Here is a 72,089-nt window from a genome sequence, read left to right on the forward strand (position 1 = left end):
GTTGCACAATTGTTGTGCTGACCTGTGTATACATTCCCTTTGTTGGTGACGGATCCCTTCAACTATGGCCATGCCTGCTCAGCAATGTCTCCGGCTGCATCGTCTGTGCCATCCTTGCTAGTCGCTGTACTTGTGTATTGAGTATGTTGCCATGCCTTCAGGGAGTAATTCTCCCTTTTCCGCACTATGCATGTGTGTAATCCCAGCCTAGCACACATATGATACTTGTTCTGCAGGGTATTTGAGCACCTGACTGACAATTGTGGGCATTGTATCTGTGGGAACTCCACCCTATTCCTTCCATGAGAGACAACAACTTGGTGGCTGGCCCAGCACCTGTACATTCCTATCAGTCCTGGGATGTGCATGACAGTTTGTGTGTTCTCTTTGGCTCTCTTAGTTTAGTGGGCATTGACATGACTATACAGTCTTGTGGCATGATCTCTGTGTGTGTATTGTGCCTCATCCACCAGGGGTGGGTATGCATGTGTCATTTGTCCTCACACCCACATGTGGTGTGTCATGCAGTGGGGGAAAGACATCCATCCTCATGGGAGTGGGACACTGCTGTCAGTGATGTGTTGTTATGGCACTTTCAACATAGTCGAAAATTAGGGATGCGTACATTCACCCATGGAGTTGTGGTCATCTGATAATGATGTACACACCCCATGTCTCTGTCCACTGCTGGTATTCCTCTGCACCCACACCTCACATGTCTCTGTCCACGCTGGGAGTGATAGGCACCCACCCCTCACATGACTTTGTCCACTACTGGTATTCCTCTGCATCCACCCCCATGTCTCTGTCCACTGCTAGGAGTGATAGGCACCCACCCCTCACATGTCTCTGACCACTGCTGGGAGTCCTCTGCACCCACCCCTCACATGTCTCTGTCCACTGCTGGGAGTGATATGCACCCACCACTCACATGTCTCTGTCCACTGCTGGTATTCCTCTGCACCCACACCTCACATGTCTTTGTCCACTGCTGGGAATCCTAGGCAGCCACCCACCCACCCGCACCCTTGGTGCAGTACACTGCTGTCCTGGCCATACACCCCCCCAATGTACTGGTTATATGCTGCACCAGGCCCTAAACCAACATTCGTGGCGTGTGTACGCCTTGTCTCACAAATGTACTGGTGCCCTAGGGGTACGGGTGATGCGGTCCGTACCCCCGCATTCATCGGTTGGGTACGGTCCGTACCACGCGTAACCCTACATCACCACTGCAATGGTGGTACGGACCGTACCCACGCTCTGAGGGCGTGGGTACGGTCCGTACCACCATTGTAGTGGTGATGTAGGGGTACGTGTGGTACGGACTGTACCCACGCCCTCAGAGCGTGGGTACGGTCCGTACCACCATTGCAGTGGTGATGTAGGGGTACGCATGGTACGGACCGTACCCACGCCCTTAGAGCGTGGGTACGGTCCGTACCACCATTGTAGTGGTGATGTAGGGGTATGCATGGTATGGACCGTACCCACGCTCTGAGGCCGTGGGTATGGTCCGTACCGCGCGCACCCCTACATCACCACTGCAATGGTGGTACGGACCGTACCCACGCTATGAGGGTGAGGGTACAGTCCGTACCACGCGTACCCCTACATCACCACTATAATGGTGGTACGGACCGTACCCACGCCCTCAGAGTGTGGGTACGGTCCGTACCACGCGTACCCCTACATCACCACTACAATGGTGATACGGACCGTACCCACGCTATGAGGGCGTGGGTATGGTCCGTACCACGCGTACCCCTACATCACCACTACAATGGAGGTACGGACCGTACCCATGCCCTCAGAGCGTGGGTACGGTCGGTACCACCATTGTAGTGGTGATGTAGGGCTACGCATGGTACGGACCGTACCCACACTCTGAGGCCGTGGGTACGGTCCGTACCACCATTGTAGTGGTGATGTAGGGGTATGCGTGGTACGGACCGTACCCACGCTATGAGGGCGTGGGTACGGTCCATACCACTTGTACCCCTACATCACCACTGCAATGGTGGTACGGACCGTACCCACGCTCTGAGGGCGTGGGTACGGTAGATCCACGCGTACGCCTAAATCCCCACTACAATGGTGGTACAGACCGTACCCACGCCCTCAGAGCGTGGGTACGGTCCGTCCCACCATTGTAGTGGTGACAGGTACACGTAGACGTCCACTTCTGTTGTGGCGGTACGCAGGGATTGGTGGACACGCCCCCCGAAGTGACCAGACCCTGGAGGTAATGTATGTACAGGATATACTTTTTGTAACTTGGGTAGGGGTTATGTTTCCTGCCCCTCACCCCCCCCCCCTTTGCCCCTGGGTGTTGTTCTGACCTTCTCCAGCATGCGCGGGCGGTTTCGGTGCACCAGGTCGTAGGCTAGGAGGGCTGGGATGACACGTAGGATGGAGTCCATGGCTGTCCGTCGCGTACTGGTGCTCCTTCTTCGCGTCGTCCTCGATTTCTCGGGAGTTTTTGGCTGCCGTAAAATATTAGCCGTGCGGAGTGACGTAGGCACGAATCGTACTTGCTGGTCCGTAAAACGCTGCCTGACTCCGTCCGGACGTCACGTACGCGCTGTCCCCGATCGGAATTGTGGGTATTTTTTCGCCGCACGTAAGTTTTTTACGATTCGTACGGAAATGGTATTTCTGTACGAATCGTACTTGCTGCTTTGTAAGGAGGATTTCCCGGGTACGAGTCGTATGGAGAATACGCTCCGTACGACCATTCGTACCCGGGTTTTACAGGATCGGAATCGGCACCTAAATATATTTTTAACATATTTATATATTTTTTTATTTACTTGAATTTTTTTTAATATGTTTGTTTTTAATTTTTACTGACTAGAGTGGAAATAGTACATTGTACCCCTCTGCAATCCCACACTTTCCCCATTGATGCATTGACTGGAGTGGGAATAGTGAATTTTATCCCTCTGCTATCCAACACTTTAACTACTGTTGCACTCACTGGAGTGTGAATAGTAATTTTTACCTCTCCGCTATCCAACACTTTCCCTCCGTTGCAGTTATTGGAGTGGGAATAGTAATTTTTACCCCTCCTCTATACAACACTTTCACTACTGTTGCACTCATTGGAGTGGGAAATTTCAGTTTAAAGATGTTTGAATAGTTGAATTTATAATAGAATGTTTTTTAAATAGATTTTATGTTATTGGTATATATATATATATATATAAATTATTATGTGTGTGTGTTTAATTTTTTTAAATACGTTTATTTGTTAAATGTATATTAAGTCTAATTTATTTTTAAATTATTTTTATTCTTTAATATATTTAATATGTATCAAATATATATTATTTATTACATTATTTTATATATATTAAAAAACAATATTTTGTTCAACTATATTTATGACATCGATATTTTTTCTGATATTTTTGTACTTACCATTATAAGTATAGGATGTAGATATGTTGACATCGATATTTTGGACACAATATTTTTGTATGGGGATATTTTTGTGTCGAAATGTTGTCAGTGTGCCTGTGCTCTCTCCTTAAAACATGGTAAATTGTCTTACATCTTACATCTGATTGCCATATTTAATTTACTTATAAGTCTCTATTTGTTTTTCTTATACTCTTTTTATTGAAGTTTTTCATTTTTTAATACAGTCTTGTACAGAAAGGTCTGTGTGTGTCTCTGAAAACAATCCTGCACAGGGAAGTTTGGATGTGTCTGTGAATTCTATGCTGCACAAAGAGGTTTGGAAGCGTCTGTAAATACAATCTGAACAGGGAGATTTGGGGGGGTTTGTGGATACAATCCTGCACAGGGAGGTTTGTGTGCCTGTGAATACAATGGTGCACAGAGAGGTTTGGTTGTTGGTGAACATAATGGTGGTTGTGAGTGCAATGGTGCACAGTAAGGTTTGGGTGTGTCTCCTAATACAATGATGCACATGGAGGGTTGGGAGTTTGTGAGTACAATACTGCACAGGGAGGTTTGGGTGTGTGTTTGAATACAATACAATTCTGTACATCGAGAGAGAGGATAGGGTCTGTCTCTGTATACAGTGCTGCACAGAGGGGGTTAGGATTGTCTGGAAACACAGCGCCGCGCAGGGAGCTTTGCTGAGTGTCTGGAAACATGATGTTGCACAGCGAGGTGTGGGCGTGTCTGGAAGGTTCTGATTGGCCGCCTTGTGAGAAGGAATCTATGTACCGAGAGCTTCAGTGAGGCGGGTACCAGCGGAATCATGTGTGCTTCAAATGCCCAGAACCTTGAACTGAGAAATGCTTCTAGTAGACGCCACCCGCCCTGGAGGTGATGGGAAGGGGTATTTACATTTGTGCTACAGTGTGAGTCATTTCAGTGTGCGCATGTCTGTGAGTGTCAGTATGTGTGAGTGTGTGCATGTCTGTGAGTGTCAGTATGTGTGAGTGTGTGCATGTCTGTGAGTGTCAGTATGTGTGAGTGTGTGCATGTCTGTGAGTGTCAGTATGTGTGAGTGTGTGCACAAGTTATGCAACAGCATGTTTCATTGAGTGTCACTAAGTGCGTACCAAGATGGGCTTGAGAAACAATTAAATATCACAATTTATGATTTATCACCTCATGAGGCAATATTAATGATGACGATATTAATCATAATATCACTAATGACGATAATGATAATAATAATAATAATAAGAAGAAGAAGAAGACAGAGAAAAAGAAGAAGTAGAAGAAGGATAAGAAGAAGAGGGAGTAGAAGATGAGTAAGAAGAAGAAGAATGAGAAGAGGAAGGAGAAGAAGAAGAAGACGAAGGAGAAGAAGAAGAAAAAGTAGAGGGGGAAGAAGAAAGAGAAGGAGAAAAAGAAAAAGAAAAAGAAGAAAAAGAAAATAAAGAAGAAGAAATGCTTCTGCTTAGAATAGTGTCACTCCGATCAGCCCTCTCTCCCCAGAGGTGGAGTGTGCCAAGGAGTGCGGCCCATCGACTTGGAGTACGCCCCCACCCCCCCCCGCCTGAAGGCCTTTCTCACCAAGAGTTGCCCCTGCGTCTATGGTAAGAACCACGTCAGGGAAAACAACCGTGCCAACAGATCCAACTTTCAAAGAAGATGTGAGTTCAGGAGTGAGGTGGGCCAGCTGCTGGGAGGGACAGATGTGTGCTTACGCAGCTCTGCAGTGCTTTACGGTCTGTGGTTTGCTGCATCTCCAACTGGGCACCAGCGAGCAGCAAGCACCAACCTCACTGCTCCCATCGCATTCTAGATCCCACTTATTCGGCAAAAGACCTCTGCAAACTCTCAGAATCGAGAGGTCCAGACTGAACATCAGACGCGTCCACCACTCCCCAGAGTTCTGTCATTTGTTGGCAGCACCTCTCCATAAAATACACAAGGACCTTGAGACCCGAAGACAAGCAGTAAGCACCCACGTAGCACTGCAAATCAAGCGCGTTACCTGCTCGTTCAACTCACTTTCCATAAAAGAAGCTTATTAAAACTATCATCATTGCCACATCATCTGTTGACCTCTGCTCACCAAACATATTCCACAGTAATCTTTGAACTTCTTATGTGCCCAGCAAGGATTGGTGAACCACTTGTAGCATCCCCCAGTGAATTCAAACCTCCTATAACAACCGCTCCTGCAGAAGGGCTTACGGATGCGGTCATTATTCATTAATGAATTATAGCAAAAGAAGCTTTTATGAGCAAACTGGTAGAAAACATAGGGGCATATTCTCATGGAAATAACATTCTCTCTGACATACCGACATGTCTTGACCTGGACGAGGCACAGAATCAGAGTTAATGACAGGCACGGATGGACTCACGATTACTGTTGACTGCACTCTTCCTGCTTGACCTTTCAGCGGCATTGACATAGTGAAGCCCCAACTATGTTATGTTATATTGATTTGTATAATGTGCTAACCCCCGAGAGGGTATCCAGGCGCTTGGGCTGGTGTGTAGGTTTGTGGTCTCCAAGGTGCTTATACGAAGAGCCAGGTCTTCAGCTTCTTGCAGAACAGAATATGTGAGGAGGAGACTCTGAGCTGTTGAGTGAGGTCGTGCCATGTCTTGGGAGCGACCTCCAGTTTTGCTTTTGCAGATACAGGGAGTGTGTTCAAGTGAGAGGGAGGCAGAGGGTAGGTGTCTGGTGGGTCGGTGAAAGTGTATGCGGCTGTTCAGGTATTGTGGTCCGGTGTTCATAAGAAGTACTGCAATAACACAGAAATTTAGGGAACAACCCAAAAATAGATTATGCCTGCCTCGAACCCTCAACACCTGGAATCAGTTCCTCTCAGCTACTAGCAGCAACAATGTTCCATAAGGTATATAAATACCATAGTTTGACACTTTTAAATGGTGTACTCAATAGACCTAAAATTACAAATGATGTGGAAACAAACACCAGTAGGCAATATGAACTGTAGACAAAAGAATTAACTGAGAATTTGTTCAAGCATGAATAAATACAATCATTGAAAAAATGGAAAGTGCTTGACAATTTAGAATATTCTTCCTTTAAAAAAACAAAAAATGGCAACAGATTTAAGAATAGAATTGCGGAGTGCCACAAGGTTCAATGTCCATTAGTGTATCTATACATATCCTCTGCAACTATTTCATATGGGTATTATTTTGTTGCCACATTTTGATTGTGCCTGCGCGGAGTTTGCGGAGTTCCCCATAGCGGAACTCTGTGAAGTGAAAACGGAGCACCGCAGGCGGCGGAGTGCATTAGATAAATGCCATTTGCGTGATTTTCAGCCCCAAGTGCTTGTCCGCACTGTGCAATCCTCACCAACGGCACTATGCACAGCACAAGTGGGCGCTGCTTCAGTTCTGCCACTCAAGTAGATTTTTTACTTAAGCGGCAACTGTCTCAATGCGAACAGATGGTTTCTCAGCGCGAGCGGTCGCGAGCATACGCAACCACTCACAATGAGAAATCTGACAGCCCACGTTGGGAAATCTTGGCGGGAGGTTGATTTTTCTGCGCTCGCCAACTTGACGTTGACAATTACGAACAAGGAAAAACTCACTGGGAGGTGGATTTTCCTTGCTCGCGCTCACCAATTTGACATTTCATAGGAAGTGGATCATCATCAGGATGGAGAGCTACATACGCTACATACACAGCTCTCAAAAAAATAAAAATATACATAAAACTTAATTACCACAAGAGAATAAAGAGGAATTGGACCAGTTTACATGGCAGGCGAAATTACTCACTAGGTTTACCTTCAACAAGTTTCTTTGAAATGGCAAAAAATCAAGTTACCTGTAATCTGGAAATGTAAAAATATGGGATTATTTTCTAGACAGCTCTAAGTCATAGACCTTTGTACCCACACGGGGGAAGTGAAACACGTTTGTAAGCACTAACAGTTTGGCATAATCGTGAGACTAATACATCAGCTGCAATGACAGAGGGGCAATCGTCTCTTGAACTATGAGAAGACAGTTCGAAAAATTTAATTTGATGCTCAAAACAAATAATTTAACTGTACAAGAAGTTTGATGCCTCACACTAATGCAAAGTAGATCAGGGCAAAGGGCTCAGGAGTGATGAATCAACCATCTGATTGTGTTCCTAGGATGGGAAGTTCACAAGAGGTGTCATAGTAGGTCTGTGGTCTTGGTGGTCAAATCAAGTCAATCATATGATGCAACTGCGTGTCAGCTCTGGTCCGAGTCTCGCTGGCCCACCACAGTGGATGTTCATGGGGTCAGCAGCAGAAGCAACTAAAAAGATAAAAATCCCGGGAGATCTCAGTTGCTTGCTTAAAGCAATGTGATCAAAAAACTCAATACAGTTCACTGTTGGATTGACCATTTTAACCCCTTCGCTGCGGCGGGAATTCCGCCGCAGCGCTGTGGGGTGCGGGGGGGCAGCGCGGTGGCGCTGTGCTCATGACGGAGCCACTCCGTCATGAGCCACGGTTGAGCTGTGCTCATGACGGAGCGGTTCCGTCATGACTCCGCCCAGTTGCGTTGTCCCCCCGCACAGGCGGGGAAACAGCGCCGCGCCGGTTGTGGCACAACGGAACCGCTCCGTCATGAGCACACGGCAACCGTGGCTCATGACGGAGCGGTTCCGTCATGAGCGGGGAAGGGGTTAAACTAGCATTATGTTTGAGAGAGGGAGACCGGAATACAAGGATGAATAAACAAATTCAGAACTCTGTGGTACCGAAGACCTATACGAAGAAAGGCTAAGCAATAGTAAGCCCTTTATGAAAGAAACTGTAAAAAGACTATGCATGCAAGAGTTAGCCGTAAAACAACACAGTTCAAAAGACATACGTGCAGTAGCTAAATTAAACTACCCAATTGCAGCATACATTCCAAGATAAATAATTAAATAGAAATAGTGTCCTTGTTTATTCAGTGTTTGAAATCACATATTTACGGAGACGTAGAATCTTAGAAATTACAGTACAGCTGTACTTTTCTATTCATTCATGCTGTTCAGTCCTTTAGTGATGGAATCATGAAGTGAGATCCACTTACATTCATGTGTTCAATACCTGTGTGATGTCACCAACAGGTGGCGATACTGTGACTATTTCAAGCACTTGCCACCTGATGTCACTCTCAATGTGATTTAATGACATATATTCTGACTCTAATGGTGCAATAGGTATTTTATGTTGATCCTGCTCTTATGCTGCATGTGCTGTTCTATGACCAGAGTAGATCATATTACATGGACACCAGATGTCATTGATCATGCTTGTTGAGTTGCAGTTTGTGTGATATTTTAACTGATGTGCATGAATGAATAGAAAATGGAAACTGTGAACTCACACTGGAGGAAACCAAATCACAGAAAACCAATTTTGAAGAAAGACAATTTTATGGAAATACAAACAAAATTGAAAATTAAAGGGAAGATCTTAAAGAAAAGATCATTTTAAGGAAAAATCCCAAATTAAATTAAACTTGGGTGGAGTTTAGGCCTACCTTGGGATTTTTGGGTTCCGGGATTGGTAATCGGTAGGGTGATGAGGGGCTTTTAGGGGTCAGGAATAATTAGAGTTCGGGCATTAAAAGGGGTTTTCAGGGTTCAGAGATGGATGAAGTGTAGGGGTGGTAAGAGGCTTTTAGGGTTCACGGATGAGCGTTGTTTAGGTGTGTGAGGTGTTTTTAGGTTTCAGGGATGGGTGGAGTTTATGGTTATTGAGGGTTTTTAGGGTTCAGGGATGGGCGGAGTTTAGGGCTGGAGAGGGTTTTAAGGTTCAATTATGGGTAGCGGCTGGGGTGGAGTTTTCAGGGTTCAGGATGCAGCAGAGTTTAGAGTGCAGAGGGGTTTCTAGGGTTCAGGGATGAGCAGTTTGGGGTGAGGAGTTCATATGGGTCATGGATGGCTGGTGTTTAAGGGTGTTGAGGGTTTTTTAGAGTTCAAGGAAGGCTGGAGTTTGGGTGTGCTGGGGTGTTTTAAGAGGTATGGATGGGTTAGGTTTAGGCATAGAAAGGAATTTTTAGGATTCAGGATTGGGTGGAGTTAGAGGTAGTGAGTGTTTTTATGGTTCGGATAATGGCTTTCTGGGATAGAAAGCAGCAGCGGCCCGTGAAGGTAAAAGCGGTGGGGTGGTCGGGCCGGGTGGGGGGGTTGGTTTGACAGACGACGACAATGGAAATTATTTCTTTATTTTATTTACCCTAGTGGTCGTTGTAGGAGAGTAGGATCTGCTTCTTATAGTTACCCCCACTTTTTGCTGATGTTTCACTGTTTTCGACTTTAGTCTGGCTGGGGCCCTGCTAACCAGGACCCCAGCCTAGCTGCTTCCTCTCTAAATTGATTACCAGTACTTTAGGTACACTCCAGATTGGATTCTGGGGTAGCCTTATAAGTCCCTAGTATATGGTATACTATGTATCCAGGGCATAGGTACCCCAGAGGCCTACCAAAATGACACCACAGGACTGCTACTGCAGCCTGGGTAAGGTGGTGTATGCACCCCTTACTGAGATATAGGTTCACTGTATCTCCCCATATCACTGCACATGTAAACCTATCAGTCACCCCTATGGCAGGCCTTAACAATCCTGAAGGCAGGGTGCTGGGTTTCATGTGAAAGGGTGCCCATGCATGAGCAGAACCCCTTTGCAGCCTTCGGAATCTATCCTCTGGGGTTGTCAGTGGTGCAGCCTGACCATACACTCTTAAGTGCATTACAACCAAACGGTAAATGCTAACTTTGGAATGACTGCACGGAAACATGTCGTTTTTAGTGTCAAACACCTTGGAATCATACAACCACACCAGTAACTGTGTGGGAGTATGATCCTACCCTTCAAGAGGGAGCGACATGACCACACCAGTATACCTGGTACCAGCTAACAGAGCCCTGGCATCACAAAATGGATGCTGCCAGCCACAGACACGAGTCTGCCCTCCTGCTGCTGACCAAAACTCTGGGAGGGGAGGCCTGGACAATAGGTGTCCTGTCATGGGGAGGTGTCACCACCTCCCAGACAGGCTTTAGTGTGTTGTGGCTTGGTGGGTGCACTCCAAGAGTGCTTTGAAGTCTGCACTGGGGGCACATTTGGTGTCCCTGTGCATAGTCCAGCTCAAACCGGTTGCAGGGGCTACCAGCCCCTACTCTGGCATGAAACTGGACAAAGGAAATGGGTGTAGCCACCCCGCTTTCCTGACCCTCCCATAGGTGGGTCCCTAGAGTTTGTCCCCCCCCTTCCTTGGGTATAAGATAGGAACCCCTGGCTACAGGATTTTAGATTACACCTGGACGAAACTCTGATACAGAATCCTGGAACTTCGACGATCTACATTGAACTAGATGACTGAAGAATCTCCCTTGGAGGAAAGGAGTTACTCCCCTGCAAGGCAGCCACCAAACACGCATCTAACCGGTTTGCATCTCCGAAGCTCCCGCCGGACTCCGAAGAACTTTGCAACACAGGAGGTGGGTGTCCATGGTCTTAGAGGTTGATCAATGCCCACAGCAAGTCTGAGGCCCGTATCCCTCGTGGCAACCATGCAACCTCAACCCCTAGACACCATGTCACTTTGCAGAAGCATCAGCTTTCCAGCAACTCCTGCAGATGAGCTTTGGGTTACTTGTGGCCCTGACCCCGAGCAGCCTTTCCACCAAAGATTGCCCGCCTACACTCCACGAGTGTTCCATGAGCTGGTCCTTTGTGTTTTCACTCGAGGTCCCTTCGTGATCCCTAGTCCGTCGACTGGTGGGTCCATGTGAAAGCAACTCTAACTCTAATTGGGCTTACCTGGTTGCTTCAGATATGCCCTGACTCTCCATTGCTTGTAGAGTCCCCAGGACCTTGCTGGTCTGCACCAAAGCATCTTTTCTCTTCCTGCATGGGTTGCTGTTGCCAAGGCTTGTTGTGTTCAATCCGAGCACCGACACCGCAGCACTCGACATCCTTCGTGGAACAGCTCAAATATAGCTCCTGGTCATTGTTGACGCCTCCTGGTCCTCGTGGCTGCAGAGTCAAGCTTCACCTCTTCGCACCTGAAACACCCGACATCGGTGGGCATTTATCTATTGTACCCCTGGTCACTGGCAAGTGACCCAGACTCTGTCCCCTCTGCTTTCAGGTTCTTCTGATCTTCGATCCAGGCTTGGATCACACAGGACACTTTTCTTCTTCCCGGCAGCAGCACTTTGCAGCAGATCGCCAGTGAAATCAACGACGATTCCCGACACCATTTGACACCTATGCACCAGGCTTCCCTGGGTGAGGTAACTCGAGTACTCCGGTGCTCCCGTGAGTGCTGGCCCTAGAACCCCATACGTCTAAAGGGGTTTGCTCAAAGTCCTCTCCTAAGTGTCCTTAACTTCTAAAATTCTAACCGCGACTTTCCCATAGAATAATACGGGGCTCGCGCCTGTGTTCTCACACTGCACGCGTACCCCGTGGGTCTCCTGTGTCACTGCCTTGGGTGGTTCCTTGGGGTCCCAGCGATTCTATGTGCTCTAGGCACTGTGTCTAGTCAAGTTGTGGTTCTTATACCACTTTCTTAATATATGGTTTGGTCCGCCCCTAGGGCCCATTGTATATTGTGCTATTTACTGTCGTTTTAGAACTGTATTATTGTGTATCTTGGACTCTAATCTCATAAAGAGATTAGTAGTGAGTGTTTAGAAATAAATACATATATTTTATATATACCTGTGTGGGTATCCTTTCATTTAGTGATTCAAGAGGTTATGATCTGGTAAACCAAGCTGCTTTACACTCCTTCGAGACTTAGCCTGAAGGCTGCTCTCCATAGCGACCACTAGGATAGCTTTCAATAAAGGCTGTCTTTAAACCTAGAACCCCATACGTCTAAAGGGGTTTGCTCAAAGTCCTCTCCTAAGTGTCCTTAACTTCTAAAATTCCAACCGCGACTTTCCCATAGAATAATACAGGGCTCGCGCCTGTGTTCTCACACTGCACGCGTACCCCGTGGGTCTCCTGTGTCACTGCCTTGGGTGGTTCCTTGGGGTCCCAGTGATTCTATGTGCTCTAGGCACTGTGTCTAGTCAAGTTGTGGTTCTTATACCACTTTCTTAATATATGGTTTGGTCCGCCCCTAGGGCCCATTGTATATTGTGCTATTTACTGTCGTTTTAGAACTGTATTATTGTGTATCTTGGACTCTAATCTCATAAAGAGATTAGTAGTGAGTGTTTAGAAATAAATACATATATTTTATATATACCTGTGTGGGTATCCTTTCATTTAGTGATTCAAGAGGTTATGATCTGGTAAACCAAGCTGCGTTACACTCCTTCAAGACTTAGCTTGAAGTCTGCTCTCCATAGCTACCACTTGGATAGCTTTCAATAAAGGCTGTCTTTAAACCTATCACCAATAAGGGTTGTTTGGACTGGTACAAGGTGCCCACTAAATGTAAATGTATGTGTCTTGTAAAGCGCACTGCTGCCCTGAGGCATCCTGGCGCTGTAGACCGCTGGGGAACCCGTCCTGGCTATCCCTGTGAGATGGTCCCTCCAGGGTATCTCCAAGGTGAAACCAGGCATCCCCGGCGAATGTGGGGGGCCGTTGTGGAGATGAGGCAAGCTAATGCCCAGAGTTGCCGAGTGTGTTCCTGGTTAGAGTAGGTACCGAGGCGAGAATTATCGAGTCCGTTTTGACCCTGGTCCACGACCCTGCCGCGTCAGGAATTGAACCCTGGTCCCTGGCCGATTCTCTGCTTACGGATCTGCCGCCTCTAACCAGTGAGCCACACCTCTCCACTATGACTAGTGAACAGCATGTACCAGGTCAACTTCTCACAGTCGTCTGTCTAATCCCCACAAACCCGGCCCCATCACCCCACCGCTCTTATCTGCACTGGCTGCTTCTGGTAGAAAGAGCTTTTAGGCTTCAGGGATGAGCGTCGTTTAGGTGGGGTGAGGCGTCTTTAGGGGGCAGGGATTGATGGCGTTCAGGGATTGTGAGGGGTCAGCAATGAATGATGTTTATGGGTAGTGATAGGTCAGTGAATTAAAAGCCTCAGAAGTAATTGTTTGACAATGTAAAAGATATAAATATTTAACTGTTTCTAAATGTAAGATCTGCAACCACGGCATTTACACTTTTAAAAAAGCATTCAAAAAAACATTTTTGACCAAAAAGACATTTTATGAATTGGTTTCTGGGAAAAGGTAAATGCCATTTATTCTGAACATTTCCATTAAACAGTTTAAATTGAATGGTTCTCAGTAATGGCATTCAGTCAAACTGTTTTTCCATGAAATCACATACAACCTGTTTTAACACGTGTACAGTCCTTTGTTCTGTTTGAACTCTTGCGTGTGAAAGGTAAGGGCGCAAAGTGAGCAATTTCTGCCCCTAGAGTGACCTATTATGGGCGGGAGGCTCCATAAATCTGTGATCAATGTATGTTAGGGTGCTGGTCAGGTACGTGTCTTTCAGTAGCGGCTCGTGGAGGGAGTTTGGTGGGGCAGTGAGGCGGGACGGGGAAATGTAAACACCGGAATATGGATGAACGGAGGTAAGTACACATTTAAATTAATAAAACAAATTCCTTTGCGCGCGCTGCATCGCATTTTGCGATGCAGCGCGCGCAACGAAATTCGTTTTATTAATTTAAATGTGTACTTACCTCCGTTCATCCATATTCCGGTGTTTACATTTCCCCACTCTGCCCCTCCCCCGTCCCGCCTCACTGCCCCACCGAACTCCCTCCACGAGCCGCTACTGGTGTCTTTACTACATGGTCTCAGGTGTTGTTGCCTTTTTTCGGTAAGAAGACCTTAGGGAAGAGGGGCTGATACTGCGCCCTCTGGTGTTCATAATGTCACGTGGTTTTTGATGATCCTAGTCACCCTATTTGAACTTGGGTTAAATGCAGTGCAGCAGGTTGTCTTGCTGATCCTTTTAGTTTGGGGTGAAAGGAGTTCTTCACAGGACCCAAACTAGGCCCTCTTTATGGCCCGGCTGATGAAATGGCATGTGTTGCCTCTGTCAATCAATTCTTTTCGTAAAGCATGGTGGCACCAGGACAATTTTTTTTTTGTTCATTTACAGTTTCATGTAAGGCAAGGAAACTGTCCAGAGAGTGACCCGTCCATCAGGGCCCTTGGATGGTTACTCTGATATACTCTGTGGCTCACTGGTTAGAGGCGGCAGACCCGTAAGCAGAGAATCGGCCAGGGACCAGGGTTCAATTCCCAACGCGGCAGGGTTGTGGACCAGGGTCAAAACATACTTGATAATTCTCACCTTGGTACCTACTCTAACCAGGAACACACTCGGCAACTCTGGGCATTAAGCTTGCCTCATCTCTACAACGGCCCCCCACAGACGCCGGGGATGCCTGGTTTCACCTTGGAGATACCCAGAAAGGGACCATCTCACAGGGAAAACCAGGACGGGTTTCCCAGCGGTCTTCAGTGCCAGGATACACCATGGAGTCACAGTGTGCTTTACAAGTACACCCACATTTACATTTACGAGTGTGTGGCACTCAGTGGGTTCCTCTCCGAAGCATTCTTCAAAAAGGTAGGTGCGCCTCAGGATGCAAAAACCTGTCCTCTTCTTTGCAAAGTCTATCAGCCCTAATTGCATGACTTTGTCACCTGGTTTATGCTTGCGTGATGCAACTAATGCAGTGACACTGAGATTGTACTACAGTTGTGAGGCCTAAAAACAGCTGGACCGCATCTCTTCAGGCAGTTGACAAATGCATGGCACAAAATCACCTCAAATTAATACCTCAAAAACTGAGAACCTCACTTGTGAAATTGGAAAAGATGCAACCCAAGCAGGGTCTGGCCAAGGAGAATAGATCCCTTCAGCCACTTCAATTGAAGTAAATAATTTGGGTGGTATCATGGGCTCCCAACTTTGGCTGCAAAGTCAGGTGAACAGTGTTATTAAAAGAGTATTCAATGCTATGACATATCTTTCCTCATGTAGGTTATGCCATAAATTCCAAGCCTCGAAACATAACATGTGCATTTGTAAAGTGCGCCTTCACCCACAAGGGTATCTTGGCACTGAATAACAGATGTTTATTGTTTTCCCAACTTAATGGTACTCATTTTATCAACCTGAAAAGGATGACAGGCTGAGTGGGCCCGCCAAGATTTGAACCTGTGACCAGGAGGTCAAAGACAGGTCCCTACAGTGGATGCATTAGTCCTTTGAACCACTAGACCTGACTTTGTGCCGTCACACCTTGGCTTTGCAAAATATTTATGTGCAGATTTGCAAGATAATGACGCAGTGCTGCAAGCCATCCTGCTGCGCCAAACTGCACCACTAAGAATGTACAGGAATGCTTAGTGTTTACACCAACATGGCACTTCCCTGTGCTCTCCTCTGTGCTGGTGCACAATAGGCTGCCTAGTGCCAACGCAAGCAACCTTGCACCATGGTGCACGGGTGCCTGCATTGCAGGGATAATTATTTTTACCTTCCTGCACAAAAACAATCATTGATGGTGTTTTCCTTGTTCTATGTGTAATGCAGAATGCAGCACATATATAGAAAAAGGAAATAATTAGGAGAAATTAAGGTATTTCTCCTCGTTGTGCCACTTTTATGCCGCCCTTGGGGAGTGGAATTGACATATTCAGAGGTTTACAAAACCTTGTAAATCTGGGAATGCGTCACAATTCATGGGTGTTGCCTGGGAACGCCCACAACAACACCCATAGAAAGCCCATTTCACACAGAGTAATGTGTAAAAGGAGGCCATATTCACAAGGTCATAAAAAGTAACGCAGGTGGCTTTACATGGCCGTGTAAATATGGGCCAGCACACTGCGCCATCGGAGCATTAAAAAAAAGTGACGCTGTATTCAGAAATCTGCTGCAAGACAGGTTCTTACCCTGAATTTATACAACCATATTATCTCTGCACTAAGGGCTCTGCAGTGGCAGCCAGTTGCAAGCGGAACCTCTCACAAAGCATTCTGCATCGCCCACCTGGCATTCTGTAATAATGAACCATATATTCTGTAGTCTAAATGTAGGCTGCCCAGCCAAAGGAACAACCTTAGATCAAACATGACACCACTCCTGATCAACCCTCCCCCTCTCACACAAGCCTGCATGGGGGTGGAAGCTGTTTCTTGGTGCACGCTTGGAAAGCATTGGAGCGCTCTAACCATGGATCAGCAGCCACCTAGATTTAAAAAAAAGCATTACAACTTGGCTTGTCCCCAAAGCATGCATAAACCTGTTCCATTGTCTCTACAGTGTGCCAATGGGTTAGGCCATCTGCCAGCACAGGGCAAACCCTTATTTGACAAGGCCTCGGGACCTACCAATGGACATAGAGGATAAGGTATTTTGCCATTTGACCATAGCAATGCCAGAGAGCTGGGACTTCTTTGTGTGGCATGATCCACAATAATGATGGTGAACACCTGCAGCTCAAGGTTGTGTGGAAACATTTGCAGAATTTTGATCTGTGGTTTTTATCACTGCACATTCATATTTTCATACATCTGAACTGTCTCACCAGTAAAATACTGTTCTAAATTCCATGATCATATTCGAATGAAAGAAACTATGAACTCAAAAACATATGATCAGCTCCTATTGGCAATAGGTGTTTCATGAGCACTACACTGCCCTACAATCATGTCAGCCGAGTGTGCGTTTGTGTCTGTGCAGTTGATTGTGCATATGCATGGTGTGTGTGGGGTGTGTGTGTGTGTGTGTGTGGTATGTGTGGTTGGTGTGTTGTGTGTGTGGTGTATGTGGCATGTGTGTGGTATATGTGTGGTGTGTGTGTGTATATGTGGTTTGTCAGTGTGTGGTATGTGCGTGATATGTGTTTTGTTTGTGTGTTGTGGGTGGTGTGGTGTGTGTGCTATGTGTGTGATATGTGTGTGTGTGGTATGTGTGTGCCATGTGTGTGGAGTGTGTAATTTGTGGAGTGTGTGTGTGGTATGTGTGGTGTGTGTGTGTGTGGTGTGGTGTGTTGTGTGTGGTATGTGTGTGGAATGTGTGTGGAATGTGTGTGGTGTGTGTGATGTGGTGTGTCTGTGTGTGTGGTGTGTGTGTGGTATGTGGTGTGTGCAGTGTGTGGTGTGTGTGGGCTGTGTGGATGTGTTTGGTGTGTGTGGTGTGTCTGTGTGTGTGGTATGCATGTGGTATGTGGTGCGTGTGTGTGCTATGTGTGTGATATGTGTTTGGTGCACGTGGTGTGGTGTGAGTGTGCGCTATGTGTTTGGTGTGTGAGTGCATGTGTGTGTGTGCGAATGCGCGCGTGCCCTCGCCACAAAGAGCTGCTCCCTTGCAGGCAGGGTGAGTCACAGGCTATGTGAGCGAGCCTGCTCTTCCGTTCTCTCCTGCTTAAGACAGTATTTCCCGGGTCACAGGTGAATAGCAGGTGCATGCCTGCGCATTCATCAGGCCGCTCTTGTAGCGCCAGGGCCGCCGCTGCTCTTGGGAGTCATGGCTGAGCAGGGAAACAGTAGCAACGAGGGCGCGCCAGGAGCGGCGGCTGCGCACCCAGAGGACGCTGGAGAGCCGCACTCCGTGACCCCGCATCCGCCAGCCTCATTGAGCTGCAGCGGATTCTGTCTATGCGGGACAGAGGGCGGGTCGTAAAACAGCAGAGCCAGGGCCAGAGGCAAGCCCTGCAGGAGGAGGTGGGCATAGGAACCAAGGAATTATAATGTAATGGATGCAACATCTCTCCTGTGCATTAGAAGGATGCCACCAGTCACTGAGGAGCTGGGTCCCAGCTGCACAGATGCCTTGCAATGTCCTTGTAATGTAGGGGCATTTTATTCATTATAATTAGGGCCCCCAGTTTTATGGTATTTCTTTTTTTAACATTTCCATCTGTATTTATCCATATTTATTTTCTTGCCATTTTATCGGGATTAATCCATATTTATTTTGTTTTTCTTAATAAATGAAGTCGTTACTTCTATGTTTTCACATTTATTTAATCAATAAATGTGCAGTCATTCTTCGATGCCTGTTGGATTTGAGCACATTAACCAGCCAAATATAACAAAATAATACACCCGCATGGAAATATTAGTGTTATAATTCAAATATATGTAAAAAAATACAGTGCTTACAGAAAATCTCATGCCGTTTTTCAACTCACCGGGCTGTCAGTCAGCATTGCACAAAACACCTCGACGCCCACTGATACAGGGCGTGTCACGGAGTTCAAGGAAGCTTCCTCCCAGACACTTCCTGCAGAGGAGGGCCAGCCTATGGGCAGCTTGGGAGGTTTCCAGACTGGGAACTCATTGAGCTGGGACAGAATCAGTGACATACTACGGTGCGTCTAAATGTTCAGTAGGGCTGGGGTAGAGTCAGTCATGTCAGGGAGCCTCTTAATGAACGGTTGGGCTGGGGGAGGATCAGACGTATGTTTGGGCGCATCTAAAAGGTAGTTGGGGGAGGGTCAGTCGCATGTTCGGATGGCTCAAGGCTGGAACAGAATCAGTCTCAGGTCACGCTGCTTCTGAAAGGTCACCAGGCTGGAGAAGCCCCCGACAACTCCCATAATGTCGTTATTGGATTAACTATATGTTGCTTGCTATAAACTTGATTGGTGGATGGCTTCCGACCTGTTCACTCTACATGAACGTATAGAGAGGACACACAGTGGATACCAGTGTTATATGGCCCTGTATTGCCATTAAGGGTGCTGATGACATCATAAACCATGAAGCTGAATGTTTTATGAATGTCATCTGAACCCCAGGATGACAATATAAGACCACGTTGCACATGTTGGTTGTTACATGTTTTTATCTGGCCACTTATCTGAACAAAGGTTTTTGTCAATTGGGGGGAACATTATTGAAAACAGTAAGTGAAATAATTTACCATACAGCTTGGTTATCTTTAGTAAAAATAAGAGAAAATACTTTACTTTTTTAGTTAAAAATGTAGCATTTTAGTAGAAATACCATTTAACTCGTTAAAACCACAAAATATCTACAGACGGGAGCGGTTGTTGCGGCTGTTCTCTGCAAGGTGCAGCTAACAATGGCACTGATTGCAATTAGAATGTTTTAAATTCATGAATAGAATATTGATGAAACAATGGACAGTGGTAAAGCTCCGCAGAGGTAGGATGAAACCCATTTTCGGCATGGCATAGTTTCCATATTTCATGGGGCTCTTTGGAAAATGTCTGTTCATAGCACTGCATTTTGTACTAACGGAGCAGCCATCATGTAACAGAAGGGCTGATGTCTGACCGCATGGACCAGTGCCTCATCTCGGGTGTGTTTTTCACACTTCAGGATTATTTGCTTCAATGGTGTTTTTATTGTATTTCGATTTTACGTCACTAAGCACTTTATCGTTGCACGGCGTTTTCCCAATATTTTTATCCGTGTTTGATTTGCCCTTGCTTTTTAATGTATTTTTATATTTGCAATTTGCGGACCCCGGCAACGAGACATTGAACGATGCCCTATTGCTGTCAAGCTGTGCTCAGTTCCTTTTTATGTCTGTACTTTTATGGCCTTCTGGCCGAGATAAACTTTTACTACTGCTACGGTTTGTTTCACTGCAGGGGGAAAATAATAGAAGCATGTTTATTCCCCAAAGCATGAGTCAAGAACAGCCAGTGTCTACATCAGAAGGTTGTAAGAGGGTGCAGGGGGATTGGCCGAATGCCCCACTAGACCTGTCGCACAGCTGCTTATGCAGAACTCTATTGGAGGGCCTATCTCCGTCCTACATGCCGGGACTTACCGACAAGATGCACAGTGGACAATGTGCCTGCTCTAGTGATATCAGATGGAACACCATGTACATACATTTGTAAGTACCTGCTTGTGAGTCGATATCTCGCACCTTTTCGCAACACTCAAGATCATTGTAATTGTATTTGTATAGCGTTTAATATCCCTAACGAGGTGTTGAAGCGCTTTTTGGAGAGTCACGTGCTACTCCGTAACCCAAAAGGATTAGTGGTGGATTTGTGCACGGTACATACGAGTCACAGTATTAGCATTAGTATAGGGAGGTACGAGTAATTTAGGGGCATATCAGCAACAACCGGCGATAATTATTGCTAAGCGCACTTAGCGCTAGGATAATTATCGCCGGCTAGCGTGGATTTTTATCGCTGAGATAGCGTGCTATCAGCAACGCTTATCTCAAAAGCGATAAAAATCCTAGCGCTAACTGCCTAACGTGAGATTATCGCTGGAAACCCAGCGATAATCTCACGTAGTGTGGCGTTAGCTTGCTGATAGGGCCTCACAAACTTAGCCATGATATCCACCTTCCATAGGATATCAGGGCTAAGTCAGTCCTGAAGCAGGCGTAAGGAAAGTAGCGATAACAGGGGTCATCGGTACTTTTCTTGCCGCTATGCTTCATAGCGTGGGGCTTGATGACAGGAGAAATGTCGCTTAGCGGCATTTCTCCTGTCATGTCAGGTCAGGAACGCCCGCTCTTCATCTCATTAGAGATGCAAAGCTGGGCGTTAGGAATCCCCACGTTAAAGCAAGGTTTCACGCGTTAGCGTGGCCTTGCTAATTAGGCGATAAAATTATCGCCACTTTTCGGCCGAAAACGTCCGCTAAAGCGGCGATAATATATTATCGCCTCCTTGTAAATATGCCCCTCTGAGCGGAAGACATGCGAGTCTGCTGGTTGGGTTGAATAGAGTAACGCAGGGATAGAAGGGGGAAGAAAACCAGAGGTGTTCATTGGGAGATCGCAGTAGTAAGCTGAGGTCTGGGATGAGTCCAGGAGAGATGGACCAGGGAAGAGCCTCTAGAAAAGGATTAGGGAAAAAGAGAACCAGAGTAGGAAAGTGAGGTTTGGGATGAGTCAAAGGAGAGGTAGAATTTGGTAGGGTTGCTTGGGAGAGTAACAAACTGATGTTTGGGGTGAGCCTGGAGTGTGGCGGAGGGAGGAGTCTAGGAAGGGTTATTTTGGAGATCGTAGTAGTAGAAACGGTTCGGGATGAGAGAGTGAAGATAGAGAATACATTGATAGAGGTGTAGGCTGATGGTAGGACAGAGTAAAGCTTTGGAGAGAGTAATTTGTTTCTGGTCCAATTTTCTGGTCCTTTTTCTAAGGCCAATAGAAAACCCTAGCAGCCAAAATATTGTCCAAACAGCCAATCAGCACTCAAACCCTAGGCCCTTCGTCCTATAAAAGTACTAGTCCTAGCAACCAATCACAGCAACAGATGCAGCAACCCATAGAACACATGTATAAGATCGAAGTGACCTTAAGCCCAGACGGCTTTGGAAGGGAGGTGCCCCTGACCGTTCTTGAACCTCATGCATTGCACCCACCGTTTGCCGACATAGGGCATTTGCAACCAACTCTCCTTCCAGCTCTGCACCCAAAGAGTGTTCATGAAACCTAAGAGTGCTTCGATTGGCCGTCAGCTTTCCTAGCACAATATAAATAATATCTAAGGAGCAGCCATTTAAAAGTGCCTAAGGTCTCCCGAGGGTTATAAAAAGTGCTATATAAATGTCACCCACGTACACTGCAGTGCTTCGATGCATTTGTTTCACTGCACTTCCGAGATACGTGTTACACTGCAGGGATGAGATGGAGCATGTGTGATACCAATGAGATGAATGTTCAGTCCCATTTCTAAAGACCTCCCTCCCTCTCAGGTTGAGTCCACTCTGGTGGTGTCACCTCATCAGAGTGGGATGAGGCAGCCTATGATGGAGCGTGCCCAAAATGTGGGCTGTCCGTCCTCATCCAATAATAAGATATCTCTGATCATCATTTGAGCATCAGTCGGTGCCGAGGTATTTGGGGCATATCATCAACGAGGCGATAAAAAATTATCGCCACTTTTGCGTCTGTTTTCAGGCGTAAAGAGGCGATAATTTTATCGCCTAATCAGCAAGCTCACCCTATCGCGTGAAACCTTGCATTAACGCCTGAATTCTGAACGCCAAGCTTTGCATCTCTAATGAGATACAAAGTGGGCGTTCCTGCCCTGACATGACTGGAGAAATGTCACTAAGCGACATTTCTCCTATCATCTAGCCCCACGCTAAGAAGCATAGCAGCAAGAAAAGTAGCGATAACCCCTGTTATCACTACTTTCCTTACGCCTGCTTTAAGACTGCCTTAGCCTTGTTATCCTATGGAAGGTGGATATCATGGCTAAGTTTGCCTTGCCCTATCATCAAGCTAACGCCAAACTTTGTGAGATTATCGCTGGATTTCCAGCGATAATCTCACGTTTGGCAGTTAGCGCTAGGATTTTTATCACTTTTGAGATAAGGATTGCTAATAGCACGCTATCTCAGCGATAAAAATCCACGTTAGCCAGCGATAACTATCCTAGCGCTAAGTGCGCTTAGCGATAATTATCGCCGGTCCTTGATGATATGCCCCATTTGTGTTTTGATTATCGCACATGTTGTGGTTTGACGCTGCTGACCGCTGGCTCTTCTCCAGTAAACCTCCTTTGAGGTGTTGTAACATTTCGAAGATTTGCAACCAGAATTCTGGGTAGATACCGTTGATAAATCTGACACCGAAGGAAGTTATTACTAAACACGCCGCTTCCGAGCATTTCTAAACCTATTTTCTGATTCAGGAAGCCTTTACCAAATCGTAAAATGGACTTTGTAAACACCAAAAACTGTTTGGTGCTTGCAAATGGTTTAATCGTGCAAACCGCAGGTCTGCAAATGCAAAACGGGGTAGTACAGCTTGCCCATTGTGTTCTAAATATTGTATGACAAAACAGTGTGTTCTAAATATAAATTATAGCAACAAAGAAGGAACAGTTCCAAATTAAAATTTACTACATCCGAAGAAACTGAAGAATTACAAGAAAATGATATTCTTTTAAAAAAAAACCCTCACCCACAAACCTAGTTGGTGGCATGCTTCATCATTGGGATCCCACCTGGGACGCCGAGTGCCTCGCAGGTGTGCTTCGACGCCTGAATTACAGCGGAGCAGGTTTTTTTTGGACAGTGCAAAAAAGTGAAAAAGTGATTAGAGTTAAAATTGCCTCTAGGATCGCCCTCCTTACTAGGACAACCTAGATATTTATTAATGGGGTCGTAGAGCAAAATAAGAAGGGATGTTGTGTGTGATTAAATTGATCTCAAACATCCGTGAATTGGTCTACATGTTTCTGCCTGCGTACCTCAATGGCTAGGCTTTCTTCAGGACCGGTGAAAACAAGTGAACACGCTTAGGTGCACTTATTAGTGATAAGTGAACTGAAAACTTACAGTTCTGCTATATGTGACAAATGTATTGGTCTTGGCTACACAACACGTCATTGATCCCAGCGGGGGGGCGGTACCTATTGTTAAACTTTTGTCAAGGAAAACCGCCCGTGTCTGTCAACTATTCTAGTCCCAGCACGAGATCCCGGAGTAGTTCAGCCATACCCTTCCTCTTCAAAAATATTGCCCCATTGGAGTTAATATTAGAAAATGTACACCACCTGGACCACCGTTTTAAGGCCATATCAGCAACGGCCAGCGATAATTATCGCTGGTCGTGCTTAGCGATAATTTTCTTATCGCTGGCTATCTCTGCTTTTTATCGCCCTGGTAGCGCGTTATCATCAACGCGCTGCTCCAGGGTGATAAAAATTCCAGAGATAGCGATGTTATCGCCGTTTTGCAGGGAACATCGCTGGTTTTCCAGCGATGTTCCCTGCAAAAGGGCAATAACCTTGCTGATACGACCCTGTGGTTCAATCAGCATAATCCACCCCCAATGTTAGGGGTGGCTTAGTCAGGATTTTAGTAGACGTTAGTTTTTGGAGAAAACAGCAGTTTTCTCCAAAAACGAACGTCTGCTAAAATGCAAGGGCATCCTTGCTGATAGCGCAAAGACGCGTTATTGCTCTCCTGACATGTCGTATATGTCAGGAATGCCCACTTTGCATCTCATTAGAGATACAAAGGTAGGCGTAGTGTAAAAGGGTGCTAACATGCGAATATGCATGTTAGCACCCTCTTGCTGATAGGGCGTTGGTTTTATCTCCGCTTTTCTGGCTTTTAAAGCCAGAAAAGCGGAGATAAAGCCCTTGATGATATGCCCCTTAATATTTTGGCATATAGGTCTGTTTTCACTGTAACATTCTAGATTTCATGGTATTTCGGCATCTCAGCGTTTTTACAGCATCTCAACGTGTACTGAAAGGATCAACGTGCAGCATGTCAGCACTACATAACAAGCATTGGAAAAGCCAATACATCTTGCTTTAATGTTCTAAGGCACACAACTGCAGGCATGCATACATGATTATTTAATCCAATAGCACATTTAAAGCAGACCTATTATCTTTAATAATCGACACCCGCTTTCGACAGACAAGTCATTTGGCTTTCTATGCGTGCACAGTGGCCGATAATGTAAGTTTGGGTTTGCAAAGTGCTCCAGGTCTGCAGAGTTCACAGCGAGAAGGGTAGCTATCCATATCCCTAGCCCGGTACACCCTCGCCCTGTCACTCCAGGTGTGTGCATGCCTATGTATGTACGTTGAGGTTTTAAGAAACAGTCTATGGGTTCCAAGCGGTACATGTGCCCTCGCAGCAGGGAGGGCTGAACCCAGTAGCAAGGAGAGAAGGGCAGAGTGAAGTGATGCCTGGCCCCAAGGTTTCTTCCTGTCCTGTCATGGCGACCATATTGGCAGCCAAAATAAGGCCAGGTGTTATCTCCAGTCCTGGCAAATCCATTTTAAAACAGGCTGGGGCAATTAAAAAAAGTTTATGAACTAAGTAAATAATTGTATGTGTAATAACAGTGGCTTTGTTTGAGATGAAACATAGTCCTGCATGCGCTGCATTGCAAGCAGAGGATTGGATGTGAGAATGATACACCGAACAGTCAATACCATGAGGTGAGAGAGCAATAAATTGTCCCCTCTGTGTATATATTTAAGAATTAGCAACAAAACAGCCTGCCAGATATCTAAAACCTAAAAGCACCTACACAAACAAACGTGCACTTCACAAATAAATGGTTATTAGGTTGCGTGTCGCAGAGTCCACTCCAAGGACTGAGGTTTCCATGGCAACAGCTCTATGGACTTGTCACCGACATACTATCGGAAGCCTCCCTGAGCCCTGAGTCAACAGCCACGAGCGGCTCTTCATCCCCGCAATCACTGCTTGCAAGGATCAATTCTTGCTCCTTTCCCTTTACAAATACAAACCAACAACTGGAAACAGCTGCAATGGACGGATCTGCTCTGGAGGTACACAGGCCAGAGAGGCGTGGATCTGATCTGGAGGTACACAGGCCAGAGAGGCGTGGATCTGCTCTGGAGGTACACAGGCCAGAGAGGCGTGGATCTGATCTGGAGGTACACAGGCCAGAGAGGCGTGGATCTGCTCTGGAGGTACATAGGCCAGAGAGGCGTGGATCTGCTCTGGAGGTACACAGGCCAGAGAGGCGTGGATCTGATCTGGAGGTACACAAGCCAGAGAGGCGTGGATCTGATCCGTAGGTACACAGGCCAGAGAGGCGTGGATCTGCTCTGGAGGTACACAGGCCAGAGAGGCGTGGATCTGATCTGGAGGTACACAGGCCAGAGAGGCGTGGATCTGATCTGGAGGTACACAGGCCAGAGAGGCAAGGATCTGATCTGGAGGTACACAGGCCAGAGAGGCGTGGATCTGATCTGGAGGTACACAGGCCAGAGAGGCATGGATCTGATCTGGAGGTACACAGGCCAGAGAGGCGTGGATCTGCTCTGGAGGTACACAGGCCAGAGAGGTGTGGATCTGCTCTGGAGGTACACAGGCCAGAGAGGTGTGGATCTGCTCTGGAGGTACACAGGCCAGAGAGGCGTGGATCTGCTCTGGAGGCTGGAGGTACACATGCCAGAGAGGGGTGGGTCCGATCTGAAGGTACACAGACCAGAGAAGCATGGGTCCCATCTGGAGGTACACAGGCCACAGAGGCATGGGTCTGAGGAGGTACACAGGTCAGAGAGGCATAGGTATGATGTGGAGGTACACAGGCCAGAGAGGCAAGGATCTGATCAGGAGGTACACAGGCCAGAGAGGCAAGGATCTGATCTGGAGGTACACAGGCCAGAGAGGCATGGGTCTGATCTGGATGTACACAGGCCAGAGAGGCATGGGTCTGATCTGGATGTACACAGGCCAGAGAGGCATGGATCTGCTCTGGAGGTACACAGGCCAGAGAGGCAAGGATCTGATCTGGAGGTACACAGGCCAGAGAGGCATGGGTCTGATCTGGATGTACACAGGCCAGAGAGGCATGGGTCTGATCTGGATGTACACAGGCCAGAGAGGCATGGATCTGCTCTGGAGGTACACAGGCCAGAGAGGCATTGCTCTGATCTGGAGGTACACAGGCCAGAGAGGCATGGGTCTGATCTGGAGGTACACAGGCCGGAAGGCATGGGTCTGATCTGGAGGTACACAGACCAGAGAGGCATAAGTCTGATGTGGAGGGACACAGATCAGAGAAGCAGGGGTCCCATCCATAGGTACACAGGCCAGAGAGGCATGGGTCTAGTCTGGAGGTACACAGGCCAGAGAGGCATGGGTCTGATCTGGAGGTGCACAGGCCAGAGAGGCATGGGTCTGATCTGGAGGTACATGGGCCAGAGAGGCATAGGTCTGAGGAGGTACACAGGACAGAGAGGTATGGGCCTGATCGGAGGTACACAGGCCGGATAGGCATGGATCTGATCTGGAGGTACACAGGCCAGAGAGGCGTGGGTCTGAGGAGGTACACAGGTCAGAGAGGCATGGGTCTGATCTGGAGGTACACAGACCAGAGAGGCATGGATCTGATCTGGAGGTACACAGGCCAGAGAGACATGGATGTGATCAGGAGGTACACAGACCAGCGAGGCATGTTTTTGACCTGGAGGTACACAGGCCAGCAAGGCAAGGGTCTGAACTGGAGGTACACAAGCCGGAGATGCAGGGTCTGATCTGGAGGTACACAGGCCAGGGAGGTGTGGATCTGCTCTGGAGGTACACAGGCCAGAGAGGTGTGGGTCTGCTCTGGAGGTACACAGGCCAGAGAGGCGTGGATCTTCTCTAGAGGCTGGAGGTACACATGCCAGAGAGGGGTGGGTCCGATCTGAAGGTACACAGACCAGAGAAGCATGGGTCCCATCTGGAGGTACACAGGCCACAGAGGCATGGGTCTGAGGAGGTACACAGGTCAGAGAGGCATAGGTATGATGTGGAGGTACACAGGCCAGAGAGGCAAGGATCTGATCAGGAGGTACACAGGCCAGAGAGGCAAGGATCTGATCTGGATGTACACAGGCCAGAGAGGCATGGGTCTGATCTGGAGGTACAGAGGCCAGAGATGCATGGATCTGCTCTGGAGGTACACAGGCCAGGGAGGCATTGCTCTGATCTGGAGGTACACAGGCCAGAGAGGCATGGGTCTGATCTGGAGGTACACAGGCCGGAAGGCATGGGTCTGATCTGGAGGTACACAGAACAGAGAGGCATAAGTCTGATGTGGAGGGACACAGATCAGAGAAGCAGGGGTCCCATCCGTAGATTCACAGGCCAGAGAGGCATGGGTCTAATCTGGAGGTACACAGGCCAGAGAGGCATGGGTCTGATCTGGAGGTACACAGGCCAGAGAGGCATGGGTCTGATCTGGAGGTACATGGGCCAGAGAGGCATAGGTCTGAGGAGGTACACAGGACAGAGAGGTATGGGCCTGATCGGAGGTACACAGGCCAGATAGGCATGGATCTGATCTGGAGGTACACAGGCCAGAGAGGCGTGGGTCTGAGGAGGTACACAGGTCAGAGAGGCATGGGTCTGATCTGGAGGTACACAGACCAGAGAGGCATGGATCTGATCTGGAGGTACACAGGCCAGAGATACATGGATGTGATCAGGAGGTACACAGACCAGCGAGGCATGTTTTTGACCTGGAGGTACACAGGCCAGCAAGGCAAGGGTCTGAACTGGAGGTATACAAGCCGGAGATGCAGGGTCTGATCTGGAGGTACACAGGCCAGGGAGGCATGGGTCGGATCTGGAGGTACACAGCCCAGGGAGGCATGGGTCGGATCTGGAGGTACATAGGCCGCAGAGGCATGGGTCTGATCTGAAGGTCCATAGGCCACAAAAGCAAGGGTCTGATCTGGAGGTACACAGGCCAGAGATCCATGGGTCCGATCTGGAGGTACACAGGCCGGAAAGGCATGGGTCTTATCTGGAGATACAAAGGCCAGAAAGACATGGGTCTTATCTGGAGACACACAGACCAGAGAGGCACGGATCTGATCTGGAGACACACAGGCCAGAGAGGCATTGCTCTGATCTGGAGGTACACAGGCCAGAGAGGCATGGGTCTGATCTGGAGGTACACAGGCCAGAGTGGCATTGCTCTGATCTGGAGGTACACAGGCCAGAGAGGCATGGGTCTGATCTGGAGGTACACAGGCCAGAGAGGCATGGGTCTGATCTGGAGGTACACAGGCCAGAGAAGCATGGGTCTGATCTGGAGGTACACAGGCCAGAGAGGCATGGGTCTGATCTGGAGGTACACAGGCCAGAGAGGCATTGCTCTGATCTGGGGGTACACAGGCCGGAGAGGCATGGGTCTGATCTGGAGGTACACAGGCCAGAGAGGCATTGCTCTGATCTGGAGGTACACAGGCTGAAGAGGCGTGGGTCTGATCTGGAGGTACACAGGCCAGAGAGGCATGGGCGTACCTTGTCACATGCGGGCAGAGATTTGAGAGGTCAGTCAGGGGATACCTTTGAGGGTGCCAATCCTGGAGGACTAAACCTAGACCCTCCTGCACCCATCACCTGGTTTGGTAGTAAAACCTGCCACTGATTGGGTTGAAGTGTTTCCATTTACAACACCTGGGTCTCTGGTGCCACTGCACCTGCTGCACTATTGTGAGCTACACCCATGTCCCTCAGAGCAAGGAGGGAATAAGGTCTTCAGTCATTGCCGGAAGCTGCCTGCCTAGTGATGGGCAGGGGCATCATTTCCCCAGGAGACCAAGGTACCTGAAGCTAAGGGTTGTGCAGTGAGCTGCCAGAGAGCATAGGCTGAGAAAGCAGAATTGCCCTACATTCTTATACGGGCACAATTTTTTCTTTTTTCTCAGCATGTCTATTTATTTACTGCGAGTTTTAATTTAATCATTACAATCTGCAGTTATTTGAAACAAAAAGAACACTTCTTCATATTGACAAACACATGTCCTTTACATAAAACATAGAAAATTATTTACATTTTTCACAGTAACTTTGTGACATAACGACAAACATAAATAAAGTACTTTAAACAAACGGAAAAATTAATGCACTACAGTACTTAGATATCCAATTTTGTAACTTATGGGGACTCAAACTTATTGGTTCCAACGACACGCTCCGCCATTTCATTGTGCATATCCCCCATAGACTGGCAGAGTCCAGTCTGAATGAGATGTTTCACTCCCCCATCGGTCATCCCTTTGACCTCGTGTTGGCACTGTGTGCCTGCCCGGGGTGGTGGGGAGGAAACGTGACTGACCCTGATGTGAGGCGGTGATGGCGGGAAGGTGTGTGGGGCAATTGACAGACGGGGAGCCTGTGGGAACATAAATTGTGTTCTGGTGGTAGGGTCTGCTTGTGTCCCTCCTTCCTCTTACCTATGCACCAGCCCGCATGACCCATGGAGGTTGGAGAGGATGTGGTTGATGCCTGACTGGCCTCGCCGGCGGCCTGCTGGCAGTGTGTAGCAGGGGAGGTAGACTCTGGGGTAGAATGTAGGACTGCCGACCACTCCTCACCGCAATGGAGGACTGGCAATGAGGACTTTCAGAGCCAGCTCTCGTTCCTGCACCCACTTACGTAGGTTTAGTATGACACTAGGGTTTTAGCGCCACAAGCCACAAGAAGCAACCTCGGGGAGCTAAGTCACGTAGTTGCAACTATGCCCTGGAATGCAAAGGAGCTGCATTGCTGAATGTTTAAAACAGATAGACAGGTGCACAGGTCTCTTCCTTCGACCATTTACACAGCTCACACCATAAACTGGGAGCTTGAATTCTATGCTACTGATATTATTCAACAGTTCACATATTATAAAGCCATCTCTTCCATGATTTGTGATTGTGGTCAGTTGAGCCATGTTCATTTCTCCAACGTTTGCTGTTCCTTCTGAGTTCATTCACCATGTGAGTTCTGCTGCTGTCTGAGACCTCTTTAGAGTGCCAAGGTCACTCTGAGAGTGTATGACTTTGTCCAAGGGCATGCACTGGACTGTGGGTTTTCAGTAAATGTTGCAGATACCTGTGTACACTGTGTACATTAAGGCCCAATAATACTAAACCTTCATGCAATACAAACCAGCGAAGAAACTTGCTGCACTGCCCTGAGTGAAAGGAAGAGAGCAGAAATTAGCCATATTTGTGAAGATATGTCACACGTATGCTCTCTGCGTGCACTGACGCACTTGTGGCAGCCTAGTGCCAATGCAGGTATCCTTGCGTCATGCCGCCAGGGGGCCTGAATTGTGGTTAGGATCCTGCACAAAAACAATCCTTAGAGGCATATTTCTCTTTCTTGTGTGCTGCAGCATGCAGAACACATGCAAAGAGGTAGTAACAAGGAGAAACAGAAACATTTCAATTAGTTACATTAAGGTCGTGATGCTAACCTTTTTGGAGCAAACCCAGGTTTACTGACTTTAGTAAATTGGGTTTGTGTCAAAATACATGGGTGGATGCATGTAAACGCTCATGCTCCACCCATGTAATGCCTTCCCGATGCAGGGATACGCAGGCAGTACAAGGCGCTGCCTTGTGTTACTTTGTGGGTGGAATGTGATGCAAACCACTCAAAAACTGATTTGTGTGGCTTCTTAAATGTCACGTAAGCACCTGCGTTGCCTTGAGCTGACTTGCGTGATGCGAGGACAGCACAAGTGCTTACTAAACCTGGCCCTAAGTGCATTGCATCTTTTGGGTTCAGGTGCAGCTCACGGATAGCGCTGGACACTGTTCCCTCAGCCGGTCAGTCTGCTTTCTGTGCATAACATTTTCTGTTCCAGATACCAAGTCTCCGTTTGCTCATCAAAATGTCTAGCGATCAGTTGTCTTGGACTGAAACCCCAACACCAGCACGGGTGAGAAAAGTGATGAGTTGATTCTAATTTGTGTGATGTCATGAAGGTCAAGGTGGAAGAAAGAGTTGACATTACACTGTTCAGTGAGAAGGAGGCCGATACTAAGCACGGGGAGAACTCTGGATTGTGATTGGTCATCGCTTGGTGGGAAACAGAAGATTGTATCTTTTGGACAAAATATGGTGTTTTTTTTTTTTTGTAAACAAATTGTATTCGTCAAAGACACATCCAGCGAAGCTCTGTGACCCAGAGACTTCAACCATATCAAAAGACAACATACCAGCTTTGACATTTTTCTCATGAAGTATCGTATACAGACTACAAAAGAGACATGCAGAACCAAAGCAGTCCCCTCCCATAAAAAAACATAACACCACCCCCCACCCCACTCCCCCACCCATCGCACTGTCCATCCAGTCAAAGCAGCAGATCTATGCACGACTACTATTCTGTTCCGTCCATGACCCATACCCCCCAGACCCGGCTGTGCCTGGTACTCCAGTGTGCCATGCCTCTTTAAAGCTAGAGGGAGATGGTCCACCACCCACCCAACTATTCCTCCAATATGGGCTCTAAGTCCAGTCCCCTGTAGTCCGCCCAGCGCTTCCATATTTTATAATGTTTACGGGGCAGCCCCGTGCCACATAGATGGGGGCCTCCAGTCCCATACAAAAATCGAGGCCAGTCTTCCAGACAGATAGTGAAGGTGCGACTGTCGCCTTCCACGCCCTCGCTATATCTCGCTTGGCTAGAGTAAAACCCAGGAGCATCAGATGGCGCTTATAGACATTGCCCCCTATATCCTCCATCACATGCAAGAGCACCAGTTTGGGGGACCGTGGGAGATCCCAACCCAGCACCTCTGACAGACAGGTCAAGACCCCCCGCCAGAACCTAGTTAACCCAGGGCAGTCCCATATCGTGTGTAGCAGCGTCCCCTCTGCATTCAGGCAACGGAGGCAATGCGGAGAGGCCACCAGGCCCGCCTTATACAACCTAACTCTAGTGAAATAGACTCTGTGCAGATACTTAAACTGGATGAGCCGAAGGCTCACAGCGACAGCCGCCCCGCGCGGCGAGGCCAGAGCCTCCATCCAGTCCTCCTCCTCCAGCTGACCCACATCCCCCTCCCAAACCTCACGGAGATGCTGCAACGACGGGGAGCAGTGAGTTACCAGGGACTGATATATTCTCAAAATCTTGTGGTCTCGTAGGTCCCCCATGAACACCTTCGCCTCAATTGGACTAAAATCGTCCAACTCCTCAAGACCCACCAGACTGGGGGAAAGAGCATGCCGGAACTGCAAGTATTTAAAGAATTGGGTACGCGGTATATGAAAGCCCTTCTGGAGCTCCTGGAAGGATTTCAGGATGGGCCCCCTCATAACGTCACCCAGGGTGGAAATCCCTATCGCATCCCAGTCCCGAAATACGGGGAGGGCCGCCTGCTGCGGCAGACCCCCGTTTCTCCAGAGCGGAGTCTCCCCCGTGAGGCGATTCCACCAACCCATCTTCCGCAGCGCCTGCCTCCAAATCTGAAAGACCAGTTGCATCACACTAGGTAGTAACCGTCGCAGCGGAGCGGAATAGAGGAGGGTATGTAGCGAGTGATCCCCCATTAGGCGGCGTTCAAGGCTATATGCCGGATCCGACCTGTCGCAATACCACCATTCATTCAGGACCAGCAGGTGGGATGCCATATAGTAGGAGAGAATATCTGAGGTGGCAAGTCCCCCACAAAATGTAGACTTAAAACATGTACGCAGCGCCACCCGAACTACCCCTCCACCCCAAAGGAACTGACCCAGTAGTGCGTTGACTTGGCGGAACCAACCCCCGGGAATAGGATATGGATGATTCTGCAGTTGGTAGAGCATCCGAGGCAGGGCAACCATTCTGAAGATGGCCGAGCGGCCATATATGGAGAGGGGCATGTGACACCAGGCACGAACATCCTCTCGCACTCTGTTCCACACAGGCACCAGATTCCCCTCCCACGAGGTCAACCTAACGTCGGACAGGAGTACTCCCAAGTATTTCAACCCTCCACTCGCCACCTGAACTGCAGACGCCCAAGCACCCGGACCCGCCCCGCTCCCCAGAACCCAAATAGTAGATTTACGCTCATTCATACGCAGGCCCGTAGTCTCTCCAAACACCTGCATAATGCGTAGCAACCGCGGGCCAGTCCTATCTCGTTGTGTAAGAAAGAATAACACATCGTCGGCGTAGAGGGCAATACGATCTGACAGGCCATCCGCCCACTCGAACCCCGATACTTGCGCGTCAACCCGCACCCACGCCGCCAGGGGCTCCATCGGCCAGAGCGAACAAATAGGGCGACAGAGGACACCCCTGTCTAGTGCCGCGACCAATAGGGAAGACAGCGGAGACAGAGCCCGCCACTCTCACAGATGCAGTAATATCCGTGTAGAGTAGAGTCAAGTAGGAGAGAAAACGAGGCCCTAGGTTTAGTCGACGCAGGAGGGCAAACAAATATGTCCAGCTTAGGGAGTCGAATGCCCGATCCATATCCGCAAGTAATAATGCCGCATGGACCCCCAAACGACCCGCAGCCGCTATGGCCGCATGTGCCCTGCGTATATTGTGGCGGGTCGCCCGCTGGGGCATAAATCCGGCCTGGTCGGGGTGTATAAGAGACGAGATGTGGGGACGGAGGCGATTGGCAAGTGCTTTTGCCAAGACCTTGGCCTCCACGTTGAGAAGGGAGATGGGGCGATAAGAGGCATGATGCTCCGGGGGCCGACCGGGTTTATGAAATACCACGACCTCCGCGTGTCGCCAATCACTGGGCAGGCTGCCCGCCTCCCTGGCCTCCTCCACCACTCTGCAAAAGTGAAGGCCCAGCTGTTGGGAGTATCTCTTAAAGAATTCATTCGGGAATCCATTGGGACCCGGTGCCTTACCAGACTGCAACTCCTGAAGAGCGGAGGTTAATTCGTCCGCCGTGAACGGACGGTCGAACTCCGCACTCACGTCGTCTGTCAGAGTCTTGGGTGGGAGATCATCCAAGAACCGGTCAATAGCCTCAGCCGGCAAACATTCTCGGGGCGCATAAAGCTCCGCATAGTATTCCGCAAAACTCTCAGCAATAGTCAAGGTGTCCGATATCGGCAATCCCTCAGGCCCAACAACCCCCGGGAGAGTGAGGGGCCGCGTCGCTCCCTGGCACAGTCTATGCAGGAGTTTACTGGATTTGTCCCCCACTGGTAAATTCTGCTGCGGGTCGCCAACCACGCCTGACGGGCCTCATCTAGCAAAAGAGAGGAGAGCTCCCGCTGCGCCAGCAGCAACTGGCGGCGGGCCTGTCGTACCCCCGGGCCTCCACTGCGCTCCTCGAGTTCCAAAATCTTTGCCTCCGCCCGCACGAGCGAGTCTCTACGGGCCCTGCGCGCCGAGGCACAATAGGAGATATCAACCCCGCGGAGCGTGGGCTTCATTGCTTCCCACAGGGACGCCGCCGTCGACACCGTCCCCAGATTACGCTGCAGGTACTGATCTACAGCGTCCCCCATGTGTGCCCTATATTGCGCTTGCTGGAGGTTCCAGACAGAAAGACGCCATCGGAATGGACCTTGTTTCGGACCACTGGCGAGTGGTCCGAAAGCCCTCGGGGGAGTATGTTCGCCGCCACCACCCTGCCCGCGTCGTCCCGAGACACAAAGATACAATCAATACGGGAGAGGTATGTGAAATCCGGGGACCCGCCATGCAACCTGCGCCACGGGTCTTCCCATTCCTGACCCATCATAAGAGAGTGGAGTTTGGTCGAGCCGCCCCCGGCCGGGGCGCCATCGGGCCTCCGTCTGTCAAGGGCCAGATCCGGTACATCCTTCCAGTCGCCTCCGACCACCGCTAATCCCTTCGGTATATCCGCCCATACAATCAGAAGCTTTTCAACAAAACTCCAGGACAGCGGTGGTGGGGCGTACACGCTTCCAAAGATCACCGGAGCCCCCCACAATTCCCCTTGTACAAAAATATATCTTCCCTGCGTATCGGTCCACGCTTTAACATGCTGGTAGGGAACTCGCCTATGGACCAGCACGGCCACTCCTCGGGAACCCCGCACAAAGCCCGCATGGAACACCTGCGCATAACCAAACCTTTGAAAGCACAGCGCCTTCATACCCATAAGGTGTGTCTCCTGGAGCATCAGGATGTCAGCCCCTGCGCGCTTGGCCTGCTTAAGGAGAGCGCCACGCTTAATCTTATCCAGCGCACCTCTAATATTCCAGCTCAAAATGCGCAGGGACCCCAAGGGACCTAGCAATCTACCCGTTTCTACGGCCATGGCAAACCATCAGAGACCCGCCGAATCCCAGCTGTCCAGGATCCGTCCCATGGTGCAGCCCCAACCCACGATAAGACAGTGCGATAAGAAAACAGCAACAATCCCCAACGCAACCCCTACACCCCCCTCCCCCCACCCCGTACCTCAAGAACAGTGAAGTACCTGTCGCGGCAGGCAGTGCCAACAGACCCCAACAGGGAGTACCACCCCACGCCCACCAATGGATCCCCAACTTACAGTCCATTAACCCTCAGTCTCCACCCCTTCTTGGCGAGACCAATCGGGATGGCAGCCCAAGCAAAGCTCCCCTGGCCACAACGTATACGACTGTCCAAGAGACATGACCCTACATATGGAAGGGAATCAATCCACTGGCGCCTCCTGTTCCAGCGCCGGCCCCCCACCCGCGCGCGCCCCCCCAGACCTGGACCGCCGTCTGGACCTCGAGCGGTGAAACTTCTTTCCCCGGCCACCAGGCCCGCCACGGGCCACCCCACTTGAGGAAGAGTCAGAATCCTTTCCCGGTGGAGAGTGAGGACGCAGTCGCACAGTCTCATCCATCCAAGTGAACACCTCCTCCGGAGAGTCAAAGAAGAGCGTGCGGGAGCGGTAGGCGACCCGCAGCCGGGCCCGATACAGCAAAGCATAGGGAAGCTTGAGCTCCCGCAGACGGGCCTTGGCCGCGAGGAAAGACTGCCGCAGTTGCTGAGTTTGTTTAGTATAGTCCGGGAATATGAGGATACGGGCGTTATTAAACTGCAAAGGTTCGTGGGCTCTGGCTTGTTTAAGGATCACGTCCCAATCATGATAGTTGAGCAGTTTCGCTATCACCGGTCGCGGCCTGGCTCCAGGAGGGGGCTTATGCATCAGGGCTCTATGCGCCCTCTCCACCACGAAGCAGGTGGATAGGGAGCCGGCGGGTAGCCAACCCTCCAACCACCGCGCAAGAAATTCCTCCATATTCCCAGACTCGCAGCCCTCTGGAAAGCCAATGAAGCGGAGGTTGTTGCGTCGGGCCCGACCTTCTGCATCCTCAACCCTAGATGCCAGGCCCCTCTGGGAAGTCTCCAGGGCCGCCACTCGTTGCTGCAGGGTAGTCACCACGTCCTCTACCCCGGAGACCCGGGTCTCGGCCGCGGTAATACGTGCCACGGCATTGCGCAGGTCCTGGCGCAACAGCATGACATCGGAGCCCACCGCTCCTATCTTGGCGTCCAGGGCATCTCTGGACTGGGTGATGGCTGCCAGGATGGCTGCAGTGTCCTGGACGGCGCCCGGGGCCCCGGCCACCGCCCCGGCCGAGCCCCCCGGGCAGGCGTATTTCTCTAGCGTGCTCTGTTTAGAAGGCCCTCCGCCAGGTTTGTCTCTCGTCATGGTGTGGAAGGCGTCTCCCCACAAGCCTTCGTCCCTCTAGAGGCGCCGCTCCCGCGTCCCTCGCCGGCCCCGTGCACGATGCGGTCCAATCCCACAAACCAAATCCGGGCCTTGCAGCTCGATTTAACTGCCGAAGTGGCCGTATGGGGGTCCCAGCCAAGTGGCACCGGTCAGCACGGATCCCGCGGCCCCACTCCTCGTCACGCAGCCACTCCAAGACTCACGGGGCACCCCAGAGTTACCACGCTGATCCCTGTGCCGCCACGCCGCCCGGGCCCCGGGCGCCACCAGAGCCCACGCCGGGTCCAATGTGTACTGTAGAGGGACAGGCCGGATATGTCTCGAGGCTATCCCCGAAACGCTGCGGGCCTCCCGGCCACCCCCCTGCACCCCCACGCGGGCCGACAGCACCGCCGAACCCCCAGATGAGTAGAAGTCTGTGAGATGGGGGGGGGGGGAAGGAAGCCCAGATACCCCAGCCACCGGGGGCGAGACACTCACCCTGCAGCTCCTCCACGAGCGCCACAGCCCGACTCAGCTGCCGTCCCCAGGCGCAGTCTCCGGCGGTCCAGGTGGCCAGACGCGCCGGGCGAGGGTCCACCCGCCAAGTCTGCCGTCCGCCCGTCGTCAGGTGCCAGGCCCTCCTGGATCAACTCCGCTGCACGCAGGGGCCACGACCCGCAGCCCTCAACCTCCACGTGGGCTCAAGGACTCTCCCGGCATGGGCCCAAGATGGCGACCTCCTTCACAGCGCTGGTGCGCCCCACAGCGTCCGTCATTCCACGGACCTATTCTCCAATCTCACCCCGGTGGAGGAGGGGGCCGCCGAACAGGATCACAGGCGGCCGCTGCTAGGCGGGGAACATCTGTCGCGCCCCCGTCAGGGCGCTCTCAGCCCCTCCGCGGCCGCTGCCGCTGCCAAGCACTGAAGTCGCCTGACGGCCCGCAATCGAGGCCGCGGCTCCCGCGTCGCCTCCAGGCCCCAACTTCACACCAACCCGTCTCTGCCGTCAGGCGCCGCTTTCGGTCCCGGAGCACGGGAAACAGGAGCGCCGCGATCCCCGAGCCTCTGCCGTGTCAGGCGCTATGGAACTCGGCCAGGGGAGCAGGATAATTACAGGATATGTGGCGGGCTAGCCGGAGCTCAGCTAAAAGCCGTCCGCCATGCTGGCTCGTCAAGCCACGCCCCCCAAAAAAATATGGTGTTTTAAGAATGCAAAGCTTGTTAGTTTTATCACTTGTCTCTGTCCACTGTTGCTGACGGATGTTTTCTCTGATCTCCGTAGACCAATATTCCTTATTTCCCTGCTCACTGAGATATTGTCAAGAGCAAGTGCTTGTCTTCTCATTCCTCTCTCAATTAAATATTTGCAGATACCAACTGATTTTGAAATTCCTTGTCCTGTCCGCAGTCTTAGCATTGAATTAGGGCATTTCCTTTATGAAAACGTGTCTTTGCTTCACTTTGCACAAGATGCAACTCTGCAACAGAATTTCAACATTCCCTAAGTAAATGGATTTGGGATTTGACTTGACTAATCTGATTAATAAACTCTTTTTGATTTTTGCAGTATTTTTTTGTGTGCTAGTAAAGGCTTGTGCTCTTCCTCTTTTGGTATGTTATGCTATGTTATGTTCACTGGGATTTATAAAGCGCATGTTCACCGACAGGTCTCTTAGCACTGCGAGAGAGTGGCTAAACCCCGTCCAAGATCAGATGCACAAGCTCCCGGTCTAGTCCTAGGCTGTGCCCAGAGCCTCTATAAAGAGGAGAGGCTTAAGTTTTTTACTGAAGGGGAGAATGGCGGGTTCCCGGCGTAGTCTCTTCAGTAGCCCATTCCACAGTTAAGGGATCACTACCGAAAAGGCTCTGCCACCTTTGGAGGTAGTTTTGAAGCACGGGTAGGGCAGTAGGCCTGCCTCGGACGACTGGAGGGAACATCCTGGCACATAGTTCTTGATGGGCTCCTTGATGTAGACAGGGGCCTGGCCATGAATGGCTTTGTGGGCAATGCAGAGACCTTTGAACCTGGCTCTCTGTTTAATGGGGAACCAGTGCAGCTGCTGCAGTAGGGGAGTAGCGTGTGCCCGTCTTGGGAGCCTAAAGATCAGCCTAGCTGCATCATTCATGGCTACTTGTAGTTTAGTGAGCTATTTCTCAGGGAGACCAATGTACAGGGCATTGCCATAGTCCAACCACGACACAATCATTGCCGACACGACCGTCTGTAGTGTGGCAAATGCAAGGAGGGGAGCCAATTTCCGCAGTTGTCTCAGTAAGCCCATGCAGATCCCGACCACAGTGGACACTTGGTTCGACATGGTGAGCTTGGCATCTATTTTGATGCCAAGGCTTTTTACCACCAGAACTGGCGTAGGGGTGCTACCCAACTCACGTGGCCAAAAGAGGTCACTCCAGGGGTTGTTTCCGGTAGTGATGGCAAGAACCTCGGTCCTGTCGGGATTGATTTCCAGTGAATTGGCTGTCATCCAATTAACCATAAACCTAAGTATGTTTTGCACGTGCGCGTGGGCAAAGGACGAATTGTCGATCTGGAGGATTAATTGTGTTGATACAGCGTGGTTGAATACTTGGCAATCCATGCGGGCCAAAGCTGCCACGAACGGCTGGAGATAGATGTTGAAAAGAATGGGGGACAGCGCAGAGCCCTGGGAAACTCCGCACGTTAGTGCGCTGATATTGGACACCCGGTCAACCAGTTGTATCCTTTGTGACCGACCTGACAGGAAGGACATGATCCATTGATGTGCCAGCCCAAGGATACCCAACTATGGTCATGATTAGGGCTCCCGGTTTTATGGTATTTATTTTTTTAACATTTCCGCCTGTATTTATCCATATTTATTTGTATGTCATTTTATATGTATATATCTGTATTTATTTTTGACGCAAGCAAAAAAAGACGTTGCAGCTAGTATTTTTCCACATTTATTTAAATAGACAGTGCACACGGTTGTTATAGGTTTAGCTATATGTATATATGCGCCAAATATGTTTCATGCAACATCCACAAAAAAACTTTTCTGTTAGATCAAAACAGGAACTCACATATGTGAAATGGGAGTGGTGTCACAGAGATTACTTGCAGTAATATTAGTGATCTGCTGCTGTGTTACAATATTGAAAACACTGTCACTAGCCGTTAGACAAGTGTGCCTGTTCACTTTCAGTGACCTGGCCAAAGACAGCAGCAAGCTCTCAATTCAGAAAATAATTAAAGGCCCTTACATTAGTCCTGCCGGGCTCTGTTTCCCTCACATTTCTGAAGCATGAAGCCTACAATATCCAACAACACCCACGTGAGCTGGCAGCTTTTTATTCACATTTTTTAAACTAAGTCCTTCGCTAATGCAAAACCCTTTTTCCATAAGTTAAACAGTCTCTGCTTTGAAGACATTGGGCGTGCATCACTTCCCTTATTTTACTTTGTACTTTGTACTGCCTAGTAGCATTTGAACAATTTACTGTAATGCTGTAATTCCACACAGTGTAGCTGCAGCCACAGTTCTTCGTTGCACAGTGGAGGAAAAAAAACATTTAACTCGAAAAGGGGCTTACAGATATGCCCTGGCTGTCTCTGTCTCTCTGGAATGTTGTTTCTTCATGCCGCACCAAGTCACAGAGGAAAGTTTCAATTTAAGGCCTGAAAATATCTGAAAGCAACTGAGACCTAATTTTCCTTATGAGCCTTTATAGGTCACACATTTCTGCCCGTCTTAAATTAGCACCAAGTACTCGCGCTACTAATAACGTCCCCGCCTCCTCTAATTTGGACACCGGTAGTGGGGCAAACAGAGAAATACAAGTCCACACCCGCCCTTTCACTTACCTGTGACCCAAATCTGACTGGGGTGCAGGCATAGCGCCGGAGCTCCAGAGATCTCGTAGGAACAGCTGAAGGAATTTCCCGCGCCTACCAGAGATTAATGGCCCAGCAGGTGCTAATGTAGGCAAGTGTACCCCACAATCAGGAAGAGGTGCGTGGCAGGCAACCCTGGCTGGAGCACGGATTGCCAAACAATTCTCAGAATCCGAGAATCCGATTTGGTTGTATTTTTCTGCTTCTATTTATAAATACAGACGGAAAAAAATATTTTTCCGTCTGTATTTATATGTAAAAATCAGTTTAAACGGAAAACCGGGAGCCTTAGTCATGATTTACCGTGTCGAATGCCACGGATAGGTTTAGTAGAATCAGGGCGCCCGGCTTTCTGCTGTCGGCCGTGAGTCTAAGTTCGTCCATTACCATGAGCATTACCAGCTGTGTGCTGTGGTGGGCCCTAAAACCTGCCTGCCGCACTTGGAGCAGCTGTTGTTCCTCGATGAAGAGTGATAAAGTTTTGAGGACATGCTGTTCCACTACTTTCGCCAGGAAGGGAAATTGGGAGATGGGCCTATAGTTCTTAAAGTTGGCTGCATCTGCCCCTGTTTTTTTCAGTGGGGGTGACCCTAGCTTCCTTGAAGTTAGCAGGGACACAGCCCATTTCCAGTGATCGATTGAGCAGGTCTCTATCCCAGGTCCGGCCATTCTGAACACCCTTGGTGGGCAGGGGTCCGCTGGCGAGCCAGACTTGACAAGGTCCATCAGATGGATCAGGGAGTCTCGCTCAAGCCTTGAAAGGGTGGTAAGAGGCGTTCCGTGGGCGTAAGGTGCTGGGTCCACCCCCAGGGGACACTGGTCAACGGGTGTAGTGTGTATGTCAGTTAAGATGTCCTGACTTTATGAAGGAAGAAGGACTGGAGCTTGTTGCAGTCTCCTTGCTAGCTGTGGATGTCTGCTCTTGTTTCTGACTGAGTTCTTTTAGAATGCGAAAGGTTTCTTTCTGCTTGTTATCGGCAGCCAAAATCCTGGCCTTGTAGTATTCAGCCTTCCTGGTCATAATGGCTTTTTTGTATGTAGCTAACATGGCTTTGTATTCTGCAAGCGCCGCTGGGTCATATGATTTGCTCCAAGACCTCTCATGTTGGCGCAACATTTGTTTCCCTCCCCTCAGGTCCTCATTGAACCAGGGGGCCCCTTTGCCCATGTTCCTAACTCTCTCCCTCCGAGCAGGTGCCACCTTGTCTTTGGCCTCTCTCAACCTGCAAATGAGGGACTCACTTTCCTGATTGAGTTTCTCCGTCAGGTTCCTTTTTGGGGAGATTCTGCAGAGAGTACCCACTAAGTCGCCTGCACCACCATCGTACCACTCTCCATTCCGCCGGTGGTTGCGCCAGCCGACTGGCAAGCGTGTCCTGGCATCTGATCAGACAATGGTCCAACCAAGCGCACGGAATGATATCCGTCAGGCTAGTCTGTGGCTGGGTGGCCCAGACGAGGTCGAGGGTGTGTCCCTTGTCATGGGTAGGGGAATTAACAAGCTGTTGGAGCCCCATTGTGGTCATGGCCTCCTCTAGCTAACTGGCATGGAGTTCTCTGGGTGCCTGGTCCCAGTGATAGTTGAAGTCTCCCACCACCAGAAGTCATTGGAACCGTGATCGCAGATCACTGACTAGTTCCGTGAATAGCTCATTGAACCGGGGAGTCGATCTTTTACAACAGGTTCTGTGCTCCCAGACCTCTACTTGTGAATCTGGGCATGCAAAGGAAACACAGAAATCTCAAGTCCATTCTATCCCTGTGGAAATAATCCAGTCAAAATGTTTTCCAAAAGCTACATGCTTTCAGGTCCACACTTTAAGAGCGAGCAAGTTTACATTTTTGGGATATTTTATTAGCCTTTTTCCTGCAGGTGGCTTTTTTACTCTGTTACAGGTTGCTAACGAAAAAAGATGCAGTTTAAAGCAAAACACTAGAATTTGTAAGAGAGTTAGATTTTATTTTATGTGTTTTACAAGATGTATTGTTAACAGATAATCTGTAAGCATAACTTATTTATGGCCTGATTTAGTTCTTGGCGGTACTACCACTGTCCCGCAGTGGCGGCTGTTTTGAGTACTCCGTCAAGCCGATGGTGGTCTGCCTGCTGTATTTAGAGTTTACGGTAATAGACAGGAGACTGCTGCGGCGCTGTTCTGCTCTGCTGGCTACAAGTGCTCCGTCGCCACCAGGCTGGCAGGTTTGCGCTGAGTCTATTTAGGTGTTCTCGTTGTGCTGGCGGTGTCGTAGCTGCGGTTTGCTAATGAAGTGAGTTCCTGGTGGACCTGTGACTGGTAAGTGGAACCTATTATTGTGTCAATACACATATGTTGCATGTTTGCATAAAAAACATATGTAGGCAATGTGTTATATCCCTTTGTTTTACTCACACAACATACAAACACTATTGAATGCCCACCCACAGGTATCACTAGCACAACAACCCTAAACACCACCACAACAAATAATATTTAAGTGTCAATACAGGTGCGCTCAATTTACCTTGATAAGTATGAAAATGAACCCTACTGCACAACACCTAAGAAAAATATTGCATGTAAGAGCAATGCAGAAATACACATGTCTACAGCAATTCACAACACACGATACTTAGTACGACAATTGTACAAGTAGGTTACCTTAGATCTCGGTGTCAACTGAGTCGTTTGGTGTTATGGTGGAGTCAGAACAGCAAAGGAGGTACCTGGAGGATCGGGTACAAGCAGTGTTCGAAGTGGGCAGGATCAGCAGGGCACAGCGTGCCCCTACTTTCTTAATTTAATAAAATTCGTTCCCCTACTTTATTATTTTAAAAGTGCATCCCAGGACATCAGAAATACCCAAGGCTAACAGATAAGGTTCGCCGTCCAGGGACAAGCGGGGTGGGCAGAGAAGGAAAAGGACTCTGGGGCATATTATCAAGCCAGGCGACAAAATTATCGTCGCTTTAGCGGCAGAAAACTGCTGCTAAAGCGGCGATAATGGGCTTGATAATATGCCCTTGAGAATTCCCATAGAAGCCCATGTTTTGGTGACAATATGGGCTTCTATTGGAATTCTCAAGTGCATATTATCAAGCCCATTATCGCCGCTTTAGTGTCAGTTTTCTGCCGCTAAAGCGGTGATAATTTTAACTCCATGCTTGATAATATGCCCCATAGTGCTTACGTTTTGTAAGGGTATAAGCAATGGACATTGAAAATGCTTCCTTCTGAGCACTGTAGTCATGTCCTTAACTTTTCAGGCAAAACACTGATTGATTTCTGAATAATGAGTGTAAAAGCATTAAGGTAACCTTGTTGTTTCTGCTTACATTTCACATGCTTTACTTAATCTTGCATTCCCTATGAGGGTTTGCTTTTTCCAGGATGCTGCTCCTTTTTTTTTCAGGCAGCATATTACTCTTATCTAGTGTGTAATTTGAATTTAGTCGCTTCCAGGTGTTTATAGAGGGGCACAATTGGGTTGTAGCTGAAGGCAGTGTGAGTTTCTCTCAGTCGGGCAGAATGGTGTTCAGTGGGGGATGTGGCACTATGGGCAGAGCTGCTGAATTTGGAACTTGGGAACCAGGTTCAGCCTTCATGACCAGTCCATCCCAACACTCTCCTGGCGGAGCACATTCCCATGCTAGACCTTAGAAGCCCTGATGTCTTAGCACCAGCAGTGGACCCTAGCAGTGTCAAGTGTGGGTTAACCTTGAAGGCCTCCCACCACAATCCATACTGAGGTTCGCCTCCAGTCTTGCAGGCAGGCCTACCAAGCGGCACACCCTAGAGCATCAGTGACTCTGTCACTGATGTCACAGGGCCCCTGAGAGCAGTCCGCCTCATTCATTGGTACCTCCATTAGCCTTCTTTCAGCAGTAGTAGTGCAACTCACCAGGGATTGGCTTTGCAGGATTTGCACGCACACCAGACTAAGTTCAGAAACTTCACGGTCTCTCTGCTCCATGCACAAGCACTTTTAATATGTGCTGGCTGCTTTGGGGCTGCTGGAATTATGCAGCAATGGAGGACAAAATTATGTCACAGTGTTGACTAAATTAGGCAGTAAAAGAAAGTCTGCAGCATACCGAGGTACATCTTCTGAAACTTTATTATTTTTACATTTTTACGCATACTAACAATCTCTGCAAAGATTTTGCCTCGGTACTACTAGTGTAACATACAAATGCAGCAATGACAAAAGTGACCAGTCAATCTTTGCAAAGGGCACTCCACTTTGCAGCAGCACAAGTCACATATTTTTAGTTAATTTTGATCTGTTTGAGCTGTAATTTATTTAGATAAAATTTTCTGATTATGCAGCAGATGATGTATTATGTGGCAACTATGGCAGAGCCATAATTATGTAGAAAACATTTGCAAACTAGGATATTTTGACATTCATGTTTGACCAGCTCTCATGGAAAAAGGGAGGAGAAGTACTGATGACAGATTCCACTTTCAAGCGTATTTGGGACATTCTGTGATTTGAAATGTATCCCGCTTTCTCAATGTATTTTAATGCCAATAACTCATACTAAAACTTTTTTACAAAAATGTTGGCAGAGAGACTAAGTAAAATAGTCGGAGGGTTGATACACAATGACAAGAAGGGGCTTATTAAGGGTGGATACTGAAGAACCGGGAATGTAATCCCTGCGCCGCTGAAAAACTCTTTGAGAAGGACTTTGGCTGTGGACAGGGCTGTATTATCCTTCAAGGGGTGGCTTCAATCCATCGTGAAAATGCACAAACTACAACAAGGACATACTTAAGGTTGTTACACCTTTCCATATGAATGAAGTCTAATTGGATAATCTCAAAGGGACAAGTCGGGGGAGCAAAATGACCAGCTGGAGTTGGAGTTCCCTTGCCAGGATTATGCATCAGGCACACCAACCAATTCTTAACCACCCTCTCCGCACACTTAGAAATTTCATCATTCTTCCATACTGGGGCCAACAACTTGCAAATTCCTTTCGCACTAATGTGCGCCATTCCATGTGCCATTGTAACTACTGCAAGCACATACGCATCAGGTAACATCCATCTCTGATGTTCAGACAGATCAATCCAACAACCAGTCGAATCCAATTTACCCATACTGTCTTTCCGCATATTCTTCTCACTCTCAGTAGCCTCATTCTGAATTGACTTCACACTTTCAATCGTATTTGCACACATTCCAGCATCCGTAACCCATCTTGCAGAACTTGCAACATACATTCGACTCATCATGTTCTTTGCCGTCTCTTTCGCAACCTCATCTGCAAACGCATTACGACGACCAACATCATCCGTAACCTTCCGATGCGCACTACACTTCACAATCCCAACTTGCTTTGGCAAAGTAAGTGATTCAAGAAGCTCATTCACCAATTGTCCATGCTGTATTTTTGTCCCATGGGACGTCAAAAATCCTCTCTCTCTCCATAATCGTCCAAAACTGTGTGCAACACCAAACACATACTGACTGTCGGTAAACACATTCGCTCTCTTTCCCTCAGCCAAAACACACGCTCTCGTCAACGCAATCAACTCTGCAGCTTGTGCAGATTTCTGACTTACTCTCGCAGTCTCAACAATCGTACTCAATGTCGTCACAGCATACGCAGCAGTCACATCACCATTCGGCAACTTAAAGCACGAACCATCCACATACAAAGTACCATCCGAATCTGACAAAGGGGTATCTTTCAAATCGATTCGACCCTTCGTTTCTTCTTCAGTTCGCAAACAACAATCATGTGGTTCTGAATCACTCGACTCTACAGTAGTTGGCAACAATGTGGCTGGATTCAACACACTACATCTTTTAATCTGGATATGACTCGCCAAGAGTGTCAGCTCATAGCCTGACAACCTAGCACTCGTAAGATGTTGAGTTTTCGTCCTGTTCAATAGAGTATCTACTGCATGTGGAACCATTACCACTAACATATTATCCATGACCAAACCAGCAGACTGTCGAATAGACACAGCAGCTGCCGCTGTCGCTCTAAGACAACTCGGCAATGCTCTTGCTACTGGATCTAAGGTCGAAGAAAAATACGCACATGGACGCTGTTTGTCACCAAATTGTTGCGTCAACACACTCAACGCACAACCCTCTCTTTCGTGAACGTATAGTGTAAACGGCTTACTGTAGTCGGGAGTACCCAACACAGGAGCTGAACACAACACATCGCGTAACTCAGAAAAACTCTGCTGACAGTCATCAGACCATGGCAGGGGATTCGGAACATCTTTGCACGTGAGGGCTAACAAAGGCTTCGCTAACAAGGAAAAATTTGGAATCCATTGTCTGCAGTATGATGTAATACCTAAAAAGGCACGTACTTCTCTCTGAGTGCTTGGCATAATTCGTTCTGGGGTCAACCTTCTTCCCTCCTTTGACAAGAGATGACCTAAGTAGGTTACCTCTCGGCAACAATATTGCAATTTAGAAGGTGATACCTTATGATGTAAATCAGACAGATGCTGTAGCAAAGAAATCATAGCCGCTTTGCAAGTTGCCTTGTCATCAGCAGCCACTAAAAGATCATCAATGTACTGGATCAAAGCAGCACCAACCGGTAATACAAAGGTATCAATCTGACTCTTCAGAGCCTGACTATATATCGAAGGAGTCTCACAATAGCCGTGAGGTGCGCGCTTGAATCTAAAGCTACGACCACCTAAGGAGAAACCAAAAATGTCCCTACTCTCTTCTGCTATTGGGATGCTAAAGAAGGCATTCTTCAAGTCAATCACCGAGAACCAGGCAGCTGAAGCAGGAATCAATGTCAATAAAGCTGTAATGTCGGGAACCACAGGAAACTGCGGAACCACAATCTTGTTCACTTCTCTAAGATCAATTACAAAACGATACACAGGGAGTTGGGAAGAATCAGTACGTTTCAAAATCGGCAAAACAGGACTATTACACACGTTACCTCGTGTTTCCTCAATCACACCGTTCTGGATCAAATCATGGATGATCTCTAAGAGTGCTCGTTCACCATCGCTCGAAATGCGATATTGCGAAATCCGCGGTAATCTAACATTCGGTTTAAGCTGAACAACATATGAAGGAATTCCCAAAGACCCACATCATTAGGACCCGTAGCCCAAAGAGATTCAGGGAGAGAACGCAATTCCGGTGGAAGTGTGTCTGTCGACACATAAATAGGAGAGATCACTTTCCTACCCAATGTAAGTTGTACTCCCGAAGGGGAACAATGCAACGTTGCATACAATTGTTTCAACAGGTCCAAACCCAACAAATTCTCACCACAACCAGTAGTCAAAATCAACGGGGCTTCTAACTCACATGGTCCAATTGAAAGGGACAAAGGGCTAGAGACTGGATTACGAACAGGGGCGCCAGAAAATCCTACTGAGACATTCGTTAAGCCAGACAAAGGTGCGCCAGGGAGTTTGGTGTGCATGATAGAACTTTTCGCAGCACCAGTATCCAACAGAAAAGGTTCAGACACCCCAGATGCAATCACTTCAACATAAGGTCCACTCTGATCTACTGGAACTGAAACAACTCCCTTTCTTTGTCTGTGGCTGTCCTAGCAATCATTACCTTCCATACTCTCTCCTTCAACGTAATAATCGTCCGCATAATACTGAGCCGTCCTACGAGACGCACCATTCTGTTGATCAAAACAATTCATCGAATTCTGCGAAGGCAAGGAACGCGCAATCTGAGACACACCACGTCCTCGACCTCGCGGAGCTTGTTGAACACCCCGACCTCTCATAACAGAAACACCATTCGTGCGCTGCAGTAATCTCGGGCAATTATTCTTGAAGTGACCTTCTTCTTTGCAATACGCACACTGATTGGGGCATACAGGGAAACGCGGTTGAGAAGACTTGAGCTTTTGCGAGCTTCTCTGATAGTGTTGTGGTTGCTGATAATCACGCTGGGTATTGCAGGGCGGGTATGCTTGCTGCAGAAGAACCTTAGTCTTCAATTCCTTAGTCTTTTTGCCGCTTTCTCTATCTCATCTTTATGTCTGTTCTCATAGTACTGGGCAGTAGCCAATATCTGCGCTGATGAAGAAACAGCCCAAGCACTTTCAGAATCCTTCAACCTATTGCACAACTCGGGAAGCAAATTATGCACAAACTTGTCAACGAACAACCTTTGACCACCTTCTGTACTCATGTCTTGACCACTGTGGTCTACAAATGTCTCTTCAAATCTAGTGAAAAAGTCGGACACAGTTTCGTCTTTCTTCTGCTTGCATGCAGACAATTTGTCCCAATTCACACGTGTAGCAGGCATCAAAGTCTTCATATAATCAATAATTCTACCAGGGAGATCAGCAATCACATTTTCGGGTTTAGCACCACCTATTTGTCTTTCATCTGTAGTTCTAAGATTATTCCATGTATCACCTAATTCCTGCACATGATCCGTATGACGGATCTTACTCCATATAGGCTGTGGAACAACATTCCCAAATAACATATCTATATCAGCCAAATTCATAATACAGGAACTCGCAGTTTGAGATAGCTCCTTATAAAACCCCGCAGGATTTTTACGTGGATCAGGCAGAGTCTGCTTTAGAGCTAGGACTTCGGCACGTTTCCATGGAACATGTACCCAAACGCGCTGGAAATGTGCCAGAACAGGTGGATTAGCATTCGCATCACCAGGTCTCCAAACGGGAGGAACCTCACGCATCGGGTATTGACGTGCCTTTCTCCTCACTGAAGAATCAGGCTCAAATAATGACTTAGAAGGAAAGTCGCTCCTAAATGACAACAATGTCGCGACTGCTCTTTTTACATCGAGACCCACTATAGTTCCTTTCGCGAACTCGGACTGCACACAGAACAACTCAGGCGGAGCCCGCCCTACCTCACTATCTTCCCACTGTTCACGGAGGAAAGAACACATCACATCAAATACATATCTTTGGGTTGGTGCTTCCCATTGATGGAAAACATTCGTAACACTCTCCAGATCATAGTGTGAAGGATAGTTAACCCATTTACGTGCCAAGTGATCCAGCACTGTCCGTTCATCAGGACCAGGCAATTGGCTACGCAATTGCTTACGCTCTACAACAGGAGACATACCTAATGAACCCATTAGAGGAGAGAAAAAACTAGCAACCGCATCAGTCATTCTCCGTCGGGCAGAAGGAGAAGGTGACAAAAGAACAGAGGACAAAGCAGAATGAGAAGGAACCGATGTCGGAATAGTGACAGAAGGGACAGACAACACAGGTATAGAGGTAGTAGACGAAGGAGGTAGCAAAGACGGCGACCCTTGAGAAGGCTGCGCCGAAGCAATAGTAGTAGCCAGCAAAGGGAGAGCTGGCTGTTGAGGAATGGCTGGAGGTAAAACAACCGGAGGTTGCACAACTACAAGTGGCGGAGGTGCGGTAGCACTCTGAGCATAAGGGGGTGGCGAACTTAATAGATGCGACATTAAAGGATCTTTCACAAGATCTTCCTTTTCTTATTGCTGTTGAGGTGGCAAAACTGGATAACATTTGTCTACCGCTAATTTACGTTGCCTAAGCATCTGTTCGCTTTCCTGCTCTTCCTCATTATCCCTAAACTGTATCGCAGCCTGCACCATCGACATACCTTGTGCACGTTTATTTCGTTTCGCTAACTTAATTTCCTTTTGTTTAGATTCCTTTCGCCAAAGGCGGAAGGAGTCGAACATTGCCGGCCGGGCTTTCTTTTTGAAGAGTCTGACTTCTAAATTATCTAAAATTTCCGTGTTGTAGCTACCATTTTGGGGCCACTTTAGGACACCATCTTTCCTAGTATACCTAATCCATACCTCATTATACGTGATGGGGCTCACACCGTGTTTCAAATAGAGCTCATAGGTCGGAGTTCCGATCGGAGGCACCGGACACGAGTCCTCCAATCGGGAATCCTTTTTACAACCATAACAAAATATCTTTCCAAGTCTGCTAAGACCAGGCATCTTCGCTCACTAGTCTAGCTTCAAACTTCAAGGGAGTATCAGAAACGATAGCCTCGTGAATACACGAGTCCCTCGGCTTTGGGGCCTGCAGGTACCAAATCAAAGCGATCCCGAAGGATACCAAATCAAAGCGATCCCGAAGGATACCAAAACAAACTGGGAGACGCTCCACTCATACTTAACTGAAATATCGATGAGGTCGCCAGAAGACCATTCTATCGTCTCGCTTTACAAATCATCAAAGGGCTCCAAGACAGGGCGACAGTCAGGGCAGCAGTCCCTCGTAGCCGTCGGAATGCGGGGAACTTCGCAGCAAAGACTTTCGGACCACAACGACATACAGGGGTCGATGAAGTGGTAGGCCTCCCTCCAGAATTTTCACACGAAGCTCCTCACGATCTTCAGGCTTGGACCGGTACCGCTGAAGTCGCCCCGAGTTGGGCGCCAACTGAAGAACCGGGAATGTAATCCCAGCAGCGCAGGGGACACGCCCTTAGTCTTCGGGTTCACCTGTCTTAGAGTACAGAGACACGGGATTCTTCTGGTGACATCAGAGATCATATTTATTAGCTGCAGCCAGTAACAGAGATCCTAGAAGTACAACACGGTGTATGTTCTCAGGAGACTGCTCAATTTGTACAAAGCAGGTCACTCCTTAAATACTAAATATTATGCTTCGGGCAAACATTCCTACAAGTTTACAACCATTCCCGTTTCTGTATTCCAAACAATAAGATCACACAACATTACATTCCCATCCCCAGGTGTCCAGCCTTCAATCACACAATTCTGACGTCCCTCTATTGAAAGACCGGACCGCCCTATAATAAAATTGGTCACCTCCTCATCATAAAAGGCCAAAGGGAAAAACAGAAACAGATGCAGAAAAGAGAAGAGCCAGATAAGACATATATGTAGACAATAGAAGAAGTGTGGTCTATTGTATCAGGGTCAGTAATCTTGCTCAAGCAGGACAAGGCAGAAAACCAGTGTGGCAGGGTCAGCCTCGGGCGGTAGAGTCAGCTTTCACCAAGTCATGCAGAAATCAGCAGAACGCGCACTAAGGAGTACGTGTCCTCGTGAGGTTACCTAACCAGAGTCATCGCTCGGACACCGCCCATTCACTGACTATGTGAGGGCAATGATACAAAATGGACGTCATGCACAAAATGAAACCCGTAGGTTCGAACACGAAAACCAGCAATGCATGACAAATCCTTCAGTGCAGCGTTACGAAAACACTCGCACATACTAAACTCATCATTTGCGATCCACTAATACCAAAATCGTCACGGTACCATTAGTTTCCAAAACACGGGTTTAGTTTTCACGGAACCTCAATACCTACATGAGTTAACGCAAGGTCTTATAGGGGCCATTGATTTTGCATCCACCCATTCGACTCTCTCAGCAGTGATAAAGTTAGATGCTACTAAAGCATTCAATAGGGTAAAGTTGTCTTCCCTGTCTACTATTTTAAAATGATACAAGCCGGGGATAAATTCTTTAGAGTGATCCAACTACTATATGGGGACCCCCTCAGCAAGAGTATTAGTGAATGGGAACCTAACCTGATCCTTTAAAATATCTAGAGGCACAAGACAAGGTTGCCTCCATCCCTTCTTTTGTTTAATCTTTACATAGAGCCCCTAGCACATAAACACAGATTGGCAGCTAATATTCCGCCTTTTTCTCATGAGGGCTGGGCAAAGAAGGTAGCATTAAACGCAGATGACCTAGGATCTCGCAGCGGCATTGCCGGCGATCCTACAAATAGCCTCAGATTTTGTCAAAGTGTCTGGTTATCTAGTAAATGAAGGGAAAATGAAGATCATGGTATGCAACCAGAGGAAAGACAACCCACTGACCAAGAAGAAGATGCAATACCTGGGCTTAAAAATTGTGCAGGATATTAATAAATCCCAGAAATAAACCTGGGTAAAGTATTAAGAGAAATTGTACATATAATGAAGGGATGGGTACATGTACCCTTAACAATCTTTGGGCGGGCCAATCTGGTTAAGATGGTGATACTGCCAAGAATGACTTTCCTTCAATACGATCCCCATACATTTTGAGAAGTCGCCGATTGATAAAGTACAGCAGGCGATAAACACCTTTATTTGGGCATATAAGAAGAGAATCAGAATCTCATGGAAAAAACTGCGGGAAAAAAGGGAGAAAGGGGTATTATCCCTACCAGATATCCAATATTATGCTTGGTCCTCCCAGTTGACAGACTCCAGAATGCTTTTCAATATGCCAGATGGATCCGAATTAGGGATCATGTTTACGGCAATGATAAAAGTAAGTAATATGGGTATAGATAGGTCCCTATTCAAATTTGGAGATCCAGAATTCTTTAACAAAATTAAATTAAAAGTATTACAAGCACTGGCTAGAATGTGGTATTCAATCAGACAGTGGACCAAATTAGACTATTATTCCCATTCAGCCCCTATTTGGGAATCTCCAGGAACCCTGGAGTGCCTCAAAGACAAACTAGCCCTACCGATAAGGAATACGTATGTTAGTTACTGGGGAGATTTAACCCACGATGATAACTTTTTACCATGGGACAAGTTAAATGATATGCTGGGGTGTAAACCCTTGAAATTTAAATATCTACAGTTGAAAAGTTGGGAACAAAGCCGGAGCTTGCGCTTGGGAGGAACATCCGGAACAAGTAGGCAAGAGCCTGAGTTTTGGAAGCCCGCAAGCCTAACAACGACTTGCCTGAACAACAGTTTTGCTTTAGCCACGCATGGGACGGTTTTAAGGAGGATGGGGAATGCATTTAGGGGTCAGGGGAAGAGTGAGGGAGGGGTATACTTAGCCACGGATAGCTGTTTACCATGCATGCCTTTACCACGAAAAATTGTGACCCTTGACCTTCCCTGGTAGGTCGCTCCCCCCCACTGCAGCTCCGCCTGCACCCCAGCTGTCTCTGCTGCCGCCGGTGAAATCGAGGCCCTCCACCACCCGCAGGCTTCCACCTGCCCCTCATCCCTGGTGGCCAGTGGTGGCCTTAGGTTCGTTTACGCTTGTTGCCTGTTGCTTGTGTGCCTGTAACTGTCTGCCCGCTCCCCTTCTGTGCCCCCCTGCCCCCATCTCACTGCTTTGCTTCCATGCCCCCTTTTGATTTCTGTACCCCTCACCAACCTTTGTGCCCCATTTTTATTCTGTACCGACTGACTTCTGTGCCTTCTGTGCTCCTTTGATTTTGTACCCCTTGTGCTTTTTTGTACTTCTGTGCCCCCTTCTCGAGTCCGTACCCCGCGCCGGTCTCCTTTCCCCTGTCCCCGCCGCTGCTTCCCCTGCGGCCCCGCCTCCTCCGTGCCCATTCGCTCCACCCGACCCTCGCCTCCCAGCTGCTCCTCCCTCCCCACCTCCCCATATATGGAGGCAAGCCTGTCTGTGCCCGTCCGTGCCTCGACCACGCCCAGCATCAGAACCCCTGCCCCCCGCAGCAGCCATGAGGACCACCGCCGCTACGACACCAACACCCTCGTCGCTCTCAACCCAGGAAGGACCCACACCTGCAGCAAGGCTGCCCCGAAGCGCACCCACGGTCCCTTCACCTGCCTGAACTGCATCTTCTCCTGCCTCGAAAGCGCCGAGACATCTGCCATGGCGGAACCCAATCAGCTTAGATGCATCCTGATCAACACCCGCTCCACACACAAACACGCCGTCGAACTCTGGGACCTACTCGACACCGCATCACCGGACGTCGCCTTCCTGACCGAGACCTGGATGAACGAAGCCTCCTCGCCAGACATCGCCATAGCCATCCCAGACGGGTACAAGATCACCCGCAGAGACCGCACCAACAGGGCCGGAGGAGGAATCGCCATCGTCCACAAAAACACCATGAGGGTCTCTACAAACACCAATGACACCCTCAGCACCGCCGAACACATGCACTTCCAGATCCACACGGACCCCAAGACCACCCTTAGAGGCACCCTCGTCTACAGACCGCCAGGACCCCGGCCTCAATTCTGCGACTCCATCGCCGACCTCATCAGCACGCACGCGCTGACCTCCACCGACTACATCCTCCTTGGAGACCTGAACTATCATCTGGAGAACAACAACGACAACAACTCCTCCACCCTGATCGACACCCTCGCCAACCTTGGACTGAAACAGCTCGTCACGACGCCGACCCACATCGCCGGCCACACACTAGAGGCCATCTTCTCAACAAGCCCCCACGTCACCTTGAGCCACGCCTCCGAACTCACCTGGACAGACCACCACTGCATCCACTTCTCCTTCCGAAAACCCCTCACACACCACTGCACCCTACAGACCCCCCGCCGCTGCTGGGGCAAAGTCACTGAAGAACAACTACAGACAAGCCACGCACTCAACCCTCCGACTAACCCCACCAACCCCGATGAGGGTGCACTCACCCTCGAATGCTGGATGAAAGACTGCGCCAACACAGTAGCCCCGCTGAAAAAACCCACCAACAGAGACACCAGCAAAAGAGTCAGCTGGTTCACCCCGGAACTCCTTGACTCAAAGCGCACCTGCCAGAAATTGGGGAACATATGGCACAGCGACAAGACGCCAACCAGCTGCGCTGCCCACAAAGACGCCATCCGCAACCACCACCACCTCATCAGGACCGCCAAAAGGACCTCCTTCACAGACCGCCTTGACAACAACGCACACAACAGTAAGGAGCTCTTCACCATCGTGAAGGAAATCTCCAACCCCAGCTCCAGCGCCAACGACATCCCACCATCGCAAGCCCTGTGCAACTCCCTCGCCACCTTCTTTCACCGGAAATCACCGACATTCATGACAGTTTCAAACCCCGGACGACCCCTGCAGACCTCGCCGCACCGGTCCCACTGCACCCCACCGTCCGCAACACCCTGACAACCTGGGCCAACGTGAGCATCGAGGACACAATCAAGACCATGGGCACAATCCACTCCGGATCCCGGTCCGATCCTCTCCCACACCACATCTTCAACAAAGCCAGCAATTCCATTGCACCCCACCTGCACAAAATCATCAACCTCTCCTTCAAGACCGCCATCTTCCCTGAGAACTGGAAGCACGCAGAGAACAACGCCCTACTGAAGAAACCCAAGGCAGATCCGAGCGACCTCAAGAACTTCTGACCCATCTCCCTGCTTCCGTTCCCAGCAAAGGTCATCGAGAAGATAGTTAACACCCAGCTCACCGGTCACCGCGAAGACAACAACATCCTGGACCCCTCCCAATCAGGATTCCGCAGCAACCACAGCACCGAGACCGCCCTCATCGCCGCCACAGATGACATCAGGATCCGTCTAGACAATGGCGAGACGGCGGCCCTCATCCTCCTGGATCTCTCCGCCGCCTTCGACACCGTCTGCCACCGCACACTACGCACGCAACTCCAAGACGCAGGGATCCGGGAGAAGGCCTTGGACTGGACCACCTCCTTCCTCTCCGGCAGAACTCAGAGAGAGGTCCGAGGCCTCCGAGATCATCTGCGGCGTCCCTCAAGGATCTTCCCTCAGCCCGACGCTGTTCAACGTCTACATGGCACCACTAGCACGCATTGCCCGACAGCACGACCTCAACATAATCTCCTAAGCCGATGACACGCAGCTGATCCTCTCTCTCACCAAGGACCCTCACACCGCCAAATCCAACCTCCACCAGGGAATGAAGGCAATCGCAGACTGGATGAAGGAAAGCCGACTTAAGCTGAACTCAGACAAGATGGAGATCCTCATCCTCGGGTCCAACCCCTCAGAATTGGACGACTCATGGTGGCCCGCATCACTAGGGACCACCCCGGTCCCCACCGACCATGCACGCAACCTGGGAATCATCCTCGACTCTAAACTCACCATGACCAAACAAGTCAACGCAGTCTCCTCCACCTGCTTCAACACCCTCCGCATGCTCCGCAAGATCTACAGATGGATCCCGACAAACACAAGGAAAACAGTCACCCAGGCCCTAGTCAGCAGCAGACTCGACTACGGAAACGCCCTCTACGCCGGAACCTCGTCCAAGCTCATCAACAGACTGCAGAGAATCCAGAACGCCTCGGCACGCCTGATCCTCCACGTGCCGTGATGCGACCACATCACCCCCCACCCGAGGAACCTGCACTGGCTCCCCGTCGACAGGAGAATCTCCTTCAAGCTCCTGATCCAAGCACACAAGCCACTCCACAAGACCGGACAAGCCTATCTCAACAGTCGACTCTCCTTCTACGTACCCAACAGGAAACTCCACTCTGCTGACCACGCCCTGGCCACGGTCCTGCACATCCATAGAACAACTTCCGGAGGCAGGTCCTTCTCCCACCGCGCCGCCAGGACCTGGAACACCCTCCCCCTCTACCTACGACAAACCGAAGACCTGCTGACTTTCAGGAGACAACTCAAGACCTGGCTCTTCGACCAGTAGAAACAGCACCCCCCCCCCCCCAGCGCCTTGAAACCCTTACGGGTATGTAGTGCGCTTTACAAATTACATGATTGATTGATTGATTGGTAAAGGAATGCGTGGTAAAGCAATTCATGGTAAAGACGCGGTCGTAGAATAGAAAGCTTTGTTAAGGTAGGCATTGTAAAGGAACTCATTGTTCCGACATACAATCTGCACTTGGGCATCAGAAATGTTCTGGAAGAACAGCTTGTGGGAAAACTCCCAGGAAACAAGAAAGTCTCAATCTGGAATTGGAACTACAAGAGATCACGGATGGAGAGTTCAGCCTGGCAAAAGAATTGTGGGGAAGATGATTACCAAGGGAGCAGTTACAACATATGTGGCAAGAATCAATGCGTACACTATACTCCATATTTAAGCCCACTTTTTTAAGGAGAAACCACCTCTTTTCACTTCTCAGGATGTACATAACACTGGAGAAGCTGTCCAAGAAGGGGAAAGAAAGATCTGCTAAATGTGCAAAATGTGGTTTAGAAAAGGTGACAATGTTCACATGTTCCTAAAATGCCCGTGAATTCTGAGGTTTTGGGATGAAGTGGGAAAGCCCATTTCATGCATTTTGGGTCTACATATTAAGGTAAGCCTTTCATTGATCATCTTTGGAGTGATTGAAGGCATTACAGGAATTGTCAGAGATCTCCTGTTCTACTCTATTTTACTGGCAAGAAGAGACATTTGTCGGAAATGGGTGGGAGGCACCTCCCCTCAACATTCATAATGGTTAGACTCCCTCGTGTATATGTCTAAAATGGACACACTGAGGAAAATTTCTAAGAAGAAAACATTCTAGTCTTCGCTATCGAACTGGGCTAGGGTTTAGTGGGGAGAGATGGATATATAAAATGCAAAACTATACATACTTTGCCCAATGAATACACCTACATAGCTCTCTTGGCTGCAATGCCCCCCCTTCGGTGCAGCTGCCGATAATCGGACAATGTGAGAGAGATGTACCCTTATGGGGTAATGTCTACTCTGGTGGCCAGCTCCAAGTAAATTTCGAAGTATGGGCCGAGCTAATAGACATTGGAACCTGAGGTGAGTTAGGAAAAAAAAAACTCATATTAAACCTTAAATAAACATGTGCATCCATTGGTTGAATTAAATAACGTAATCAGCTCCAACTGGTCAGTTCGATGCCAAACAAATACAACAAATTGGGATGGTTTGCTCTTTCTGGCCACACCTCTGACTCCGCCTCCTGACCCAATCCTCAGGTTATTCCTGGCCTCTTATTCTCCGCCCACAGTTCCCCAACGTTTTGTCCCCATACCTCGACCACTGGGTATAAGACATAAACGAACAAGGGCGTAGGAAGGTGGAATCTGACTGCATCGTTGCCCCCACTTTTTTCCTGGTGTTTTGCTGGTTTTTGACTTAGTTTGGCTGGGATCCTGCTATTCAGGACCCCAGCCTATCTGCCTTCCTCTTTAAATTGATTACAGGTACTTTAGGTACACTCCAGATTGGATTCTGGTGTACCCTTATAAGTCCCTAGTATATGTTATACTATGTACACAGGGCATAGGTACCCCAGAGACATGCCAGGGGCTGCAGCATGTATTATGCCACCCCTGGGAAGCTTTTTAAAATGACAGAACAGGTCTGCTACAGCAACCTGTGTAAGGTGGTGAATGCACCCCTTACTGAGATATAGGTTACCTATATCTCTCCATATCACTGCACGTGTAAACCTAACAGTCACCCCTATGGCAGGCCTTAACAATCCTGAAGGCAGGGTGCTTGGTTTCATGTGAGAGGGTGCCCATGCATGAGCAGAGCCCCTCTGCAACTTTCGGAGCCTTTATTCCGGGGTTGTTTGTGATGCAGCCAAACCATATACTCTTAAGTACATTATAACCAAATGGTAAATGCTAACTTTGGAATGGCTGCATGGAAACATGTCGTGTTTGATGTCAAACACCTTGGACTCATACCCCCACACCAGTAACTGGTTTGGGAGTATGATCCCACCCTATTAGAGGGAGAAACATGGCACAACCGGTATACCCGGTATCAGCTAAGAGAGCCCTGGCATCACAAAATGGATGCTGCAGCCACAGACATGAGTCTGACCTCCTGCTGCTGGATGAAACTCCGGCAGGGGAGGCCAGGACAATAGGTATTCCGGTCACAGGGAGGTGTGACCACCTCCCAGACAGGTTTTAGTGTATTGGGCTGGGTGGGTGCACTCCAAGAGTGTTTTGAAGTCTGCACTGGGAGCACATTTGGTGTCCCTGTGCATAGTGCAGCTCAAACCGGTTGCAGGGGCTACCAGCCCCTTCTCTGGTGTGAAACTGGACAAAGGAAATGGGTGTAGCCACCCATCTGTCCTGACCCTCCCATAGGTGGGTCCCCAGAGTTTGTCCAACCCCTTCCTTGGGTATAAAGAAGAAACCCCTGACTATAGGACTTTAGATTACACCTGGAGGAAACTCTGATACTGAATTCTGGAACTTCGACGATCTACACTGAACTAGATGACTGAAGAATCTCCCTTGGAGTAAAGGAGTTACTCCCCTGCTTGGCATGCACCAAAGACGCATCTGTCCGGTTTGCATCTCCGAAGCTCCCGCCGGACTCCAAAGAATTTTGCAACACATGAGGTGGGTTTCCGTAGTCACCGAGGTCGATCTCTGCACTCAGCAATTCTGAGGCCCATATCCCTCATGGAAGACCGTGTAACCCAAACCCCTGGACACCATGACCATTTGCAGAAGCATCAGCTTTCCAACGACTCCTACAGCTGAGCTTTGGGTTACTTGTAGCTCTGACCCCGAGCAGTAGTTGCAAAGAAGATTGCCTGCCTACACACCACGAGTGTTCTGTGAGCTGGCCCTTTGTGTTTTCTCTGGAGGTCCCTTCGCGATCCCTGGTCTGTCAACTGGTGGGTCCTTGTGAAGGTAGCTTTAACTTTAATTGAGCTTACCTAGTTGCTCCAGATGTGCCCTGACTCGCCATTGCTTGGGGAGTCCCCAGGACCTTGCTGGTCCGTACTATAGCATCTTTTCTCTTTCTGTGTGGGTTGCTGTTGCCATGGCTTGTTGGGTTCAATCCGGGAACCGACACCGCAGCACTCGATATCCTTTGTGGGGTAGCTCGAATCCAGTTCCTGGCTGTCGTCAACACCTCCTGGTCCTCGTGGCTGCAGAGTCAAGCTTCACCTCTTCACACCTGAAACACCTGACATCGGTGGGCATTCGTCAATCGTGCCCCTGGTCACTGGCAAGTGACCCAGACTCTGTCCCCTCTGCTTTCAGGTTCTTCTGATCTTCGATCCAGGCTTGGATCACACCGGACACTTCTCTCCTTCCCGGCAGCAGCACTTTGCAGCAGATCGCCATTGAAATCAACGACGATTCCCGACACCATTTGACACCTATGCACCCGGCTTCTCTGGGTGAGGTAACTCGAGTACTCTGGTGCTCCCGTGGGTGCTGGCTCTAGAACCCCCTAAGTCAAAAGGGGTTTGCTTAAACTTAAAGTCCTCTCCTAAGTGTCCTTAACTTCTAAAATTCCAACCGCGACTTTCCCATAGAATAGTACGGGGCTCGCGGCTGTGTTCTCACACTGCACACGTCCCCCGTGGGTCTCTTGTGTCACTACCTTGGGTGGTTCCTTGGGGTCCCAGCGGTTCTACGTGATCTAGGCACTGTGTCTAGTCAAGTCGTGGTTCTTATACCACTTTCTTAATATATGGTTTGGTCCGCCCCTGGGGCCTATTGTATATTGTGCTATTTACTGTTGTTTTTGAACTCTATTATTGTGTGCCTTACTCTCTAATCTCATAAAGGGATTAGTAGAGAGTGTTTAGAAATAAATACATATATTTTATATCTATACCTTGTGTGGTTCATTTAGTTATTCAGGGGGTTATAATCTGGTAAACCAAGCTGCTTTACACTCCTTCAAGACTTAGCCTGAAGGCTGCTCTCCATAGCTACCACTAGGATAGCTTTCAATAAAGGTTGTCTTTAAATCTATCATCAATAAGGGTTGTTTGGACTGGTGCAAGGTGCCCACTAGAACTAGTGGACAGCATATGCCAGGCCAACTTCTCACATTGGTGTGCAGCTGTTGGATTCAAGCTTGCTATTGCTATACCAGATAATCTAAATAAGCGGGGGAAGAGGTGTGGCGCTGGGGCCAGGGCGACTGACTCCGCAATCTGGGGATCACGGTTCGATCGACGGCGGCAGATTACCCAGCACCATGTGACTCTGAGCAATAACTTGCTTAATCTTTCCGACGGCCCCCAGCGCCTGGAAACACTTACGGGTGATTGTTCGCGCTTTACAAATGTAGATTATTATTATTATCTCATTTGAGTGACTAACTGAAAACCACTATAGGTACATCGGTACATATAAATCAAGTCTAGAATACAGTAAGTTCTACTGAACTTAGAGTTGTGTGTCAAGGTTCAGCACACCCTTTCTACATCTCAAGAGAGTTTAGTAGGCCCCACTAGAGTAGGTAGGTGCACAGTGCACACACCACACCACACTAGTTATGTATTCAAGGGCAGAAGCCAGTGGGCCTCTCCCAACTAAGTATGACAATGTTACATACCAGTAATTGAGGGTAATGTGTGCCTCAAGGAAATTGAAGACAGGGAAAAGCCCAACCACACAACATCTCATAAGGTTGCTGCTTGCAGATGACCCCAGAAAGACCCCAGTGTCTGATGAGGTAGGCAGAGTGTGTGGGGCAGCAGAAGAGGAAAGGCCAAGTAGTGAACACTACTGTGACCCAGACTCTGATGCTGGCCAGGAGGATCAAGATGATTCTAACCTGGAAAATCCAATCCATTCTGAGGGTGAGGGAGAAGGCCTCAGTGGCCCTCTCTTTACCCCACCTGGAAGGGTTGGTGGTGTGCCAAGAAGATCAAGATCTCCTTCTCAGGAGTCTAATCATTCTGGTGTACCTGTAGGGACCTCTGTCTCTCATAGGACCTCCACTTCTCAGAGAAGGGAGACCTCCTATGAGAGAAGATGCAAACTGCTTCAGTTTGAAGAAGCTAAGCTTAGGCTCAAGAGAGAGCAGTTGGCATTAGATAGGGAATCTCTGGAGCTCCAGAGAGCTTCACAAACATGGGGACTAGAGCCCTATGGTGGCAGCAACAATATCCCTAGTGGTAGAGAAAAGACTCATGACCATAGGAACCTGAGTGAGATAGTCCCTCCCTACCAGAGTTCTCAGGAGGTGCAACTGCTACGTACTCGGTATGTATGTCTACAGAAAAGGATATTGCACATTAGGACAAACAGGTATGACATTGTAACACATGCTCTGTCAACTGTCCCCCTGTCCCGTCTTTATCAATGGCAATTCATTCAATGTGGTACAAAAGTCATTATAATAGCAACAATGGGGGGTCAATGCTGCTAGTAGCATCCATGATAATTTTCTCTAATTGTTCTGAAAGGCTTGAGCAAGTCATGAGGCATTGTTCCAATCGTTGGTACGTGTGGCTAGTTGGAAGAATGTCTTATCTTCTGCTGCGTCTGTACTATGTTCCAAAAAGGTCTGCTGCATAATGATGTAGTGCCTCAGAGATGATGCCTTTAATCAGAAAAAGTAACCGTTGGTGCCTGTCTTCAAGTAATTTGAGAGGTTTGCAAGCACTTCTTATTACTAGGCACATTCGATATGAAGAAACAAAGTGAAGAAAAGGTAAAGATGTCTCGTTGTCACATCTTGTAGACTGAGGGGTTGGGGCGTCGATGTTTCCAGACGTATCCTAGGGGCCCGCTTACACACTCGTCCTTTCTCCTCTGTGTAGCACGTGCAGCCCTTCAGGATGAACTTGGGATACCATTCCCACTTGGTAGTTTCTGTGGAACACATGTAGTATCTGTGTGGCTCCTTGCCCCTTGCACAACCCCTCAATCACATGTGAGATGAACGTCGGTCCATTTTCAGAACCCAAAAGCATAGGTTCTCAAAAGCGCGGTATGAACTCTTTCAGGAGGCATTTGGCAATAGTTTGTGCACTGCTGTTCTTGAATTGGCAGGCCTTAGTCCACTTGCTGATCATGCACACAATAACCAACACGTACTTGAAGTTTTTAGTAGGGGATATGTTGATGAAGTCCATTTCATGTGGGGAAATGAAGTGTCCTGAGGCAGTGGAAATACAGCTTTAGGACAACAGTCTGGTCCTCCTATCACATCGTACAAGTATTGAACCATGAAAAAAGACAGGCCATGGGGGCAAGCATTATGGTTGGTAAACATCCCTTTCCATTTGGGCCATATTCATATTTAAACATTGTACTACAGCTTGACCCAACAGAAAACCCAGATGAAAAGCTCTGTCACAGTAACACCTTTAGTAATCAAAACACTCATAGTTGTCAAATTGTGCCCAGGGATGTGTAATTCCTATAGCCCCACGCCCAGGACACATCCGTTTGAGGTCCTTTGGCTGTCAGTTTACAGTACCAAACTAAGGATCTGTGAAAGGCACAGTTTGCAAAAAGGACAATATCTGTGTCCAAGTGCTAATGCTGAATGTTCATTGATGCAAAGGCTTCATTATCAGGGTGAGCGCTCCTAGTAACTGTTGTAAGCTCAGACTGCACTACTGACAGTCGTTAGAGTGTGAAAATGTGTACACACTTCTATGTATGACTATGAGACTATGTATACTGCTCTCAGAATGCTCTTCAATTAGATGCAAATATTTGCAGAAGCCTGAAAGCAAGACTGGTAATTCTTTGCTTCACAAAAAAGAATGCAAAACAATTAGCTAAACTACTGGAATGAGGTAGGTACCATTTCTTTGCAACATAAAAATAAACAAGCATTGGTAAAGCCAATGTAATTGTTGTTCAGCCTTTGGCTTTGTCAATGCACAACTTGTTTTGGCAATATTTTCATGAAACCTCATTGGTGTGGGTGTTGCTGGGCCCTCATCTTTATAACAAACATTGGCAAAAGCAGAAATTGTTGTGGCCTCAAAAATCACACATTGCACAGTAGTTCCTGGTACAGGATAAAACAACTGTGTGTGAATATGCTCCCTGTGAAAGAACAGAACAAAGTCACTCACAGTGAAGCTATCTGCACACATTGTATCCTTAAAATATCATAATACGAAGCACATAATTACAAATGATCAATACCTAAACATAATATAAACACAACATTACTACTTTTCTTTACTCCTATCCTCTGTGTCCCTGGCAAATGTACTGCATCTGAGAATGCATTTTAGCACATTCACCTTACACGGTAATCTATTACTCAAATATTCTTGTGAAGATGGCGTTGTTTCTGTTGTAGCCGATCACCCGTCCTCTTCTTTCTTGGACTCAAGGTTGATGGGGCGGATCCTTCTCCTTCTGCCTAAATACCTGAGTAGAAAGAAACTTCGCAGCGGGTGTTAATCTATACAAAAACATGCCTCTCACATAATTTCAATGCCACTTTGATACCCAGTTGATGTGACCTATACATATATTAATTGATTAGGGAGAAGTATATGGGGCGTTAAGTTGTTGTCAGAACATTGTAATATTTGCGAGTGAATACTGAGCGATCCAAGGGCAATAACCTATTTTTGCTTTCTCTCAATTCTCAATTCATTACCCTTAAACAGTCTGTTCAGGCATTGCTGAAAGTTGTTGCTGCTTTTATATCATAATTGACACATGGTCTAGCTGTCATCCAAACGTGTGGGAAAATGTGGTAGGCCTGAGCCTGTGGAATGATAAATTTTCCTATTTGTATTATATTTAGAACCAGACACGAGGTGATGAAATCAATAACATAGAGCCCATGTAAGCAAACATCCTGAAGACGGAAAATCCAATATACTCTTATTTATTTATTTATTTATGGCATTTATAGAGCGCTCTGTAACCCTACGGGCATCCTGGCGCTGTGTACAATAGCTAAAACTTTGTGCAACAGGGAGAGCAAGGAGGGGAGTCTAATGAGTCTGAAACAATTAGGTTCTGGGAAAGAGCCAGGTTTTCACCTTTTTTCGGAAGGCCATCAGTTCATCTGTTTTCCTGATGTCGATAGGTAGGCTGTTCCACAGATGTGCTGCCGCTATGCTGAAGGCTCTCCCACCACAGGTGACTTTCCTGAACCTGGGGGTGTCAATAAGTCTGGAAGAGGATGATCGAAGAGACCGAGTGGGTTCATACCACTTAAATTTGTGTTGAAGTGGACGAGGGCCCATCCCGTGTACTGCTCTAAAGACAGTGCATAGGGATTTAAACAGAATTCTCTGGCGTATAGGAAGCCAGTGGAGGTCCGCCAAGGCAATGGCAGTGGAGGCTCTTCGCCCTCGAGAGAGAGTCAGTTTGGCCGCGGCTGCCTGAATAGTCTGAAGTCTAGAGATCAAGTAGGCAGGAGACTCCAATAATAGGGAGTTGCAATAATCTAGGCGGCTGAGAATAGTGCTTCTTACTACAGTGGCTCTGACCTGTATTGGTAGAAGAGGCAACAATTTACGCAGCCCTCTTAATAGAGCGAAGCAGCTGCCTACCTGCTTGTTGACATTGGTCTCGAGACTCAGATTCTCGTTGAAACTCACTCCAAGGTTCCTTACTGCCTTTACCGGGGTTAATGACTCCCTAGGCTCCAGAGGCCAGAAGTCTGAGGGTAGACTTCTGGTGACTCTGCCAACTTTGCAATGCATTATTTCGGTTTTTTCACTGTTGAATTGCAAAGAGTTCTGTTTGAGCCATGATGTCATTTCCCGCAGACAGGAGTGGAAGGATTCGAGTGAGTCTGCCTGAGTACCATCAAGGGAAATCATCAACTGCGTGTCATCCGCATAGTTGATCACGCTGATACCATAAGTCTTGATGATGCCCAGCAGAGGTTGCAAATAAATATTGAAGAGTATTGGGCTTATTGCGGACCCTTGTGGGACCCCGAAAGGTACAGGAGCAAATTCCGACTGGTACGGAGGAATTGCTACTGCCTGCTGTCTGTCTGACAGATAGGAGTGGAACCAGCCAAGCGCCGCTCCTCCGACTCCGATGTTTTGCAGTCTGGTCAGTAGGATGTCATGGTTTACCGTATCGAAAGCGGCGGACAGGTCGAGCAGAATAAGAGTTGCTGACTCTCCCCTGTCCGCCCTCATTCTTAGATCGTCCAGCACCGTCAGCAGAGCTGACTCAGTCCCGTGTGCTGGTCTAAAGCCGAATTGCTCTTCCTCCAAGATGTTATTGGTTTCCAGGAACAGGGCCAGACCTCTGCTGACCAGCCGTTCCATGATCTTAATTGGATAAGGCAAGAGTGATATGGGTCGGTAATTTTTATGGCAGCTTGGGTCGAGGTTAGATTTTTTCAGCAGGGGAGTGACGACTGCTAATTTCCAGTCCCCTGGCACAATACCTGTATCAAAGGACTGTATACACAACCGTCGAAGTACTGGAAAAAACTCATTCCCAAATTCCTTTAATATTTTGTGCGGGAGGGGGTCCAGCGGAGATCCCGAAGTTGTACTGAGGGCTGTCTTCACGAATTCTGATTCCGTCGGGGTATCGAAATTCTCCAGGGTTATCCTTGGAGTGAAGGATCTTAAATTTCCTACCTTATTCTCGCTGCAGCCCTGCAATCGAGGGGAGGAGGTATCCTTCATATTCTTGATTATCTTTGCGACTTTTTCCTGGAAAAAGGAAGCTAGGCCATCGCATAGCTCTTGTGATGGTCTAATTTGACTGTTGGCACATTCAGGGTGAGACAGCTCTTTAACCAATCTAAAGGTGTCACGGGATTTGTTGGAGCTGTTAATAATTAAGTCTGCAAAGTAGTTAGCTTTGGCGATATTAATTTCCTTCTTGTAGTGCCCTATTGTCTGCCTCCAGGCCAGCTTCTCCTGTTCTGAATAGTTCATTCTCCAGCGCCTCTCTGCCTTTTTGCAGATAGTTTTCAGTTCTCTCAGATTATCGGTGTACCAGGGTGCAGAGGGTTTCCCTCTTTTTCTGATAACTTTCAATGGAGCAATAGCATTAAGTTGCCTGGTTATCTCTTGGCATAGTGAGTGGTAATTGGTAGTGATATCATTCTCCGGAACAATCGAAGTACCAACTAGACTGAAATCAGACTTCCCTTCCTCTTTCCTTTTTAGCAGGCCCTTCCAGTCGCGGCTAATAAAGGACCTGGTCTGTGAGTTTGTTGATTCTGTGTTAAACCACGTGTAGATGTTAAAGTTTATAAGGTGGTGGTCAGACCAGTCTACTGGTAAAATTATTCCCACGGTGACGAGATCCTCATCAGCAAATATTAGGTCCAGTATGTTCCCATGCCTGTGTGTAGGGGTGGTTATCCATTGTTTCAGGCCCAAGTTGTTGCAGGATTGTGTAATACTGTGTAAGGCTGGGTGCGATTGGTCATTGTCCCCTAAATTAAAATCTCCCAATATCAATAACCTGCTGTGTGATAATGCCATGTTGTCAAACACAGTAATCAGTTCCTGTTGTTGTATTACACTAAAATGGCCCGGCGCTCTATAACAGATTAGGCCAGTGATGCAATGTTCAGAGTCATTTCTGATCGATATCCCGAGGATTTCAGCACATGAGACATCATCGATACACAAGGTAACAACATTTAGATCTTCCCTAAAAATAACTCCTAATCCTCCCCCTCGTCCCGAGGTCCTGGGTTTGTGTACGATCTTGTATCCTCCTGGACATGCCGGCCCTAATTCAAAATCTGCCCCCATCCTCCTAGTCCATGTCTCGGTGACAAATAGGATGTCCAGGTTATTGGACTCAATAAGCAGTTGTATTTCTGTTGCATGTTTCGGAAGGGATCTAACATTTAGTAATCCACTATTTAATTTCCCCTTGATGGCGTTCCTGTTTTCCATATGCTTCTGGGGGGAAGATCTGGCGCCTGAGGTCTGACCTGTAAACGATAGTGATTTTACAGGGATGGGTATAATCTGTGGCAAATGGCCAGAGCATTTTGGGCAGGGTTTGTTATCTTGATACTTCAAGTTAGGGAGTAGACGTGGGCAGTGGGCTCTGCCGGATAGTGGGTTTAGCAGCATCAGTACCTCCCTACTGTATCTATAAGCTCCGGGGTCCATCGTCGCTCGGGCAGGGGGGGTGGCCCTGGGCCCGGTCTCGGCGCGGACGAGCGCAGACGAGCTTGCCTTAAGCGCGCCTTCGGCACGCAGGCGGCGCGCCCGCTGCGCTCGTCCGCTGCGCTTCCGGCCAAGGCACATCCTTAAAGGAAAGTAGAGGGGAGGAGCAAGGGGCGCGGCTGCTGGCAGTAGGCGTGCCTGTCAGTCCGGCCAATGACGTGCGCTCCTTGTGAAAACACCGGCCCGCGTCAGCGTTCTAAGCGCTGGGCGGGGATGGTGTCTATCTCCTCGTTAAAATAAGGCAAAGTGCAACCAGTGACAACATTAAAAACAATTTAGCAACTCACGAGTCCCTGCTCCCGGCTGTGCCTCAGGAGTGAAAGCTAGTGACGCTGCGCTCAGTTTCTGGCGCGATTTTAACAGGTAGGGGGCGCGGCTGCTGGCAGTAGGCGTGCCTGTCAGTCCGGCCAATGACGTGCGCTCCTTGTGAAAACACCGGCCCGCGTCAGCGTTCTAAGCGCTGGGCGGGGATGGTGTCTATCTCCTCGTTAAAATAAGGCAAAGTGCAACCAGTGACAACATTAAAAACAATTTAGCAACTCACGAGTCCCTGCTCCCGGCTGTGCCTCAGGAGTGAAAGCTAGTGACGCTGCGCTCAGTTTCTGGCGCGATTTTAACAGGAAGGGGGCGCGGCTGCTGGCAGTAGGCGTGCCTGTCAGTCCGGCCAATGACGTGCGCTCCTTGTGAAAACACCGGCCCGCGTCAGCGTTCTAAGCGCTGGGCGGGGATGGTGTCTATCTCCTCGTTAAAATAAGGCAAAGTGCAACCAGTGACAACATTAAAAACAATTTAGCAACTCACGAGTCCCTGCTCCCGGCTGTGCCTCAGGAGTGAAAGCTAGTGACTCTTCTTGGAGACGCAGGGAAATATCTAGTGATAATAACCTCTAATCATCCATTAACTAAGAAAGCGAAAGAAGAACCCAAACAGAAGATAGAAACTTTCAAGAAAGATAAAAACTTGTAAACTGCAAAACATATGCAACCACCTCTAAAGTCTGCAACTCTAATTTTAGAAGGCCTCGACACCTTTTATTCTGACAACACTGCAATACTGAGTATCGCATACAGTCCTTTAATATTAAGATCTACTCTATATCTGCACGTATTATGTATTCTTTTGTATTTTCCTAGTACTGGGGCATGTGGTAGCTACCTGTGGTAATCTTATTCCTACGAATCTCTGGTTGTCTCATATTTTGAAGGCTGTACACAACTGTGCATATCCGAAAACTTATTCCTCACTTCCTCTCACCCATCTGTATATAAACACATACATATACCTTTCACTGAACTGCTCCACGTGAAACCTGAAAACACTATTCAATCTCGGCTTCACCCGTAACCAAATTGTGTAATTCTAGGCAACTATTCCTCTCCTCATTTCACTTCCACAGACACAAGTATTTTCTACACATACGTTTTCCTTTCTACTAAATCCTATGTTCACTACCAAACACAGGAAGCACCTTTCCTGCCTGGCTCAACGCCCAGAATCTGTAGTCAGCCAGGACTGCTACTTCTGAAGGCAGCCTAAAAAATCTGTTAACCCTTCAACATCATGTAACATCCAGACACGTGTTGTCTTTAATTGTACGTAAAATATAGCTTAGTTTAAAATAAAATGGCTTTTCTGTAAAGCGCACGTTTACTCAGAATAATATTGTGGCGCAAAATAGCAAATCTTTACTGTTCCCCTAACTCCACGGTACTTATTTTATCCAACTTGGAAAGATGAAAGGCTGAGGAGATCTGGCAGTACTTGACGTGTGCCCATGAAGTCAAACCATGGGTATATCTAGCGTGCATTCCACTCCATCATTTTATGTCTAAAGTGTCACTAACTTTCTTGGCCATGAGACACAATTTCAAAATGTTCCCTATTAACTAACCCTAACTGTGTGCTCTTTGTGGCAGCACTTACTGGATCTGCCCTAGCATGATGGGCTACTGCTTGTGCCTGCTTCACTTGCTGCTGAATTTGGAACGCAGGTAGGAGTAAATTATTCTGTACTTGGTTGCTCAGTACTACAGCACTCAGTGCAACCTTCAGTGTGAATTATAACTGGCCATCCAAATAGAGAGATATTAATATGCATTTGAAACTGAAAGTATCTCCTTTTCTGCCAGGAGACTATATTACTTATATTGATGGCTTTTTGTTAGTCTTATAATATTGCAGTCCATGACCCATAAATATCATAAGTAACAGCTGCATTTTACCTGGTATCACAACTTCTATCATTGTGCTCTGGGTGGTAAGGGACGGCAGTCCTTGACCTCATCTTATTATGTTATTCTTTCTTTTGTGTGATTAGTCTATCATTTGATGCTGGGCCTAGTCTAGGGTGTAACAGCAACCAGAAAACGCAAAAAGGTGCTGTGTGTTGTGGCGAAAAGTGCATGCAAAAAGCCTTCCTCCCCTTCTTACTACCACTTTACTGAATATTCAAGTGGAAGGAACCTTTACTTATGGGTGCAAATACGATAGAAAGGTGAAATGAGAAGCGTGAGTGTGTAATGAGTCAAAATAGGGGAGTCTTTTCAAAACTGTTCACAAAAAGACGTAATTAAGAATCGTGAAGGCAGCTACTTGGAAGCTAGACACAGTATTCACTGGATGCACCGCGCACCAGTTGCGTGGTCTCCAGTTGAACCTGTCTCAGTTAAAGTGGGTGTGCTTGGCACGAACCCAGATGTTCCTGCTTATCACCTCTTACTGTAGTGCACAAGAGAAGTACACCTACATATAACATCTCCTGTGGCACCACTGTGAGAGAAAGAGATGAGGAGGGCCCATAAGAAAAATAAGAGAAAGTGTTTCTCTTCTAAAAACAAAGGTCTTACGTTGAAGTGCCACTTTTATTCATCAAATCATTAACCCAGCAGAGAATATATTCATCAGTTTGTTAACTCCAGAAAGACTATTCAAAACTACATCTGTAATCAGCCAAAAACAGTAACACAAAAATAGATGTTTATGACGCTCAAATATCTAGAAGGCAAACCCTTAAATGAGAAAAGTAATCGTGCAAGGATTAAAAATTTCAAAATACATTTAAATGCAATGAAAGGGTGAAATTACATGGTCCTGGGGCACTGCACCAAGGCAGTTTAATTTGAGGGGGTGCTTCTGCAAAAGTATGACAATATAGACGTGTGAACGATAGGGAAAAGTAGCTGTCTTATCTGTATGAATGAAGAACCCCTTTGTTTAAGGACAATTCAATATATAGCCTGGAAGTCTTAACAAAGTCTTGGCATTTAAAGACACATATCTGAAGCGAAGAACGAACTCATATAGTGCAAATATATTTTAAATCAATGAAAATACTTACAAAATGCAACATGCACTTTACTGCAATGCCAGGAATGCACATGTTAAGTTAGGAGGGACAACCATTAGTGCTTTGCAATAATGTTTCAGAATAAGGGCTATGCAGAGGAGAGAGAAAAAGACCATTTCA

The sequence above is a fragment of the Triturus cristatus genome, chromosome 4_2 (genome assembly GCF_964204655.1).
Source record: "Triturus cristatus chromosome 4_2, aTriCri1.1, whole genome shotgun sequence".
Lineage (NCBI taxonomy): Eukaryota > Metazoa > Chordata > Amphibia > Caudata > Salamandridae > Triturus > Triturus cristatus.